General features: G+C 54.1%; 3 protein-coding genes across 9 annotated transcripts; 2 read left to right on the forward strand and 1 right to left on the reverse strand.

Annotated features, from left to right (window-relative positions):
- Window positions 1-5,140: 5,140 nt before the first annotated feature.
- CISH (cytokine inducible SH2-containing protein) lies at window positions 5,141-10,935 on the forward strand. Its single transcript, XM_004676117.2, has 3 exons — window positions 5,141-5,427; window positions 8,942-9,162; window positions 9,381-10,935. Exons 1-3 carry the CDS (start codon window positions 5,408-5,410, stop codon window positions 9,911-9,913), a joined length of 774 nt encoding a protein of 257 aa, XP_004676174.1. The 5' UTR covers window positions 5,141-5,407; the 3' UTR covers window positions 9,914-10,935.
- Window positions 10,936-29,367: 18,432 nt separating this feature from the next.
- On the reverse strand, window positions 29,368-43,142 carry HEMK1 (HemK methyltransferase family member 1). 7 transcript variants are annotated; one of them, XR_001145045.1, is made up of 12 exons: window positions 41,861-41,943; window positions 40,482-40,834; window positions 40,129-40,220; window positions 39,749-39,842; window positions 35,566-35,700; window positions 35,227-35,291; window positions 34,905-34,954; window positions 33,685-33,793; window positions 32,844-32,939; window positions 32,578-32,691; window positions 30,169-32,438; window positions 29,368-29,870 (listed from the first exon to the last, which is right to left on the reverse strand). XR_001145045.1 is itself a non-coding variant. In XM_012720579.1 (11 exons), exons 2-11 carry the CDS (start codon window positions 40,707-40,709, stop codon window positions 32,345-32,347), a joined length of 1,077 nt encoding a protein of 358 aa, XP_012576033.1. In that variant the 5' UTR covers window positions 40,710-40,834; window positions 42,949-43,142; the 3' UTR covers window positions 29,897-32,344. The 7 variants fall into 7 exon arrangements, 6 of the variants coding, with proteins under 6 accessions (XP_012576033.1, XP_012576034.1, XP_004676639.1 ...); XM_012720579.1 differs by lacking the exons at window positions 29,368-29,870; window positions 41,861-41,943 and adding an exon at window positions 42,949-43,142 and having other exon boundaries at window positions 29,897-32,438; XM_012720580.1 differs by lacking the exons at window positions 29,368-29,870; window positions 41,861-41,943 and adding an exon at window positions 42,794-42,820 and having other exon boundaries at window positions 29,897-32,438.
- A 278-nt stretch (window positions 43,143-43,420) lies between these two features.
- Window positions 43,421-51,775, forward strand: LOC101622086 (chromosome unknown open reading frame, human C3orf18). Its single transcript, XM_004676118.2, has 5 exons — window positions 43,421-43,643; window positions 45,215-45,579; window positions 48,209-48,234; window positions 48,771-48,918; window positions 50,180-51,775. Exons 2-5 carry the CDS (start codon window positions 45,277-45,279, stop codon window positions 50,258-50,260), a joined length of 558 nt encoding a protein of 185 aa, XP_004676175.2. The 5' UTR covers window positions 43,421-43,643; window positions 45,215-45,276; the 3' UTR covers window positions 50,261-51,775.
- The last annotated feature ends 16,778 nt before the right edge of the window (window positions 51,776-68,553 follow it).

Raw genomic sequence — 68,553 nt, forward strand, 5'->3', positions numbered from 1 at the left:
TGGCTTGCAAGGCTTGAGGAGTGAAGTGGCATCTCTTTGTCATTCACATCTCTAGTCCCTGGAGGCTCCAGGCTTCTCTAGCCTTCTGTGCATCCCCTGGTTATAGCCTTGGCTTGCTTTTCTTCTTGGCATACAGCATCTTTCTCCAGAAATCCTAAATTCCCTTTGGGTCAGATCCATCAAGTTTTCATTTGGTATCATGTTTTAAGTCTCCCCTCCATACTTCCTTGCCAGATATTATCTACTAACTTTGTGGTTTTCCCTTCCACATTAGGTCTCTGGGTCCATCTTAGATTACCTATGTATTCATCACAACTATGATTAAATTCTTATTTAACAGATGAGGAAACTGAGGTCCCCTGTGAGGAAACAACTTATTTAGAACCCCAGGGGGTGTAGCTATGTCCGTAGACAAACCCACACTGCTGCAACCTCTCCCTTGCAATCCCAGCCCAAGACTCAGGGACCCAAGCCGGTGGCTCACTGGAGCTGGAAAGTTGCCATTTGCGGCAGGATCCCTGTGTGGCCTCTGCTGGCATCTACAGGTCACTTGCAGAACTGCAGGCATTGTGGCCTTGGTTCTGCCTCTAAGTGACTCGGAGCCCTTTTTCTGCTAGCTTCCTGATAGGGGCCTTGCAAAGGTCACCCCCAATCCTACCTCATGCCCCGACATACACACACACTAACATAGAGCTGCATTCCAGACTCTTGAAAGCAGTTACAAAATATTTGATGCACCCATGTTGAGACTGTGTGTTTGTATTGGCATTGGCAGTTTATGGGCATTATAAGAGGCGAAGCAAAATCACTGCTTTTTACATTTTACATTTCTGTATGGAAATGTGCTCCTAGAGAGTGAGCACCTTCTGAGTGCAGGCACTGAGCTGGATGGTGGGTGAGGGGCCTCTGCCCTATCTCCTTGAGGGAAACTTCAAGCTAGAAGACTTCAGTGAAGTAGGAGACCTGATGATAATCTCAACTTGCACAGAACACTTATTTTGGGCTAGTTGCTGGGTGGGTGCTCTACGTGGGCATCCCATGTCTGACTGGCCTGGAGAAGGAGGACAATAACCATCCTATGTTCCTATACACAGACATGCAAGATAAGAGAAACCCTGGCAGGTCGAGAAACCTACCTGAAGTCAGTAGCTATCATAGCACAACCCCAAGCCCTGTAGAACAACTCCAGAACTCACCTCTCACACTCAAACTAAGCTCTCCTCTCATGTGCCTCCCTGCTCCCACCCATATCCACACATATGAACATACTCACACACATTCACATATGCATATATACATACTCACATTTGATGTGATGATCACAGGGACCCACACCTTTTGCCCTGAGACCCACCTGAGAATCTGATCCAAGATCTCAGAGCCTTGGAGGACGATCTGGAGGTTTCTGCTGCTTGGAGGCTGGAGAAGGATCCTCCTTCCAGAGGTCACTCTTTTGGGCCAGGTGGGCCGGAAGCTGTGCAAGTTCTCATTTTGGACAAGCAGGGTCCCACCCACAAAGAGAAAGCTAGACAAATGCGTGTGGCTCCTTGTCCCAGCCAAGGGCATCTCAGTGCATGCTGTGGTCTCTAAAAATCAAGGTAGATTACAATTGTTCCCCAAAAGTTTTATTTGTATTTTATTTTTGTTCTTACGAAAATTTTAATTGCATAAGTAAAATTGCTTATTATAATAAATTCAAACCATACAGAAATGTAAAATGTAAAAGGCAGTGATTTTGCTTCACCTCTTATAATACCTATAAACTGCCAATGCCAATTCAAGCACACAGTCCCAACATGAGTGCATCAGATATTTTGTAACTGCTCACTTAGCCCAGGAGAGTGAGCAGGCATATTTCCTCTCAGAGTTCATGATCCAACAACCATCTGCTGCATTCACCTGCATATTGATGGGAAGGTTTGGTTTTTCAGATGGTTGAGCTAGCACAACGGTGGGTTCATGGTGACAGGTTTTTCCATGTGTTGCCCCATGATAACTGTTGGGGTGGGGTTCAAGGCCTTTGCCAGGGGTCCAATGAGTGACTGGCTGTGTGTATATGCGTGTGCAGAATCTTCTCAAACTCAACACACATGCATACACACACGTGCATGCACGCGCACACGCTCTATACTTCAAGATGAGAGGCTGTGCATGGAGAGAATATAAACACCAGATGAATCAGACTTGCGGAGGGCCCTGATTTGTATTCTTGTGACCCACCTTGTAACTATTCTGGGTGAACCAATCCCTGGGGTTCAGAGGAGGGGTTATTCCTGGATGGGAGACTTTATGAGGATCTGGCAGGTGAAAAAATTAGAGGAATTGCCACTAGGTGGCAGTGTGGGCCAACAGTCAGAGCAGTGGTGGGTTGGGAGCAGCCAGGACAAGAGAGGTAAGATGAGATGATCTGAAGGACCCACAGCACCAGGTGCGGACAGGCACCTGGGCAGAACAGGAGTACACCACTGTCAACAGCACTCAGGTGAGATGCATAGGTCCACAAAGGGTGGCTGGAGAGTAAAACCCTTGAGGCCCTATAGTTTACATACAGAGCTATAAAACTTTCAAGGGGACGCCCATCGTGGTGCTTGGATAATGACTGGCCTGGAAGCAGGGAAGCTTCATTGAGGAAACTGGATCCTGAAGTATGTTTAAGAGGTGGCACATCTTAGGTCCTAGCAAAGAAATGGAGGAAGGGTGCTGGTGCTGCACCAGGTTAAAGGGCAGCACTATGAGGCTATCAGCAGCACAAGTTCAATCCCCGGCCAGGGAGGTGATCCACATGGTGCAGCAGACCTCTCCTGACCTGCCCACTGCTCTCCTCAGCAGTGTACTTCAGTCAATCTGCCTGTTCTGCTCCTCACTCTGTTTCTAGTGAATCTTCTCACATACCCCCACACTGCACCTCTGGCCTGCACCCTAGTTCTTGTATGCATAAATAAATCTTTAAACTAGCAAACAAAGAAGTAGAGTAAGCAATAGCAATCTAGATGCCCTTGCCATCTGTGATATCTGGGGTACATTGTAACCTCTCTGTTCCTTAGTTTCCTCGGGCACAGATATGTGGTAGTAAAACAAAATGAGACTTTAAATTGCTGAGAGTGCCTGGCACATAGTAAGATCCTTAAAGAGAAGGGGTAGTATCTTGAGGTAGAGAGCTTGAGATTTTTTTTCTTTTTCATATACTTTTTACATCTTTGTTCATTCTCCTCTCAGGTGTAATTCCCATAAAGTGACCACCACCAGGACAACCGTAAACCATCGCCTCAGTCTGTTGTGCACTTCCCTCCTATTTTGATCCCTGTCCCTCCACCTCCCCAGCTGAATGTCTCTGATTTATAGTTTGCCTGCTAATTTTGTCTTTTTTCCCCTTATGCCTTATTTGGTTTCTCTATTTCCTCCTACAAATGAGAGCATCCGATATTTTTCTCTTTCCTTCTGAATTATTTCACCGAGCATAATCCCCTCCAGCTCCTCCCATGTTGCTGCAAATGGCATGAGTTTATCTCTTTTGATTGGACAGTTTAGGATTTGAATCCACAGACACACAGGCTCCAATCCTAGCTCTGTTGCTGGGCAGCTAAGCCCTTTTGTCTTCATAGTAATAGGGCGATAGACAATTCTTGTTAGAAGGACAGCATTCTATGCTTGAAGCTGAGTTCTTCAGGTACCCTAGTAACCAAAGTGAATATTGAGGTCACAGCCACCTTCATCTCAAAAAAAAAAACAGTTTCTGATCTACTCAGGAGGGCTTGGCAGGGCTACCCTGAAGCTCAATTTCCCTTTAGGAAATTTACAGATAAATGGGTCCCCTGAAGTCATTTTTTCATCTTAGCAATTTTTTTTTAAGGGTTTTGCTTTTGGGTCCCATCTTCCACCCCACTCCTGGGCAGAAGAAATTCATTTCTGTCTGCCCTGGGAAAAGCCAGGTGTCTGTCAACTCTCCTCAGGTGTAGGGGGGGAGTGGACCCTGCTACCTCTCCAAGCCCCTCCCTTCACACACACACCCCTCATTCTAACCCAAGGAGGAGGTGTGCACAACCCCTTTCGTCTTTCAAGATACTCCCTGGTGTGTCCAGTGAGCTGGGGAAAGGTAGAGAAAGGGTTGAAGTTTAAGCTTCTGACTCTCGGGATCAAATTCTGGTCCTGCTATTTCATGGCAAGGAAATTTGTTCCCTGGGACTCAGTTTTCTTTTCTGTGTAATGGGGACAATATCTAGTAAGTGTTCCATGTAGATAAGAAGGCATACTACTGCCCTGTCTTCCTATTTTTATTTTCCTATTTATCTCTGGGTCTCTCTCCTGCATTCTTGGGACGCTCACTAACCCAGAGACACCGTAGACTATCCTGTGGGGTTAGTTGGGGGCTATCACCTTACTCTGCCTCCCCAAGTTGGTAATCACTTCTTCCTTGATTGGTGAGCTGGCCAAAGGTCACCTTGGAATGACCCTGACAGGGGCTAAAGCTTGAGATGTGCTTTCACCCCCAACTCTTTCAGAGAAAACATTCCCACCTGGATCATTCTGGCTGTGGTGGGCTGCACACTTAACCCTCAGAGTCTTGTTGGAATCTAGGGCGTCCCTCTACACCCCTTCCCTCTTCTAACAAATCTCCCCAAACCCCACCGCACCCTAACCCACCCCATGCCACCACCTCCACTCTTAAGCGAGCCCGGGGCGACCAAGGGCGGCCCACAGGGCAGTCACTGGCACACCAGACAGGCCGCCTCGGAGTAAAAGCTAACCAGAAGAACAGACGCGTGTCCCCGCCCTCGCGCGGCACCAGGTCTATGGACAAATTGGGGGACTGTTCCTAACGAAGAGGCGTGCCGGAAGGAAGTTTGAACCGGGGTGGGTAGAGCCCCAGCCCTTCCCCGATCTTCTCCAACCCGATATTTCCCTACTGGTCTCTTGAACAAGCACCACCCCTTCTGGTTACGTCAGCTTTGTATCCTTGTGCTGCAATTGGCCCGCCTAGGCCCCTGGACTCCGCCTCCTTATCTGCGATTGGTCGGCGCGCTGGGCCCCGCCCTATTTTCCTGGAAAGTTCTTGGAAATCTATCAAAGGCGTTTCCTTAAGTGGCCCACAGCCCCAGACTTCGGAGTCGCTGCCCCCGCCCGCCCCTCGCGGGTGCTGCCGCACAGCCTGCGGTTCTAGGAAGACGTTGCTTCCTGGAAGGGCTGGGACACAGAGGACAAAAGATTAGGACGCTTGCCCCGCCCTCCCGGCCCGCCCCCTGCGCCCTTCCAGTCCGCCCGCGCTGCGGCTTCTCAGTCCCTGCCAGCCGACCGTGCGCCCCGGGAGTCTGTCCTCGAGCGCGATCTGCGCCCACTGGCTCCCTGCAGCCTCCGCGGTCCCGTCGAGCCCCAACTCCCGAGCTGCCGCTGCCGCTGCCGCTGCCGGGACATGGTCCTTTGCGTTCAGGGGTAAGCACGACTCTCGGTCCCCACCCAGCCTCTGCGCCCCGCACTCGGGAGAGTAGCCGCCTGGTGCTAGCCGCCTGTTATTGAGAGGACTTAACAGACCTGAGGTGACCGAGCGCGGAAGGACCTTGGTAGGAAAACTGGGAGTAGGCAGGCGACATAAGGAGCACTGTTAGGCTAAGCCGTGGCTCGGATTGGGGCTGACAGACACCCACAGCAGCATGTCTTGGGGAGTGGGCCCTCCAAATCATGGTTCACTTGCCTAGACCCCCTTCTGTCCCATAATGCTGTAACCTAGGCTGCCGGCAATATGATCTACTGATGACCTTGGACTAGCCCCTGCAGTGTCCTGTCTTCCGCGCCTGCTATCACCGATGGGGCTTCTTGGGAAGACTGTCTGAGTTCTCCACTTCTTCCCAAGCAGCTCTTGGGAGAGCCTGGGTTTGATCTAGCACTGCCTGGAGCACCTCCACAATCTCTTTACCCCTCCTCTCAGCACAGGCTGGTTTGCAATGACGGGGAGGATCTTGTCTCCTGCCTCCCTTTTCCAAGTTTCCTAAACACTGGCCATGGTGGGTGGGGGCTAATAAGACAGAGCCTTGACCTCAGCTGAGCATTCTTGGCACACTCCCTTTGACTGATAGCCTCAGCATCCCCTTCAACCAAGTCTGGTGCTTTCCAGACAGATCTGATAGGAGCTCAGAAAACTCTAGGGAGAGAAAAAAGAGCTGAAGTGGATTTTCCACACCCAGGCAGAGCTGGGCGGCCCAGAGACTGCTCTTATCGAAACTGGCATGGTACCAAGTGAGGAAGGGTGGAAGGTGGGGCCAGCCTCAAAGTGTCCCTTGCTCTGAGCAAGGAAGAGACCTGGAAGTGCTAGAATGATTATACTCCTGTATGTCTCTGATTGTCTCTAGCATCTTCCTCCGCTGAATTTTGACTCTTGAACACCCCCTTCCAACTGCCGTCCACCTTAGAACTCACCCCAAATTCTGGAAGCCCATTCTCTTTCCCTTTGAAGACCCCCCTTGGAACTTCAGGGCTAGTGTTGGGTGTCAAGAAGCAAGATTATTTAAGACCTTCGTACATACAAAGCCACAGACCAGGATTCTCAGTTGTAGGTTTAGGCTATGAGCTTTGTGGAGGGGACCTCTACCTCCCCATCACCCCAGGCTGAATTCTCCCCAACTGGCATGTGTTCCAGGTGGGATCACACAGTGGGTTCCACAGCAGGCACACACCACAAGGCTACCCACGTCTGAAACACCAGCCTCCACGCCCGCCATGGTGATGACATAGCTGTGGGCACACCCCTCTCCATATACACAGTCTCTCAACTGGAGCTTGTGGGGACCCAGATAGCCATCCACATACCCAGACACCATGTCAGCCAAAGAGGTGCCATGCCCACATGTGTCCCGCTAAGTTGTTTGAACCCTCAGAAGCTTTGGTCTTAGGCTGGAATTTTCCTGGGCCTGAATTGAGCTCTGGGCTCTCACAGGCAGTTCACCAGCCAGTTCCTAAAAGCTATGGCCTTTAACTCCCTGAGTCAGATTCCAGAGCTTTCAAAATGCTTGAGCAAATGTTGGTATGAGAAAATAATGAGCAGGCTCAAGTATGCCAGGGTCTTGTGGCCTCTTCTGAGTGGGCCCCGTCAAAATCTTGTCAAAATCTTCTAAAGGTCACCTATAACCTATACTGTCAGACCTGGCTCCTACCATCTCTTTGCCTCATAAGCAATACCCAGCACTGTTTGCCCACACTGTCATCCTGCCTGGAATGGCTTCTCCCAATTCCTTCCCTTAACCTGACAGCTTCTGTGCATGACCAGGCAGTTGCTGACTCCCCCATGATACTCTTTGCTTTGGGTTGTAAGTACTCTTTGTGGGCAAGGCCCATGGTTTCCTGAGTTCTAACAAGGGGCAGAGTCAGAACTGAGGCCTGAAATGTATTGTGTGAGGGCTGAATGAACATTTACCTCTGTGGTCTTTTTCTTGGGAACCAGGGTCATACACTGCCCCCCTTCCCGCTCCCAGAAGCACCGCGATTACCATAATGGGTGGGCTTTGTCTAGAGGAAAACTGGCTGAGATTGGGGCCATTTAGCAACTAACACTACTCAGCTGATAATATGGCTGAACTCCTCAGTATCTGAGCTGGCAGGACCACTCCATTGACGGCAGGGAGGCTGAGGCCTGGTAAACAGCAAGATTTGTATAATATCATACGGCATAGTAGGGCTGGTTTGCTAGGGTGGGATCTGGAATGCTGATGAGGACCCTGCTCTTCTGTGGGAGCTTGTATTTATGGGAGGTGGAACTTGTCAGTGCTTTTAGACACCACTGTCCACACCTCAGCTAGCGGGGCAGAGAACAGGATGGGAGACTGACCTGTTTGGGAAGATTGTTCGAGTCTATAAGACCTGGCCAGTGGGGATCCAGTTTCCCCAACAGATGCTTCTGTCTCTTGAGAGGTAACATGACCTTGAGCCTACCATAATCTTGGTGCCTCTCTGGAGGACGAGACAGGCCTATTCCAGTGTGGCCAGTGTTCTGGCTCAACCAGAACCGGTGCCACTTAATCACTCAGCCAGGAGGGCACTGATGTAAGTGGATCTTATCAGTGTGGTGGGGCACCAAATAACTACTGTGAAGTAGAAATGTCAGTAGGGAATGATCTGTGGTTTCGACTGGTATAAAAAAGAGAAAGAATAATTACTGATTAATAAATACAGGAGGATAAACCAGAGACATTCTATGGGGTGGGGGGAGGGGAGGGGAATAGGATCAAAACAGGCATGGGAAGAACCCACAGGACTATGGGGATGGCACATGGGTGAACTGGTGGTGGGACCACCCCAGGGGTTACAACCAAGGTGAAAAAGTGTACATTGTACAAAAATGAAGAATGATGTAAAAAATAATTTTTTAAATGTGAGAAAAAATAAAATAAATAAATACAGGAGGATAAAGAAGTCTCTTTAAAAAGAGGACCCATTTGGATGGAGCTGGAAAAGATCATGCTTAGTGAGATCAGCCAGAAAGAGAAAGAAAAATACCGGATGGTTTCGTTCATAGCAGGAGTATAATGGCCCAGGTGAGAAAATAATAAGAATAATGAACAGCCATATACCAGAGACATTTTGTGGGGGTGGGGTGGGGAATGGGATCAAAAACAGGGGGGGGGGGGAGGGAAGTGCACGGGACTATGGTGATGGCACATGGGTGACTTGGTGATGGGATTACGATTGAGATGAAAAAAAAATGTATAAAATGATGTAAAAATAAACTAATATATATATATATATATATATATATATAAAGAGGACCCAAATGGAAGTAATCAAGGGGCCTTTTGTGATGACAGGCAGAGGCTGGGGTAGTGGTCTCATTGCCCGTGGGTGGGCAGAAGGGAAACTGAGGTTCATCGTGAAGTAGACTAGCCAGTCTAGAGTATAGAGAACCTGGAAAAAGGGAACGCACAGGGCCTCTATTCACTTTCTGTCCATTTCCCTCTAGACCTTGTTCTTTGCTGGCTGTGGAGCAGATTGGGCAGCGGCCCCTGTGGGCCCAGTCCCTGGAACTGCGTGAGCCAGCTATGCAGCCCTTACCTGCCGGGGCCTTGCTGGGCGAAGTAGTAGAGGAGGCTCCAAGCAGGCCAGAGAGTGAACCCAAGGAACTGGACCCCGAAGAGGATCTGCTGTGCATAGCCAAGACCTTTTCCTACCTTCGAGAATCTGGTGAGTCTGAGGAGGGAGGCAGGCCTTGCCCTGGGAAGTCTGCTGGGGAAGCATAGCTGCCTGTTGATTCTGATTAGAGAGGCACGGTCCTGCCTAGGAGAATCTGATGAGGGAGGCTCCCCAAGGGAAGTGTGAAAGAGGAGGCACAGCCCCGCCCTGCCCTGGATTGGTTAATTTCTATTGTGACTGGTCTCTCGGCCTCCTCTCCACTTACCTAGGCTGGTACTGGGGTTCCATTACGGCCAGCGAGGCCCGGCAACACCTGCAGAAGATGCCAGAAGGCACATTCCTAGTCCGTGACAGCACCCACCCCAGCTATCTGTTCACGTTGTCAGTCAAAACCACCCGTGGTCCCACCAACGTGCGCATTGAGTATGCCGACTCCAGCTTCCGCCTGGACTCCAACTGCCTGTCCAGACCGCGCATCCTGGCCTTCCCAGATGTGGTCAGCCTTGTGCAGCACTATGTAGCCTCCTGTGCTGCTGACACCCGGAGCGACAGCCCTGACCCTGCCCCCACCCCAGCGCTGCCTACCCCTAAGGAAGATGTGCCCAGTGACCCAGCACTGCCCGCCCCTGTGGCCACTGCTGTGCACCTAAAACTGGTGCAGCCCTTTGTGCGCAGAAGCAGCGCCCGAAGCCTGCAGCATCTGTGCCGCCTTGTCATCAACCGCCTGGTGACCGACGTGGACTGCCTGCCACTGCCCCCGCGCATGGCTGACTACCTCCGACAGTACCCTTTCCAGCTCTGACCCAGCCGGGCGTGCACCTTGCCCCACCTAGCCATGCCATGGATGGGACACGGGCCCCAACTGTACTTGGGCTCCCACTCTCTCTCCAGTTATCCTGGTGCCTGCATGCATCTGGCAGCTGGATCAGGAAGAGCCAGAGGAACAAGGCTGGGAGCAAAGGGTAATGGGAAGTGTCATAATTTGGAGGCCATGCCCTCAGCTCCCCGATAGTGCCACGTGGTGAGCCATGTTTCAGAAGAAAGGAAGACAGTGGGACCTTGTCTCACCCTGTGGGCTGGGCCTGCCCCGGCCTCCTGAACTGTACAGACTTTTCCAGCCTGGTTTTTCAGTCCACAGGGCGGGGCAGGCCCCCTCCTTCCAGCCGGCCTCGTTCTCAGGATGGATTACAGCCAGAGAACTGAGGTTGGCCGTGGCAGTCCCCTGGTGGGGGAGCAGGTCAGGCTGGGGAACTGCACATTTATACAGTATTTATTTATTTATTCCTCTTCGGATTGGTCTCGGGATCAACCTCTCTGCCCTGACCGCTGAGTGTTCAGAGACCCCAGCTTCTCTGGTTCCTCCCTTCTCTGGCTCCGCCCACCCTGAGCTGTGTGGCTGGATCCGAGGCAGACCTGGATGTCTTGGCACTGACCGACCCACCTCTACATGTGTCCTCTTCTGCCCCCAGCTCGGTTTTAGGAGGATGGGCCAATGGACAAGAATATGGAGTCAAAGTGTGCAGAGCCTGCTGCCCACCTCTGCAGGGCAGAGCCCTGTCTGCAGAGAGCTGGTCTCGGCGTGGCTCAGGTCTTGAGGGAGCGTATGTGTGTGTCAGGAAGCAGGGTGCTGATTCCAGGGTGCCGCTCCAGCCCTCCTGGGCCTACTTCCTGCCCTGGAAGTTACCTGCACATGAGAGGGAAAGAAATGCAGATCTGATAATACTTTCTAAAACAATTATTATAGCAGAAAAACAGTTTGGTCATCTTTTTTTTCTTCCACTGACTTTTCTGTAATGACAATAAAAATGGTACCTTTTGTTTATGGAGCTGTCAGTGGGGCCTGTTTTGCGTTCTGTCCTCCATTTGTCCTCTCTGATACTAGATACTATTACCATTATCCCCTGCTTTACATCCAGCAGGTTGCCTTACGTGGCTGGCAGGCTGTGTTTGGGAGAGTTGAAGACTGAAGGGGCAGAAAGCAGTCTTTCTCCTCTCAGTTGCTTTGGGAGATGGCAGGCAGAAAGGTAGAATTCAGTTGAACTGCCTGCAGGGTCACCCTCCAGGCTCCTTCCAGGTAGAGGGGGCAGTGACAGAGGGCCACCACACCTGAGAGCTTTGTAAACAGGAGATGCCAATTAAAGATTGAAAGTGGAGAATTCTAGGGGAGGGATGCTGTGGCCCACTCCTGGGACAGCATCTTTTGAGCTGAGCAGGCCAACGGTCAGAGAAGTCTGGAGGGGTCTCTCAGGGAGAAGTTACAGGAAGTGTGAAGGTCCCAGGGCATGATAGGGAAGCTCATACTCCCGACCGCAGGGAAAGCTAGAGAGGACTCGTTCTATGCAGAGGGGCAAGACAGTTGAGTGGGGGACAGTGGCCAGTAAGCCGGCAAGCAGGCCTGAGGTGGACACTGTTGAGGTTCTGGTCCAGTATGCCTGGGGTTGGGGGAACCTCTCCTCTCACTCACAGTCTTGCATACCAGAAGTGGGTATAAGAGCTCTGATGAAATGAAAATGAAAACTCCATTATCTCATGGTCTGATTTTAGAACACCTCAGCTCCTGGAATGTCCCTATAACCCGAAGTCTTCGGCACCTTTGCCTTAATACCACACAAAAAAGCTCCTCTGAATCTCATTCATAGCCTCTGACCTTTATTTTGGAAATGGTTCCGACCTTCCTCTTTTTCTTAGTCCTCAGAAAAAATGAAAATGTTGGCAGACTGAGAGCAGGAAGGTGTGAGGGGAGACATGTTGATGACAAGGAGGAGGCAGGCCGGGATAAAAGGAGTTATGAGGCCCAGGACACAGGGACGTAGAGGTAGTTGTGGCAAACATGGGGCTGATATTGAGTGAGATTGAGCAAGAGGTGGGTGAAGGAGTGAGGGCTTTCTTCACTCGGCATGGTGCCCAGAAACAGGTGTCTAGCTTGGCACCTTCCCTGTTGCTGGCCGTAGGGCCCACAGCGTGTCCTCCAGGTCACCATGGCCCTGCCAGGGATGTCGTGCTTCTTTGGTTCCTCATTCCTTCAGCATGAATCTCATCCCGCTGTGACTCTCAAATACCTGAGGTGAACCCTCGGCTCCATCCCGATATCTGAGTCATCTCCTATCGAGTGGCCTGCAGAGGGGTACCACAGGCAAGCCATCCCTACCTGGTGCCATGACCTAGACAAGAAGTTGCTGCGGAAAGAGGAAGCGCCAAAAACTCTACTGTCACAGAAAAGCAAATGTCTCAAGGTGCCTACTAGGTGCTGGCATTGGCCAAGAACTTTGTACCTCATGAAGTGCTCACCACCTGGGAGTAGGTCTAAATATTACCCAGATTCCATGGATGAAGAAACTGAGGCCCAGAGAGGGCAAAAGACCAGTTAAAACAAATGTTACAAAACAAAAGTGAGTTACAGAGCTAACCCTGGGGTGCCCAGCTGCCCCTGGACTGCCACATGATGGGTGACAGCCTCCAGGCAAGTTACTGATGGACATTGTGTGATATCCCTGCCTCCTTGCCTGCTACAGGCTCTGAGGTCACTGGCCTGCCTACCAGGGTCCTATCCACCCTCACCCTTGGCTGATCTCAAGCTTTCATCAGGTCTGACCTGGGAAGGGGCTGCCAGCTACTTCTGCCCCCCGACAGTGTTTCTGCTTCAATTTTCTTTCCATATTTTCTGTCAGGGGAGTGAGTGGTACAGCCTAGAGCAGGAACAGGGGAGGGTGTGTCATGGAGCCTGAGGCCCACTCAGAGACCTCATCTCACAGCTCCGGTCAATGCAGCCAACTCTGACATGCCCTGCCAGATCTGGCCACAGAGAAATAGGGGAGCTGTCTAGTGAGTGCAGGAGACCCCGTTCAACTGACAGGCAAGGACAGATGGTGACTGTGTACCCCTCAAGTCCTTTACTGGCACACATGTGCTCCTGGGTACCGAGTGGACCGGAATCCATCTCGGGACATAGCAAAGAACAAAATGGTCATGGTCCCCATCCTTGGGAGGTTCCTGGGCTGGTGGATGAGAGACAAACAAGTGAACAGGACAAATGTTGGGAATGTAAAGAGAGCAAGGTAGGAGCAGGGCAAGTGAAGCTTTAGGTTGGGGACATTGTTGCAGCTGAGGGGCAGGGAAGACTCTGGAGAATGGTGGCATCAAGCCCAGACAGCTGAGCCAAAAGCGGAAGTTGGCTATGCAGACAACTTTGGGAAAGGTTCTGAAGCAGGGACGTACTTGGCATGATCAGAAGTATGGAAGGAGCAGGCATGGCTGCCCAGCAGGGCTGAGGGACAGGCAAAGGGCGGCAGAGGGGAATGGCTTTCACTCTGGTGTGGCGGAGGCACTCGGGCCTCTTTAGAGTTTAACAGGGAAGTGTGATGACCTAATGCTCATTTCTAAGGGGCAAACCTGTGAGCTGGGTGGGGATGGCCCCAGGAGGCCTTGGGGGCAGGAAGTCAGAAAGGAATTTTGAGAAGTCTAGGCTGTGACGGGGTGGGGCGCCGTGGGGAGTGGGATGAGAGGAGGGAAGCACTCCTGTATCCCGGGCACTGGGTGGGGTTTGTGCCCCTGAGTTCTCCCTGACGCCTCTCAAGCCAGAGGAGGCTGTCCCCACTTAGCTGTAGAGGTAAGATTAAGAGAGAGGGGCTTTTTCAGGGCTGTGCACCTTGCGAAGAGTGAAGTCAGGGTTCCAGCCCTGACTTGGGATCTTGTACATGTAGCCACCATAGCCACCGCTCTGCTCTGCCTGGCTTATAAAAGCTGTGGCACCATTGGGTAGTGAGGGCATGCAGGAGGGGTGCGAGGTGGGTTAGGGCTTTCTGGAGGAGGGGAGGGCTGGAGCTGGGCCTAGGCGGACTCTGCCAGGCCAGGGAGGTAGGATTGGGTGTTGATCCTGGATAACGTCTGTCTCCCTGGACTCAACAGTGCCCCTCCGGAATGACTTTGGGACAGAGTGCCACTAGGTCACACTCTTTGCCATGAAGTTCTTGCAGGGCTGCTTTACCCATCCCTACGAGTGTCCTCACCTCCCCTGCATCACTGGGGGTCCTGCACCTGGGACTAGTTTTTAATCTGCCCACTGAAGAAATGGTGAAATGGTGAGGCTGTATGGAGCCAGCTTGGTAGGCTCCTGGCATAGATGAGAACTCTCTCAACCTGCTTAGCTGCCCACAGTGAAGTGGAGGGACGAGAGTACCAAAATAGGGCTGACCAGGAGAGTCAGAGGACTCTGGGTACCTTACAAAGGCCCTCTTCCTCCAGGAGTGTGGAGCCAGTGCAGGCCTGGGCAGCTCTTTCACACCAACCTGTTATACCAGTTTTAATATGAAGTAGGTCTGAACTTTGCCAGAAATTCAACAACCTCTCATGCTGAATGCGTCCTCCCCAGCCCTAATGCAGGGTCTGGAGCTCCTTCCCCAGATGAGACGACATAGCCAACTGCCCAAATGGTCACTGCGTGGTCACTGCGGGTAGCAGCAGAGTTCCCATAGCTGAGATTCTTGGTGATTTTATCCTGGTGAGCACCCCCTTGCTCCCTATCTTACCCCCACTCTTCCCTCCAGTCTAGCTTGTGTGACATGGCCTGGGTTCTGGGGAATTGCCTTCAACCTCGTCGAACTTTAGGAGGTCTCCTTCAGCTATAAAATGGGGAAAGAAACAGGATCTCTCACAGGGGCAGGAGAACCCAGGATGATTTATGAGGTGATGCTGAGGACATCTGACAGGGTTCCACCTGGCAGCTGCTGCACCTCTCATTGTCCATTGTTTTCATTCCATTTGACGTGAAATGGATCAGTCAGATGTTTAAGTACCCCTCACCCTCTAAACCCCACCCCTATCCTCATGGAAGACGCATGGGGGCTGGGCTGGAACCCTGAGCAGCCCCTCACCCCCATTAGTTCTGAATCTGTCCTCCAAGCTCAGTCCTCTGCTCTAAGCACCGCTTGTCACCCGATGTCTCGGTTCTAGCCTTGGTGAACAAATCCTGTAGCCTGGTCTCTACAGTGGGCCAGAGTAGGGCAAGTCCAGCTCAACCTTCTAGTGACTTCTTTTCCAACTCCAGTAAAGATGAGGTCATCTGCTATCTGTGAAGTAGGTCTCCCTCACACCTGTTACTCTTAGCCTCAGGGGCCTGTGCCTTAGGAGTCATTACAGGTGAGGAGATAAGCTGGCCAGGTACCTCTGGGTCAGCCCCACTTAAGAGATGCTCACCTGAAATGCTGAGAGGCAAAGTAGCTTGTCATCAATCACCAGGGTGGGAGCAGGCATACAGAATGGGAGTCTAAGGCTTTGAATCCCAGACCTGGGCTTGTCCCCCTCAACTTAGAACTCTCAAATTAGAGGCTACTGCCTGCTGACTGGCAAAGCCACCTGGTTTATGCCCCTCCCCCCCATGAGAAACCCAGGGCCCAGTCTGGATGCTTTATTGCCCCCTCGACACACCTTCACTCTCCCAGTCGGAGACAGCCCCACACTGACTCCAGGCCTATTGATCTCCAAGTCTGTCCACCTTGCTCCTGGCCCTCCCAAGCAGCCCACCTGCTGCTGCCTGGCTTACATCTAGCCTTGCTGTGCTCACTCAACAATCCTGGTGCCCGTTACTACCCTCCTCCATTTCCAGAGTGAGGTCCTTACCTTCCCCTACTTACTGATATTCACAGGCTCCCCCATATCCTGCTAGGGCCTTACCCTTGGCTCCAGGATATGGCTTCCCAAGCTGCGAAGCCATTCCACTCCCATGAGTCATTCTCCTGGGATATTCTTCTACCTCACTTCTGCCAGGGTGAACTCTTACTCATCCTTCAAAGCCCAGCTCAAACACTATTTCTGAGAAGCCTTCCCTAATTTCTCCAGCATTTAGTCACAGGCACCTACTATATCCTGAGGAATCTCCCTAGAACCCAAGTTTTCCCTGGTTTCTTCTGCTTGGGGAAAAGAAAACACACTTTCCACCACATATTCAAAATAATCATCCTTTGGCTTCTTGTGAAATCTCTGTGTGTCTATCTCTGTCTTTCTCTGTCTCACATGCGCACGCACACACACACACACACACACACACACACACACACACACACCATGCTTCCCATGAAAGAGAGTGAATGACCTCATCTTTACTGGAGTTGGGAAAGAAGTCACTAGAAGGTTGAACTGGCCTTGCCTCTACTCTGGCCCAATGTAGAGACCAGACTGAAAGATTTGTTCACCAGGGCTAGAACCCAAGGCATCGGGCGACCAGTGTGCTTAGGACTGAGAACTGAGCTTGGAGGACAGTTTCAGAACTGATGGACTGACAGGCTGCTTAGAGTTCTAGCCCAGACCCCTGCATCATCCATGAGGACAGGGGTGGGGTGTAGAGGGTGGGGGGGACATTAACACCTGTCTGGCCTGGTGTTACCGATGAATTGATTGGATGTGTTTGAAGGGGCAAGTTCACCTAATAGGAAGGACACAGAGAAGTTTCAAATCTTAGTGCTTCAGCCCCCAGTACTCTGGGACTGTGGCACCTCAGTCTCCCCATCTGTCTAACAGAGATAACAGTGGTGCCCATGGCACAAGGCCATGGAAAGTGGCCGAGTCTGTCTTCGGGAGAACAGGGAGTTGAGTGGACGCTAATACTCATTTATGAAGAAGAGAAACAGCATGCCTTGGTAGGGGGACCCCAAAGCTTTATGTTCAAAGGAAAGACAATTGGTGCTGTGACCCAGGAGCGGGTGGAGCGGGCAGGCAGGGGGTATGGGAACTTGGGACTGCCGTGATTCCTTCTCAGGAAGTCCCCTAGGGTCGCCCTACCACTGATCCCACTAGACCTAGACCCCATGGTGTGACTGGAGAGGAAGTGGTACCCACAATGCGCCTGAGGCAGAATCCTGCTGCGGGGACTTTCCCAAACCCAGACGAGCCAGACTGAGTCCTTCCTGTTACCAGAGCTGGGCATGTCCTCCATCGAGGTTGAGGGTTTCACTCAAAGTCTGGGTTGGACCAAAGCTTTGTTCTTAAAAGTAGCTCTCAGCCCCCAGTTTCCTCCCACATACAACTTCATGGCTCCCCTCCCCCAAACCTATATCTAAACACCATCACTGCATGGGTGCATGTGTGCGTGCATGCGTGTGTGTGCGTGCATGTGTGTGTAGAGAGAGTTGACCTTTCCACTTGGCCAGCATTCCTGTTTTTCTAGCTCCTTCGGGTGTATGGCCATGGTAACATGGAGAACAGTTTCCCAGGAAAATTTTTTTCTCTAAAGCCCCAGAGACATGGAGCCCAAGGACACCAAAGGCTTAGCCAAAGATGTCTGGGCTCCCAAGGCAGTTAGTGCAAGAAAGAGACAAGGAGGGGCACTGTTGGCCCCTGCCTGAGCGCCCGCGGGGCTTGTCCCTGGCACCCTGGCAGCTCTGCTTTGTCAGCCTGGTAGCCAGTGGGCTAAGCTCAGGCAAGAAAGCTGGGTTATCCGGGGCGGGTTGCTTTATTGTGGAGCCAGGTGTGGCTCAAAGCTGTCCTAAAGTCTTGGGTTTGTGCCCACACAATCAGCTTGCTAGCTCCCTGACCCCAGCAATTCCCAGAAGAGATCTCTACCGCCCTGTAGCTCTTCACTCAGAGTCAGCGGGTGCCTGAATGGGGCTGTAGGCTTTGGGAGCAGATAGCACTCCCTCTCAGTCTTGACAGTCACCCCCTTTCTCCTCTGGATCTCAGCGGGTGAGCTGGGAGGGTGCGAGGCTCCAGGAGGATCCCTGAGCCTTGCAGAGGGCAGGGAAGGCCTGGTGCGGCACTCCTGCCTCCACCCTGGGTGAGGTGTTTTCGCTAGAACTGCAGCAGCTGGAGGCCTCTTCCCAGGAAGAGCAGAGTGCCTCTTCCAAGAACTCAGAGGAGGCCTGCAGGCAGGGAAGGGGGGAGCGGGGGAGTTAATTTTAAACCAAACAGCCTTCAACGCTTCTCAGGAACTGGTTGCTCAACTTGATCTGGCAGGTCCCAGGCGGGTAGGCAGGCCTGGTGCCAACTCAGAGGTGGTGGGGGTAGAAGACACACCCCAGAGAGGGAGCCCAGTGACCTTGAGGGAAGCTGGGCTCTGTCCTTGCCCAGCAACCAAGGCCTGTCACTCCAACCTCCACCTACCAGACCCAATTTGTTGAGTGTGTGTGGCAGGGGAGGAGGGGTGAATTCCTCTGTCCTAAGCTGACAAGGTAAAGTTATAACAAAATTAATAATCTAGGTGTCCCTTCCTTCCCGGGGCCGATGGCCTTCCCTCCTCCTGCTCAGAACCTACCACTCCTGTCCCTTGTCTGGCCCTCTGAACATTATCACACTGAGTGATGAGCCCAGAGTAAGGCCTGGGCTGTTTGCCTGTGGGAAGGGACCCTGAGGTGCCAAACTACAGTGGAAGGGGAGAGGTGAAAGGTGGAATCCAGCAAGCTGATGAAAATTCTGAGCCCCAAAATGAGTCTTCTGTGTGTACAGGAAGCTCTGAACCGAACTCTCCAGGCTGATCCCCATGGCTGACGAGGAGTCAAGGCATCTACACACACTGACCTCCTGACCTCCACCCTAGTGTGGCCACCCATCTCATCTAATAACCTGGGCCCACCTCTCTGAGAGATCCCGACCGCAACCCCACTCAGGGCACCCCCTCCTCCACTCAGCCACTGGCTGCCCAGCAAGCCCTCAGCAGTCCTGGTGGGGTAAGGGCTGCATTCTAAGAAAGGGTCCTGAACAAGAGCTGCCAGGGGATACAGTTCGTGGAACCAGCCCCAAAGGCCAAGGAGATGCTTCCTGGAACCTGCGGGCACCAGGGAGAGGGACTCTGGACGGCCATGACCTGGGACTCGGGGAGGGGTACTGCGGCCTCAGTCTGGGTCCTTGCCTCCTGGAAGCTCTTCCCTGACTGTGGGTGTTTTCTCAGATGCCTCCATCTGTGCTCTGAGTCTGCTGGGTCTCTACAGGGCAGGGCTCCCATACATACACACGGTGGTATCCAGTCTAGTCCAGCTAGAGGCACCAGAAACAGTAAACACAAAGACTGGGGGAGGGGCAGTGTGCGGGCATGTGTACACAGGCAGAAGAGGGGTGCTGGGGGTGAGCAAGGTGGAGTCAGCAAGACCAGGCCTCCCTCATGGAGCCTCCCTCACTGTGGACAGGCAGCCTCTGGCCAGGATGCCTTCAAGCCTTCGGGCCAGTCTTCACTGTCAAACCATCCCCTCACACCCCTGCCCACAGCTGGGCACAGGCATCGGTCACCCGGGGATGCTGCAGCACCGCCTCCCAGCTCTGCAGCCTTGAGCGTGTATCTGGCCTGGTGGTGCCTCCAGGTTTCCCATCTGGAGAACAGAAGAGATGTTGCAAATAAATGGGCACTGAGCCCAGGTATGGCTCCTGGGGGTCCTCAGGAGCCCCCATGTCTGAGTCTGAGTGGAGCCCAGTTACTCTAAGGGAGTTACACTCACTCACTGAGTGAGCCTGTCACAGGGCTCCAGGATCAGCACCATCACAGCAGGGGCCTGGAAATTGACCTTGGGGGGGGGGGCAGTAAGGGCTGGATGGCCTTGGGGCAGCCTTTTAACCACTTGGGACCGGCTAACTTTCAGAGAATGGAGAGCCGTCCCTGGCCGAGGCAGGGAAGAGCGGTTGGCAGGGCCTGCCGTGCACGCCTAGTGTTCTGATTCTATGGCTCTCACTGAGCTGGGCCCACCTTCAACATGTTATAGAGAAGGGAGACTGCTAGTCCATCCTCCAGGGGCCAGTCTGGGATTGAGAGAGGGCAAGACTCAGCATCGGTGGGGGCCATGGCCGGGGCTATGACAGCCAGAGCATCGACCCCAGCGGGAGCACAGACCGGAAAGCCTGGGTACATGGCTTCAGCATGAGCACGGATTCTCGCCGGCTACCTGAGGCAGCTGCCAGTGGGGGGGAAGGCCGCATTCTCCATCACTTGGATGCTTATTGTTGGGTGAATGCCTGTGGCCGCATCTGCTTTTGTCCTGGCACGCAGGCCTTGATGTTTGCAGTGTTCTGGGCAAAGATAAGTGGAGCCCACGTGATAGCATCAAATTATTTTAAAATCATGGATCAAGCTACAAACTGCTAATAAGATGGATTCTCGCCCCCAACTCAACAAATAAACTTTCATAATAAGTGTTGTGTAAATCTATGGGTTTTCTATGTCACAGAGTGATTGAACCGTATCAGAAAATCCAGTGTCAAAGGTAAATGAATGTAAAGATCATCACTCTCGTGCTCGTGGCCAGCAATAGGCCTGAGGTGTGTGTGAGTGAGAAAATGGCCTCACTCGAAACATGGGGTGTACTTATTCTGCATTTACTATTCTTGCTTTTATTCCAGGAAAACCATTGATGATGTTGTTAAAATCAAGATGTTCACATAATTTTCAACCTATTGAAGATTCAAACAGCACACAAATATAAATTAAGTTAAATGAAAAATATCCTAACTGAAGTATCATTAGTTTACTACTAAACAGAAAATATTTAAGAATTGAAAGCGGGGGCCCTCCCTGGTGGCACAACCGGTTAAACGCAGCACTGCAGAAGCTCTCTGCAGCCTGCTTCAGCGCAAGTTCCATCCCCGGCCAGGGAGCTAACCCCCATGGTGCAGCAGACCACCCCCTGTATGCCCCCCCGCACAGTTCCCCTCAACAGTGTACTTCATCAGTCTGCCTGTTCTCCTCCCCCACCTCTGTCTCTGGTGAATCCTCACACCGCCCCTGCACCTCTGGCCTGTACCCCAGTTCTGCATGCATAAATAAATAAATAAACCTTTAAAAAAAATGAAAACATCTTAAACATATTACAAAAGTTCATTCTAGAAATAATTGAAATTTGTAAAATTATAAAGCAAATGCAAATGGTTAAATTTTAAGTTACAGAGATTTAAATCTAAATTTTATTTAACTTTCTGAAATGTTTACTGTGAAATACTTGTGTAGAAACAGACCTTCCCAATTCACAGTCACATCCTCTGTGAACTCTGAGGCGGGTTCACAACACCCCTGCATTTCCCTGGGGCCAGAAGGGTGCTGTCCCGAGTGGGTTTTCAGGTCTCACAGCAAGTGCTATGTTAAGTCCCCAGTGATGGCGAAACCCGTGTGTTCTTTAATGCATTTATTATTCATCATATATTTGCCCATGTTATAAACAACACACCCCAAACAGGTTAGAAGAGAATGGTAACAGGCCAGGTACAATCTCCGATAAATGATACTGGAATAATTGGGAGGGGGGAATTAAATCCAGTGTCTACCTCATCCAGGTAACCACTGTGAATTCTGATGGACTAAATGCTTAAGCATAGAAACAACATCCCAAGAGTCCTTTAGACTCTAGGGGAGATCCTAGAATCACAGCAGCATTGATTCTGGGTGAGGAAACTTCTTTCATATTGCTCCCTGTATTCCTTACAAGACAGGTCTGGAGAAAGGAATAGAAATCCAGGAGTGTTCATTTAGTGTCTTCTCCCCATCATGAGGGCCTCCCCAGAAGCAGACTCTGGGACCAGGATCCAAGTACAAAGAGCTTGGCAGGTCCAAGAAGCACCAGAAGCGTGTTGGGGGGCAATTCTCCTGGTTTCCTCTTGGTCCTGCACATTTGCTGGTAGAAACACTGACTGCTCTTGTTTCAAACAATCCTTTCAGTGGGTGGTTGTTACAGTGAACTGACTTGGATGATGGGCAGTGTCTTCCTCCAGAGAAAATGGTAGTTTTGTTTATTGTCCAATATAATAAAGATAATAGCTCCTTCTGGGGAGAAGGCTGGGCACGTTTGCTTGCAGTCTGTTATAAAAGAGGTGGGTCCCTGGAACTCACAGCTGTCCTTCTGTAATGCAATCCACTGCCTTTGCAGGCAGCATCTGGCTGTTCTTCACTCACCCTATGGGAACTAGGGTTCAGGAAGTGGTTCAAGAAAAATGCTGATCTATGGCTATTACTGTAAGCACTAAATTGATCCTTTTTTTTTTTTTCTGAACCAGAAGTTCTGCGTTCTCTGCCAACAGCCTTGAGAATGTTAGGTTAACTTCTTAGCTTGCAAGTTGTGTAAAAGCTCAGAGACTTCCCTGCCCCTGACAGAGGAGAGAGGAAGTCAGTAAAGGAAAGGAAGCCAAAGCAGGTATGGTAATGAGTGGCTTCCCGCTATGAGGAACTGAGGTTCTGTCCTGAGGCAGGAAACACCTCAGGTTGTCCTACCCATGGGGCCTGTGTCCACCAACTCCCACCCCTTACTGGCTTAGGGTGGCTTTAGAGAGTGAGCTCACTAGCACTTCAGTCACTGACAAGCTGACCGCTGCCTCAGAGGATGCCCCAAGCTGAGTATTGCGAGTGCTGGAGGGGAACTTCTGGGTGAGCTGTTTGGACCCCGCCAGACTGGGAGTGGGGCTCACACGACATGGCCCAGGCGCCGGAGCTGTGCTGAGAAGTGATCAGCTGCATGCCACCTGGCCAGGGATGAGGGCCTGTTTCTGACTCTCTCCACTAGACCACGAGCTCCTTATGGACAGCAATGATGTCAACTTTTCCTTCATAGCAAGGGCACCAGGGGAGTCCTGGCAGTTAACAAATATTCACAGAAAGTTCCTTGCATGATTGCTGCAAATAACTATGTTTCTAAAATAAACAAAATTCTGAGTCAGCCAGGACAATGTGCCACGTGTAACAAGAGAAGGGCTGTCTATCCAAAATCAATAGCAAGTACTCTCAATAGGAGGCACTAGCGGCATCTGACGTACATGAGGAACAAATAAAATGCTCTAGGTATCGCCATTTTTTCGACATGTTGTTGACGGCCTTTTCCAAAACATAAAACAGTGAATATTTAGATTTGAAAGTCAAAGACAGATTTGTCATTCTCTTCTTCCCAGCAATAAGCCACAAAGTTAAGAGACAAGAAAGTGACCAGTTATAAAATAAACCACATGTATTAATCGCTTTCATACGTATCAGCAAGAACCAGTCAGGTTGTATCTCTGTATCAGAAACAATGCATGTATACATCTGAGAATATATGAGCAGCAAAGCTAACTTTTTACTAGCAAACCAAGCTTGGTGTAACCCCCCGAGGAGGGGGTAATGAGCGGTGGAAAATTGAAGCCACCCTCCCCCTCTCAACAGTGAGCTTTACCCTCCTGCCCCCCATAACCCACCAAACCTGGAGGCCCAAGCCAAGTGCATACGCAAGGTCCTTATGTGCACTCTACACCAGGCCAGGACACAAGCTGGCTGTTCCAGATTGTGTGTTGGCTGTGTACACCCTGTGACAAAGCTGGCAACTGTAACCTAGGACAGGAATCCCAGGCTTTCAGTCAAGAAAGGAGAGAAGAATGAGGGGAGAGCCAGATGGCAATGGGGCTCAGAGCCTCCTGGGGTAAAGACAGCCTCTCGGCCCCCATCCGGACACCAGTCAGAGGGAAGAGGTCTGCAAAGGGCTCTCCCGGAATTCTGTCTGGGAACCTGTAGTTAAAAAAAAAACAGCACCCAACAAACCTGAGAGGGCTGCTCTTCTCTTTGTCAGACACCCACTTTACACCCCACCAAACACAGGCTCGTGCTGAGCACACAGTTGCGGGGCACTCAGGGTAGAGAGACAAACCAAAGCCGCAGTGGTAAACTCAGCAGGTCAGTCTTCCCTGGAGTGCCATGCTCAGGCCTTCTCTGTGCATGGGGCCTTGCAGAGCCTTTAGGAAAGCAGCAGTTTTGGGGACACAGGGTGACTGATTCCAGCAGAGACACTATTTCCTCTTCTAGATCACAGGGTCCGGGGCTAGCAAAGGTTAAAAGGCTGGGCTGGGCTGGATCTGGCTCCCACTGTCCTAGACTCAAAGAACTCTGCCCTAAACCTAAGGTCAAGTTTGGGTTGACCTTCTCAAGGCAGAGAAGGGGAGAGAGAGAATTCCAGGCAGGCTAGCACAGCCCAAGCAAAGATCTGATGTGTGGGAGAATCCCTGGGAATGGTCAGTGAGACTTGGGAGAACTCTGCGTGGGTCCCTAAATAGGTTTGCTGGGAGACTCCCCAGCCTCGTCTCCTAGAGGTCGATGCTATGTAGTCATGAGGAGATGCCAAGCCCAAGTGCCAGGTCAGAAAGGTCAGAGGTATACACTCATGCTCCTCCCAGATGTGCCCCCAGGTTTCTTTGTGACCCTGAGCAAGTGTGGACCCTCTCTGGATTTTAGCTTCCTTTTCCATGAAGTGGGGACACCGTACCAAGCAGCTTAGTCTAAAGGGCTCCCAGGACTCTGAAGCAGTAGTTGGGTCTCTAAGACAGAGTGACCCTTCCCCACCACCAAACATTGTTCCCAGACCCTGGAGCTCCCTCAGCAAAGGGAGGTCCTGTGTGGACACCTATGATCATAGACATGGACTCAACTGCTCACATCCCTTGTCTGTGCACATGGATGTACTTGAGGATACGTGTGCAGAGGTGTGCAAATCTCTGCAGTGTACAAGTGTGATGTGGCCTGGCTTCCCATGGCTTGCCATTGCTAACCGGAGTGAGCCTAAGGACCAGTCACTCATAAGAGGCCTGCCAGGAAAAGCCTATGCTCAATCCTAGAGTTCACCAAGAACAATGCCCACCTGAACCATCCCACCTCCCAGACCTGGCTTACAAGGGGAGTGGCAAGAGGGGAGACAGAACAGGTAAAGCCCCCAAGCTTGGGGAAGTAGCCTCAGCAACTGAGGGTCCCTCGCAGAGGATGCTACCAGGGAAAATAAAAGATGTCCTAGATACTGTATCCTCATCTAACCCTGAATTCCACCATACCCCAGTGGCCCCAAGGGAGGTTGAGATGCTGGGCTTCTGGCTGTGACTCAGCGGAAGGAAGACAGGAAGGGGGTGGCGGTGCGGGGGCTCTAGGGTTTTGCTTCTCATTTCTCTCTTTCCAAAGCGTAGCAAGTTCTCAGAAATGACGGTACCCAGAACTATAGAAACCCCAGGACTTCAGGGGCACTGGGTTCCCCAATACTCCTGGAGATACCAACGTAAGGCCCAGGGAAGCCCCTACTGTCTCCTCCTGGGGGTCTTCTTCCTGCTCCTACAGCCAGGGACTGAGTACCTGGGAGGTGCACACCGGAGCCGGAGAGGGCCGAGACTCCTGAGATTCACAGTCCTCTGGAGCCTGTGGCTGAGACGATGCTGGTGAGAGGGGCGGGGTGTCCAGGCCGGAGGGGTGCAGCAGTCAGAGCGGGCTTCCCGGGGAAGAGGGAGCCTCCTCCACCAAGAGCCAGAGGGAGGGCTCCCCAGAAGCCCCTTGCTTTCCTCTCTTCCTTCCCTTCCCTTTCCTTTCCTCTCTGCCTCTGTTTTCCTTTCTTTCATATTTTAACTACTGAATAAAACCCAATTAAAAAAACACAATCAGACTCAAATAAGCACAACAACAAATTAATTAAGCACACATCCGAAGTCCCTCTGTTCTCGGCAAATGTGGCTTATGTTGAGCCTCAAATAAGGCTCTCGCGGTCCATGTGAAAAAAGAGACGGCGAGTCCTGCAGAAACACGGCCACCATTTGTAAGCAACAATCTGTGAGAATCAGGGGTCACTTGGTCCTGTGCCACCAACATCAAACACTGAAAAGAAACTGGCCGCTGAGGCTGAGCTGAGACCACTGCGCCCATCCCAGCCCCAGTCTGCACACGGGACCTGCGGCTGCTCGCCCCGGCCGCTGGTCACTGGAGGTGTCAAGAATCTGAACTCATAAAATACACTTATATTTAGACGCTGCTTTTGTCTTTTTTCAAAAGTTAAATAAATGCATATTTGAGATTCACATGAAACTTGATTTGAAAGGACAGATTCCACAGTTCTAAGGAGGCTGAGAGGGAGGACTTGGTGGATGAAGACTAGACTCCGGGAAGCAGGAAGTGTGGGAGCGATGGTCAGTTCTCGAGCTGTGGGATGCCTGCAAGAAGGGTTTTAGGCACATCCACTCCGGGCCTCCTCCCAGAACCTCCCAGGCCTGGGGTCCTGAAATGCCCTGACATGACATCTTCATACCCCATTTTGCTGAGGTGGGACTCACTTTCCCACCTACCTGTCAGCTGAAAACCAGAGTTTGGGTGTCTGTGGGTCTCAGCTCGCATCTGGAGAAGAGCAGGCTCTCCTTTAAGCAGCAACACTTTCACTACCTCCCCCACCTGGCCCCACACATGGCTCCTCACCTGGCTCCTCTGTCTTGGGGCATGAAAGTTTGACCTCCAGGAGCAGGTAAGAGAGGAGGAAGCTCCCTGCATAGCTGGGAGGTTTTGTCTGTTTGATTCAGCACTTTCCCCATTGCTTTGGAAGCCCCATTCAGTCGTGAGGGAACCTTACCCGGATATGGGGCCCCTCTGGGAGTTGAGGCGCTGGGCTACAGTCAGCCTTGTGGCCTAGTCACTCCCCTTCCAGCTGGGACAGCAAGCGTTGGTTTCAAAAGCCGTGGTGACCACTTCCTTGGTTTCTGTTGTTGGCTAGTTTAAGAAACAGCCTCCGTCTGTCTAGTAAGCCAAGAAAGGTGACCCTGAGGTGCAGACAGATGGATTTCTGATGACATGAGTGTGGCACCTGGTGCTGGCTCCTTCAGAGTACCCAGCTCTGCTGTTGACAGCACTGGAACCCGAGAGTGATCCCAACTCCGCTGCACCTCTCCTTGGCCTGCGTCCCCACATGGTCCTGGGAGGATCTCAAGATGTCTTTGTCCATTACCCTGATACTGTCTCTGGGGTGCCCTCAGGGCATCCCACACTCTCAAACTCACTGAATGACCCCAGAACCCCAGTCTGTAGTTGAGGATCATCTCAAACCCCTAAATCCTAGTCAGAACCCTGGGCCAGATGTGTTCCTGGCCTCCCCCATCCCTATATCCAGCCCTTCAGCCACACCTCTAAGTCAGTTCTGTTTCAGAATACCCAGTGCCATGGCCATAGCCCCTAGCTGCCTCCAGATCTTTGGCAGTTACAGCTCCTGCCCCAGCCACCTCTTCCTGGCAGCCAAAGACAACATCCACCATGCATGCTCGACCCGGTACTCACCTCAGAGCTCACCAGTATTTGGCCTGGGTTACCTCACCTGGTGCCAGGGCCCCTCTGGGGATTGAGGGCCTGGGCTGCAGTTGCTGTCCTGTAACTGCCTCACATTAGGCCCCTGGTACCCAGAAGTGCACTTGGATCCCAACCAAGGTACTACCACCTCACCCCTACATATCCATGTTCCCTCAGAGCTCCAGGCTTTTGCCTGGACTGTGTTCACTGCTTGCTATGTGCTATCCTGTGCCTCAGGCCCTGGGCCACTCAGCCCAGTCCAGTAAACATATGAGCAAGTTCCTTTGTTTGTCTGTTTTAGTTCCCTTATCTGTAAAGTGGAAGTTTTCACAGACTCACCTTATGGGATGCCGTGAGGATTGAGTAAGGTAGGCCCAGATGCACTTGGTTCACGGTGCACCAATCAACTCCCACATTTTATAGGCCCCTTTGCTTGGAGTTGTCTCCCCAGAGCCTGGCACACAGTGTGGCCTGGCTTGGGAGACTGAGATCCTGGGCCCATGTTGCACACATCAAAGAAGGGCCCATCAGGGTGGTCACTGAGTTTCTAGAAAGCCCTCTGGGGACAGCACTGCTTCTGCTCTAAGGATCCATAGATCCTGGTGGACCTGTGTCTGCAGGGGCAGCCCAAGACTTAGCTGTGATAACCCCAGGGTCTTTGACAGTCACACGGGCCCTGCTGGTCGCCTCACCTTTATTTCCAGTCCAGCTATGCAAACTGGCCCGTGACTGCAGTCTGCAGGGCTATATGAGGACTAGAACTAATAAATGCAAAGCAGTTCCTTGGGGTCCAGTGCCCAAGCAAGAGCTCAGGAAATGATGGCAAGAAGGGTGGAGGAGGAGGGTAGAGAGCAGAGGGGCTGCCCAGATATTTCAGTCAGCGCAGAGCCCCGGGCTTTGGGCAAAGCTCAGGCAACTTCAGCTCTGGGTTTGTCTCAGTGACTTCCAGGAACACTTGGCTGGCTCCCCCAGTAGGCAGGACCCTTCCTGAAAGCAAGGCAGGCAGAGGATCTACAGTTGGTGAAGGGCTGGCGGCTGGGGACCTGAGGTGACCACACAAAGGCTGGGTGGTGCCCTTGCCACGGAAGATGGGTCACGAGGACCAAGCTTGCGCCCTCTTCCCCGGTCCCATTCTCTGCTCCTGACCAATCTTGCAGCCCTTTCGTACATGTTAGACAGGTGGGGAGTGGGCACAGGCAGCTCAGGTCTCCCGGTGGAAGAGGGCTCCCAGCCTCCACCTCTAGCCACCTCTCCTATCTGGAGAGGTATTTGAGGCAATGGTGCACCTCAAAAGTCTCCCAGTCTGCCCATTTCCAAATTCCAGTTCCAAAGTCACTTCCCTTTCTAGGTGTTTGTTATAGTCATACTTCACTTCAGATACCAAAATCTAAATTAGTTTGCTATTGTAATAAATTGCCACAGATTTAGTGACACAAAACCACATAAATTTACCATTTTACAGTTCTGGAGGCCAGAACTGTAAGATCAGTTCCACTGGGCTGAAATCAAGGTGCTGACAGGATCACGTTCTCCCTGGTGTCTCTAGGGGAGAATCCATTTCCTCGCTTTTTCCAGCTTCTAAAGGCTGGCTGCATGCCTTGACACACGCGTGGCCCCTTCCGCCGGCAAACTGCAGCACTCCACCTCGGCTTCCATCCCCACGTCTCTCACTTGGACCCTCCTGCCTGCCTTTTTAAAGGACTCTTGTGCTTACAATGAGTGCATCTGACTAGTTCAGGAGCATCTTTCCAGCTCAAGATCCTTAACTTGAGTTCCTTTTTGCCATGTCGGATAACATAGAACCGGTTGCGGGGTTAGGACATGGGCATCTTTGGACTCATTATCCTGCCTGCCATAGGAGGGGCAGGGTTGACTTGTGAGTCCCGAGCCCAGTCCAGAAGACCGATCCAGGTCTGAGGGGTCACCAGAGAGGATCAGGCCACTTTCAGACCCACACCCTGGCTCTCGGCTGGGTTCCAGAGCTCCAGGAAACCTGGCACCTGCTGCCTCTGCCGTCAAGGACAGCCTGTTCTCCTGGCACAGCCGCCCCGCAGAGATCAGGTGCAGCTGAGCCCACACAGCATCATGGCTCAACTCAAACAGCTGCCTGGCTTGGGTGGGAGGCCAGGCCCTCATGGTTTCCACTCCCTGCTGACCAGAATATCTGAGAACTGTCAGGTCACATACGAGCCACATGGGAAGTCCCAGGTTAATTCTAGAACACACGCACACACATACACACACACAGCGTTGGCTTACTGGGAGACATTTACTGAGTGGTATGCCAGAGCCACATGGGGCCCTAGAGAGATGAAGGAGACAGGGAGGTTTCCAAATGCATGGGGCAAAATGCCATGGGTGCTGGCAGAAGTATGGGCAAGGGGCGGGTGGAGAGAACAGAGGTCAGGCTGGGTGTTTTAGAGGAGGCAGCCTTTGGAGTTTGAAGGGGAATGTGATTTGGACTGGCAGTGGTAGGCAAGGGCATCCCCACTTCTGGGGGAAAGGAGAGGAGTGTTTAGGGAATGCACTCCACAGGGAGGCTAGAGTCCAGGGCAGTGGAGGAAAGAATCCAAAGGTGGATGGAAAAGGACATGCTGGCCTGCGGAGCTTAACAGGGTTCCTCACTGAAGGTCAGCAGATCTCATAGCTTGTCAGCGGTGAAAACTTTTGCACCGATGGAAGCTTACTCAGAGCACAAATGGGGCCTTGGGAGGGTCTCCAGATCCTCTTCCATTGCCATCTTCCCTTAGCTGGTCAGATCGGGACTCTGCAGGATGTAGAAGCCACGTTCAGGTCATGAAGAGCCAGCCAAGGACTGAGAGCAGGACTGGGAGCAGTGAATGGCCCAGGGTCCAGGTGGGAGTAGCGGAGGATGAAAGGCTGATTTCTTGAGGCTAGGGGTTTTGGGGGAGGAGGGCACATTTCATTAAAGCAGCCAAATGAGACTCTCAGAAGCCCATGGGCAGCTGGTAAAGTATCCAAATATGAGGCAGCCTCAGTTTCCTCAAGTGTCAGAAGAGGGATGGAACTGTTCTTCTAGAGTATGTGGATTGGGGACGCTGTACCCGCTGGCCATGCTGAGCTGGGCTGAAGGAGGCTGGTGGGCAGTAGGCACATCGCTCCAGGCCGTAGGGGCTGCAGAGGCCGGATCCACCATCAGCTCCAGTTCTCCTGCCCTTCTGCCTGCAGGGCTCCACGACACCTGCTACAGGAGGAAGCTTTTGTCTGGTCCCAGCCCCAGGGATGGCAGATAGGGCAGGTGAGCCTGGCTTTCCCTAGGCTGAAATGCCTGCTGCTATGGACTGGCATTTAGGGCACTCAGACCCTGGCGAGGGGGAGGGGCTGAGAGGAGATGAGTCGCTGCCTGGCTACCGGCCTCTTGGAGGCTCCATCTCCAGAGGGCAGCGAGAAGTTAAGAGCCCAAGATGGAATCCCTGCCTTCCCTCCATCCCAGACTGCTATGCTTCTGCCTGCGTGTGATGGAGCCAAGCACCAGACAGGCCCATAAGGGTACAGTGCCCTCCCTACGTCTGCCCTGTGAGGCAGGTAATGAAAATACCCTGCCCCATGAAAGGTGCATCCCACAGGCGCCTCACAACCACGAACACCCTGTTAAGCACAAACACGTGTTTCCCTTTGTCCGGCTGGGAAGTCAAGGCTGTGGCGGGGAGGCCAGGCAGAGGAAGGCAAGCAGCGGCTGCTCCAGGCTTCCGGGGCTAGGGGCCTGGCCCTCCCACACACTTCCCAGGCTGGGCCCCGGCTCTGAGCAGGGGAGCTGCATCTGAGTTTCAGCTCAGGATGACGGTCTGCCTTTGGGAGGGGATGGGACTGAGGGTCTTTTCTGCACAATTCTGGGGTCACATGTCACATTCATTTAACTGAAGGTTTAAACCAGTGAAGTGAGCAGAGAAGGGCGAGTTTACTTTTTATCCCCATAACTTTTAGCCAGGTTGACCTTGGGGTTTCAGATAACCCATCTGTCCCTGGGGAGAGTGAGAAGCTGAGACAGAGTGGACACCAGGTTGTGACGTCCATGCCAGCTCTGAGCTACTCAGACTCGTGGCCGCCTGGAGGCCTGAAGGCCCAGTCCTTCTGTCCATAACAACAGGAAACATCCAGGTTGGCAGGTGCTAGGTGAGGCAGTATCAGGGTGGGTCCTGAGCAACATGCCAGCTGAGGCTGGCTCTTTTCGTTAGTCTTTTCTTCCCCCATCTTGGAACTTTCAAGGCTCTGATGTGGTAGTGCAGTGGCCAGAGACAGCGTGGTCCTTTAACCTGCTCCAGCTGCATGGACCCCAAGTTGCCCCAGGTCTCCTCGTGGCTATGCCAGAAGGAATCTGGAGGGCAGAGTGGGTAGCCTTCTGAGCTCAGACCTTTTAGCCTACTGCCCCTCTTCAGAGACATCTCAAAGCAGTGGCCAGAATCAATTAGGGGTCTTCTGGCCCCTTGTCCCACAACCTGGGCCATACTTCAGCCAGTACCAGTTTCCCTGACAGGCCCACTCTTCTGGCCTCAGGCCCATTACTGAGGAAAGACCTTGGCAAGCGTGTGGTTATGGCACCGCATGGAGCATAATGATGGAAAGTGACCATGCAGGGGCGGCTGGGGTCACTGGAGCAGGTTTTGGAGACAACTTCATTCCCAGAAAAATGTGAGACTTGGCTCCCCTGGGGGAAGAAGTCAGGGCCAAGTAGACTAGCTGGGCAGGGCCTCAAGTCTGCAGCCACTGGCTTGGTTGGGCCTTGAATTTGAGCTACAATGCTGGAGTCACACCAGCCTGTGTCAGATCTCAGCCTCAGGCCCTCACCAGAATGTGACCTTGGGCCTGATGGCTAGCTGGGACAAAAGGGAGCTCCTACCCCCAGCACAGCCTTGGTGTGAGAAGACACGGGACACACAAATCATCCTAACAGGTCACTACTTGTAGGTCTCTTGATGCTTTATTAGCCATAACTCCCAATGTCACCAGAACAAATCAACCCACCAAGGCTGCGCCACTGTCCTGGGCGGAACCAGCATGACAGAACTAGACTGAGAAGCTGGGTCGACTTAGCTCCTGAGCTGGACTATGAGTGTCCTTGCTCTTTGCTGCCTTAGGAAGGAACTCTCTGTTGCTTCTACCCCCAAGTATCCTTGTAATGTAAAGCTTGGCGAATCACAAAGCCATAGGAAATACTGCAAGCATCTGGGGTTCTATGAGGCACCATCCACCTCCCTCCAAGTAGCATTCCAGGAAGAAGTGTCAGCCAGACTCTCTGGCAGGCTGGGGCCCCGGCCAGACGTCCACAGGGAAGTCACGCTGTGGCTCAGACCTCCGGATATGCAGGAACCGAGGCCTAAGGAGACAGGACAAGGGTCCAGTTACTACCTGTGCCCTAGGGAATAAAAAGGGAGTGGGAAGGGTGAGCACACTCACCCACAGCCGGTAGGAGGATGAGCAAGGCTGTGGGGGACCTGGGGGAAACAGAACCTCACCTCCCACAGAAGTCCTTACGCACAGCCACGAGATTGAGGGACAAGTCAGTCCGGCTCTGGAGCCACTTGCCAACAAGTTCTGGGTGTCTTGGGTCCACTTCTAAGAAGATGCTTCTGTTTAGCAGAGAAATGGGTCAACTCAACCGGCAGGGCTGGACCTACACTACTGGGCTGCCTGGGCTGGGAGGGGCAGGAGCAGCAGGCCTAGCACCTACTGCTAGGAGGAGGCTGCTGGGGCAGACCCAGGAGACCCACCCCGTTCATACCCAGAGTCCTTCAGCAGCTGAGGTGCCAGGGTCAGGATGTGGGTAATGATGTCCATGCCCTCCTCTCCACCATCTAAGGCTCCTGGATCTTCATAGCTGAGGGATAAACAGTGGAAAGTGAGTACCTGAGAGGATGTCTGCAAGTGTGGAAGAGCAGAGTGGGGTCTCCACGAGGTGGCCTTGTGGAACCTACACTCTGGGGTGAGTCAGAAGTCTGCGGACTCAGAGGTCCTACTCCATTACCCCTATAGACAGCGCCCCCACCAGGCGATTCCATTGACTGACAGCTCCCAGGACAAGTGTCTTCGAGAAGAGGCTGTTCTGTTCTTGGCCTGGGAAGGCCTAGAGCTGGCCCTGACCACTCCTAAAGGCCCAGAAAGGAGGAACCAAAACTCTAACCCATATCCCCTTTGTCTCACCAAGGGGCTCATTCCGGATTCTCAGCCTGTTGAGAGCAGGATGTCTCAGGTGAAGCCTGAGTAGGGGATCAGTCCCTGCTTTCCTGAGTACCCACATGACCTTGAACAAGGCAGCTCCCCTCTCTGGGTCTTCTGTAAAATGACTCACTACCTGAGTACCTTCGATATGTTCTACAGCAGAGCTGATACTGTGGAGTTGTGACCGAGGCCTCCCCATGGCCCTGCACGGGCTTTACCACTGCCTTTTCAGAGGCAGAAAGCTGAGACTCAGAGAGGTTCAGGGGTCATCTAGTGGTCTTAAGTGGGAAGGCAGAAGCTGAACCAAGCAGGTCCATGAGCTCTAGAGTGCACCTCTGTAAACACCAACCCTTTCAGCACCTCCCCACCACCACCACCACCACCACCACCACCGCATCGCGCACCTCCGAATCTCAGGGGCCAGCTGCTCCATGTCCCGTTGGAAGACATAGGGAGGGTTGCTGACAACCAGGTCCATTGGCCCCCAAGGCAGAAGGTGTGTGCAGCTCCCCTCTGGAGTCAAAGGGAAGACACAGCAGAGCTGGGAGGTAAAGAGTGGTCGTTCCACCTGCCACCAAGTCCTATAACAGTCCCTTCCCTGGGCCATGCGTGAGTGTCCTGGGTCTGATAAGCCAGCTCACAGATTAGTGCCTGGCTGGGAGTGTATGTGCTTGCATGTCCTTACCCTTCCTTCTTCCTGCAGAAACCTCCTCGCTCAGCAAGACTCAAGCGCCACATTCAAGAAGTCTTCCCTGGGCCCTCTCTGGTGGTGCAACAGGTTAGAGGGCAGCACTGCAAGGCTCTTGCAGCCACTGCAGCATGAGTTTGACCCCCAACCGGGGAGGTGACCCACAAGGCGTGGCAGACCTCTCCTGTCCTGCCCGCTGCTTCCCTCTGTCTCTAGTGAATCCTCTCACCCCATCCTCCAACCTCCCTGAGCTATACCCCAATTCTTAATGCAAAATAAACAGATCTTAAAAAAAAAAGTCCTCCATGATTCCTTGGGAATCATGAGCCTCTGTCCTCTACAATCACACTGGCCTGGTCATACTCTGTCTCATAGGCAGCAAGATGTATGAATTTCGTAGTGAGTATACTAAGGGCATACCTGAACTCAGTCAGTCAACTCTTTGTGGCCCTGCTTACAGAGCTCACTCTATGGCTACTACAGCTGTACCACTCTCCAAGGAGGAGATAAACAAGGCCCAAGACCCCACAGGTTTATTGATGGAGCCAGAACCCTGAGGACACCCTATGGTTGAATTGTGCTATGCCTGGTCAGGCAGGCACAAGGGAGTCACCCAAGTACCTGAGTCGTAAAGCTTCTCTTCTGAACTTCTTTTTATCTCTAGCTGACAAGCAAGCCCATCACACTCACCAGTTATGGGGGAATCAGCAGGTAAGAAAGAACCCTGTGGTTGGTCCCCTCATAGGTTAGGTCAGCCAAGAGGCAAGAGAGACTTGCTAGTCTTCAGCCAGGACTGGCCTGAGATACCCCTTATGTGTCTGTGCATGTATGAATGAATTTTGGGGTGCCCTCTCCCCTACTCTGTAGACTGCCTCATCCACCCAGCAGCACAGGTGCCAGGATTCCCACCCCAGGGAAGACAGGTGGGAAAAGTACCTAAGGTCACATCAAGGGGGACAATCCGAATCCTGTCCTGCAGGCACAGCCTGGAGAGATGGGAAGGTTAGGGTGAGCACGGGAGCGGAGCCCTGCACTCCATCACAAGGACTGGGAGACTAAACCCTTCTGGAGCTGGTAAGCACCTGGTTCCCACCACCATTTCATAACCCTGCAGGCCCGTGCCAGGCTGCCCACCCCCACCCCCGATTTCTCCTCTTGGAAGAATAAATCCGATGTCTGTGAGTTTATACCTGCATGGGGTTGGGGTCAGGCCCCAAAAGTCCCTCCACCCTGACCCTCTGGTCCCCAGACTGTCTACCTCTGAGCATTCTCATGAGTCAGGCAGATGGCAGCTTCTTCTTTATCCACTGCAATGACTCGGCTCTGTCCATGAACAAACGGAGAATACGTGGGAGACCAGGTTCCGAGAGAGACCAGACTAGGAACCAGAACCCTCCTGCGACCCCTACCAGAGGCAGCTTCCCCCTCTCTGACCAAGGTCTGGCCAACGCGGGGGTAGAAGTTAGAGGTGGGCTGGGGACAGCCTATCTGCTCACGTACCCTCACGTGCTTCACAAAGACATGGGCGGAGAAGGGATCAATTACAGGGACAGTTCAATCTACCCAGAGGGGAGTGGAGCGATGCTGAGGGGCTCACCTGGGGGAGCTGGCTCAGCAGGCTGAGGGAGATGGCTCCCGACCCACAGCCTACTTCCAGGATAAGGGGCCCGCCTTGGGCTCCCACCTCACAGGACCCCTGTGTCGCCTCCTCCAGCACCCATTCAACCAGCTCCTGCAAAGCAGAGGAATCTGTGTCAGAGTTGGTGCCAATCTGGCCCCTGGAGGTCTTGGCCCAGAAGCCAATCATAGTTAGCGTTTGTGTGACTAGCACACAGGGGAGCTGCTAAGCTAAAATGAACCTCACATCAGCTGGGACCATCAGCAGGTCACTCTACCTTTCTGTGCCTCAGTTTCCCCATCTGTAAACTTGATCACAGTTGAAGGTAACCTTTCTCACTGGGGTGTAATAGGTTTAGATAGTGCCACACCTGTGAGTACTGATCCCATACGCACAGGGTAAGTGTTCAATAAGCCCAGCTAAGCTCTTTACAGATATGCTCATTTCGTGCTCACAGCAATGTAAGAACTGTACCTGGTCATTCCTTGTGCTTAGCCCTCCTTCCAGCGCTTTCCCTGTATTAATCTACTGGATCCTCTCAAGTGGCCTATAAGGAAACTAAGGCCCATAGGTCAAGGCCCTATCTGGATACTGGCCTACATTTCCTGATGGCCGAGAATCAAGGGTCAGTGTGTCCTCAGCTGCCTCAGAGCTGAAATTAGGAGGGCCCTAAGGAAACTCCTCGGCTGAAAGGACAGGAAATTTCCTCCATGGATGGGAAAAGGAACACAGCCTTGCCCGAACAGCTTATCTAAAGGGCACTGGGGCATATCCAGGGCATAGAGTAAGTGCCTGATTATACTGGTCACAGCTTGGTGGCAGAGAAACACTTTCACACTGTCACTCTGGAAACCACAGGGGTGAATATCAACTGCTCATCTGTCACTCACAGGGACTAGGCATGGAAACCAATCGGGAGTGAAGGTGAGGTGAAGGGTTGCTGCTTCCCAAAGGCCAAAGTGTTTCCAACCAGCAGTGGAGTAGGGGCCCATGTCGCCAGGCATCAAGCAGAGAAAAGGCAGTGTGGTTCCTTCTCAAAACCTTTGGACAAGGGCTGGTGATTCCCCTCCCCTCCCACCCAGGCTTGGGAATTAAGGGACTCTTGGCTCAGAACGTGGGGGAGAGGTCAGCATGTGGGGCTTTCCTCAGCTGAAGAAAGGCCTACCTCCCCCAGAAAGACTTCCTCACGCTCCTGCCAGGCTCTCTACCATGACTTTCCTGACCATGAGCTGAAGGTCTACAACAGGGTTTGCTTCTCCCACTGAAGGCTCCATGGTGGCAAGCCCGGGATCTAAGTGAATAGGGTATGTCCCAACTGGTAAGGTTTGGCCCGCACAAGGGCCTCTAGGCTGTTTCTCAAGTGTTGAGCAAGTTCCCAGGGGCCAGGTTTCTCCAAACCCCAGTTCCCCAGGCTCTGTGGAGCAGAGGGGTCCAGATCACTCAGATCCATTTTCCACAGAAGTTCCTCAGTGCTGAGTCCGAAAAAGCATTTCATCCTTCTGGGGCCCCCAACCCCTGAGCAAAGCTCACTTTTCCCCAGGGTAAAAAGTCCAAAGCCGGCAGGACTTGGCTGGCAGATCTTAACCTTCCTGTTCAAGCCCCTTCAGCACCCTACAGGTGATGGAGTTTGGCTCCAGCCAGAGGACACTTGTTTTTGTTGTTGACAGGTCCCTACCAGCCCTGTACCAGATCCTACTGGAGACTACTGGGGTGATGGCAGCAAGTGGGCCCAGTTAGGACTGGCAGAGTGAGCTGCGCCAGTACCCTGTGGTCTCGGTGGTGAGGCCACAGGCGACCAGTGGGATAGCTGAGACTTGACTGGGGTGGGGGTTGGGGGTTGGGGGGGTGCTGTTGTACTTCTCTTGGTTTCCTCACCGCAGACAGACCTACCCTGGTTGGAGAATGACCCCTCAGCCAGCCACACTGGCCAATCACAGAGACATCCCTAACCTCAGAGACACACAACACATACGTGAATGGCAACCTTAGGTAGGGCGTGAAGGTGAAAGACTAGGTCCAGAGACCCCCTGTGCCTCCTTGCGTTCTCCTTACATTGCTACAGATCGCCTTGGTTGTGGGATGACCTGGGGGTCGGGTTAGAGGCCACCCCTATGAAGTCTAGAAACTCCCTTCTTCACCAAGGGCAGAGCGTCCCCAAGCCTGAAGCTGTGGCTCTCTGGGGGAGGCTGGAAGCAAGCTGGTCACAGTTGCAGCAACCTCCTCCAGTTGAACAGGGGAAGAATCTAAGAATACCACGGGGTGCGGGCAGAAAGGCATGCAGGAAGGAAGCAGGGTGCAGGAAGCTCTTGGTTCTGCCCAGTCACTGCCTCAAGAGGACTCCACACCCCCTTGAAGTTAGCCCAAAGCCTCAGCAGGACCTGAGCACCAAGAGCACCTTCCATTGGGGCAGCCCCAAGAAGGCATTTTCTCTTCGAGCCAGTCAGCAAGGCCCGGAGCCTCCCTCACAGCCCAGAGCCTTACCACACCAGATGAGGTGGGAGGCTCAGTGCTTGGCCTCACGTTTCCCACTTTACACAATGCCAGGCAGGGGACTGAACGTCTTTCCCACACCCAGGGAAAACCCAACTTGTTGGGCCACATGTAGGTCCCTGTCCTCGTTATCAGAAAGCATCCTTTAGTGCTGCAAAGAAGACAGGCACATGACCCCTCCCTGTACTCATTCTCCCCACTTTGCCACAGGCCACGTCCTCTCAAATTCTTGGTAAGGCACCCCCTGATGTGGCTTTACATTGGGGTGAACCTGGAAAGTTCTCAGAAATGTCTGTACAGTGAAGCAAGAACATAGCTTCCTAACCACAGCCTCCTCCCTCCTACCCAGTACAGAGCTGCTCTCCTGGCCCAGACCCACCCAGGAGAGAGGGGCCTTCATGGGAACCGGAAGACCATACCCAACACTCAACCTCAGAACCCCAGGCCTATGCTAAGTCAGCTCTGAGGGGGATGCAAAGGTCATCACGGTAGCTTTCTCCACATGTCCTAATACAGGGGATAATGAGTGACCTCGTGGTCGGAGGTCACACACTAAGGGGAGCCATAGGATGGGCTCCCAAGATCATGTAGAAGGAAGGTCACATCCTGATCTGGGCCTGTGCACCCCATTTCAGCTCGTCCAATCCCAGATAGGATAGCCCTATGAGAGGTGTGAGGCCCTGACCCAGGATCAGGAAGCCCCCGCTGTCCCTCTGCTCCCTACCTAGGCAGCCCCTGTGCTTTAAGCAAAACCTCGGGTTCCCTACTGTCCCCTTCCTAACACTGAAGACTAAGATGAGGACCTGGTCTCCCAACTGGATGAGGTGGGATCATAGTTTCTGGGTTGAAGGACAGGGGCTTGGAAAATGAGAAGGGGTTTTGGGTCCCTGGCAGGGGCCTAATCTTTCCCAGGCAAGTTTGTGTGCCTGGGCATCATTCTACAAACGCCTCTTCTCAGAACTGGAGCTGTCTGGCTTGCCTAGTGGTCCCCACTCAGCCCCATTTGCTTCCTCTACTCTTTCTCCCAGCTCTGCTATCTATAAGGTCAGCTGGGAATCCAAGAAGAGTCATAGACAACATCTCTCCTAGGATGAGGGTACTAGCAACCATTCCCCAGTCCTAGTAATGTGAGAGACGCAGGCAGTTACTTGACTAGATACTAGATCTAAGAGAACCATGAACTCTGATTCCCTGGTCTGGAGATCCAACCCTTTTCTCATCTAGGCCGAGGGGAGAGTGACCTTCCAGCAGTCAGAGGTGTACTGGGCCTCTGGATGTTCGGCTGGAGTCCTCTCCACTTTTGCCCATGGCTCCTGAGGAGGAGGGCATTTTGTTTCCCATGGGTTGGTGAGGCCATAGGCCTACAGGATAGCTCCTAGGCCTAGCAGGAGCAGTTGGTGGGCAGCACTAGTGGCACACCCTGAGCCACTATCAGCCCTCAGGGTTGGGAGAGCAGCTTGGAATGTGGAAATCGTCAAAGAAGAGAGCAGGAGGCCTCTGTGCTCTTGACCCACCTCCCTAGCCAGCCAAGAGACAAGAGCATGGAAGGGCACTGTCTCGGAGAGCAGTCATGAAGCCCCAGCGGCCCCTGGAGGCAGTCTGGTGTAAGACATGTGCCCTGAGCCCCACCCTTACCCCCTCTAGCTGGCCTGTGTTGGTGGCACACACCTACCTCTGTTTCTGGCCGAGGGATGAACACTGGGGGCACCATCTTCAGACTGAGCCCCTGAAAGTCCCACTCCCCGAGTATGTACTGCACAGGCATCCTGCAGAGGGAAGAGCTGGGTGATTGCAGAGCCCGAGAACGACAGGACCATGGCCGGGTTGAAGGATACCACTCAAAGGCACAAACGTCTGGTAGAGTCACGTCTGCTATGTCCCTGGAGCCCAGGACTGCCTTCCTTCCCTTCCTCTTGTCCTGACCTCATGCTTCCCACCACTCCCTCATTCCCACACCTCCCTAGTCTATGGATAATGCCCCCTCCTGTGAACTTGGTGGGAAGTTGACCCTCGCTCCTGCAGAGCCTTCAGGTTTAGTCCACGGGTGCTCACCTTTGCAATCGGCGGTTACTCAGCTCTTGGATCTGCTGAAGCTGCCTCGGGGTCAAGGGCTGGGTCCGAAATACTGGCTTTAGGCCCTGAAACTGCCCCATAGAGAATGTGAGTGGCTCTCCTCACCCAGATTTCTTTTGTGGCTCCAACATTGGTCACTTTGGTATACACTGTACACACAACACTGCCCTGGTGCCTGGTCTACACTGTACAGTTTGTTGGAAGAGTAAGTATCAGCCCAACACATTCCTTTAGAAAAATCCCATCACTCTCAGTGGGGCAGAAGTCTAGATGTCTCTCTGCCAGGGTCCTCCCTCCCCCAACTCCCGGCACTTGACAACACTGTACTTAACTGTTTTAGCTCCAAGGACATGAGCCACGATGTACTCACTAGATTCCTGGGCCTCAGGGATGCCCCTCTTCTCAAAGACTGCTGTCCAGTGGCTGACCAGCTCTGTGGCATTTGACAACCCAGGCAGAGGCAGATGGGGTAACCATGAGCTGAAGGCCCAGCCCTGGGTGATTCCCCTCCTCCCTGGGCCAGACAGGAGAACCCGTAACATTTGGCCCCACAGCTCCATATTTCAGGGGGTGGCTCCCCTTAGTACTCCAGGTCTCCAAGTCCTCCTTATGTCAGCACGACAATGGTCACCTGCTCCAGCCAGGTGGAGCTGGAGAGGTCACTGGGTCTGGTCCTCAGGTATAACTGAAAGAGGAAGAGAAGGCCAGCTGAGCCTTGTATGGCCTCCCCCCGCCTCACCCCCTCCTCAGTCACTACCTGAGAGAGGGCATGCTCGTGCTATGCCACCTCCCTCAGTCACCTATTTGACCTTCGTTCACCTATTTGATTTTCCTTATCTTGGCAGTTATGTTTTTGTCATGCTTTTAGCTGAAGTTCTCTACATCCATAGGTCAGTAACTGATCGTAGATCAGGGTCCAGTGTTTGTAAACTTGAGAAAGTCATTATTTCTGATACTGTTTCCTTGTTCATAAAATGGAGACGAAAACACCAACTTCATGGTAAGCAGTATACTTGTCAATGAATGTCAAAGGCCTGGAGGCCAGTTCAATACACAGGAGGGACTTAATTACGAGTCCTTAACTAGCATTACATGTAAGAAGTCTATCTTTGTACTGTCAGTGATTTGTACGCTGAAACTGCACAGCTCCACCCCAACCAACTTAACTCATTATGAATATCAGTACATTACTGCCACCTAAAAAAGTGAGTTATTATTAATTTTATATTTAAGTTATTACAAACAAGTTTAGCTAAATGTATATAATCAGTGGACCCCTTTCTTTTCACACAGATCAGCGTCTAGCATTTATTAAGACCACACGAACAGAACACACTAGCATTTATTAAGCAACTGTTTGGTGCCACACTTCAGAGACTAGCAGAGGGACAGGGGTCTCTGAGAGGTGGAGAACTTCCCCAAAGTTGCCAGCTAGGAATTGTTCCAGGAAGGACAAAACCCAGATCCTTCGGATTCCCAAAGAGGCTCTGTCCACCTGAGGGCTAGCGCAGGATCCCGTGCAGTCGCCTCTTAGTTTCTCAAGGCATCGCTAATGACCCACGCGAGGAAGTTTCTCAAGGCATCGCTAATGACCCAAGCGTGGTGGCCTCTCCCCAAGTCTGCTTTCCCAGCTGTACAACGGGAGATGGGGGGATCTCGAGAGTGTTGCCGTGCAGATACCCCATCCCCGACCCCCATCTCTAACGCATACCTGCCTGAGAGGTTGCCCTACCCGGCCGATGGCCAGGAGAAAATGCCAGCTCTAGGCTCCCGGACGTGCGTGAACCACCTCCGAAGCCCTGCTTCCGGGGTTTGCGCAACTGAAAAAGGGCCCGGGCGGATCCCGTGGCCCAACTCCAAGGTTCCGAGGAAGGTTCCTGAGGCCTTCCTCAGTTATGGGGTAAACTTAACGCCGTGCCCACTAGGACTGTGAGCCCACTGCAGTAAAGTGCGTGTATGTATGTGTGGTTGCTTCCTGGAGGTCCGAACTAGCCAGTTTTCCAGAAGATAGCGGCAGGGACATGGCGCCAACCATATCCCTACCCGGGCTACTCCAAGATGGTGTTTAAGTACCCGGCCAGTCGGTGTGCAGCCAGCCCAAACCCGGCCGCGTCAGTCGTCGGCGCCGGTTTCGAGAGTTGGGGCGCGAAGTCCCGCCGCGAGATCTAGTTTAGCCTGTGCCCTGATAGAACTGCGTGGGGGCGGGTCCCAGTGTTGAAGGCGGTGCCAACTGGGGGGCAAAACCCAGCGTCCGGTACCTAGCTGAGGGGATAGCCGGAGCCGTACTTGCGGCTGGCGGACCGGGGCAGAGGGCGACGGGACCCCAAGTTAGCTTTTGAATAGTTCTCCCTAGCGTTTTAGCGTTTGGGGCAAAGAGCGCAAAACCCGACGCTGGAGACCTGGGTTCGAGTTCTGCCTCTGTCACCAACTCCGCGAGGCTTTGTTCACAGTCCTCCGTGGGTTTCAGCTGCTTCCTCACCAAAATTCATGACATGACCTTACCGCAGCCAGAATCGACTGTTAACTAGTGGTCACCGTTAAGTAAACTGCTATTTAAATACGCAGTTTCCCGGCTCCGTCCCAGACCTAGAGTCACTGGGATCTATATTTTTGAACAAGGTACTCCGGGGGTTCCCTTACACACCTTTGAAAACCTGAGGGGGCTCCTCCCCTGAGACGATCGCCCCCGGCACGAAGCTGTCTGTGAGGCCCTGTCTCCGGGTGCCCAGTAGCATTCCCATAATGTCATCCCACTCCCCACTTCTCCGGACTGCAGATGCTGGGTCGGGAGTAGCTCACCTCGGAGCCTCTCTGGAGGAAGCCGACTCTCATGGAGGGGAAGCATCTTTCCCTAGGTCACAAAGCCAGGTCACTAAGAGGGTCGAGCCAGAGTTCCACGCAGACCCACGGACTCCTAGTCTAGTGCTCTCACCAAGTGTCCTCTGTCCGCCTGTGTTTGGGGAGCGCGAGTCCGACTAGCGGAGATGGAGCTGGGGCTGGGGGGGGGGGGGGGGGGCGACGAGTTCTTCTCTGGAAAGGGCCTGACCACCCACTGGCCCGCCTGCCTTTGGCTTGGGTCTCCGTGGGGAGAAAAGGGGTGGTCTCGGACAGCTTGGACCCGGTTCTCGGCCCCTGACGGGGGCGGAGCCAGATCCGAAGGACAGGCAAGCAGGCCAATGCTGGGTGGGCTGCGAGGGTGACAGCCAATCCGAGGTCGGGGGCGCGGAGCCCGCAGGGAGGCAGGAGCTGAAGCGTCAGGGACCTGCGAGGTTGCACGCCCGGCCCCACCCCCGCGGTGGGTCCAGGCCCTCCTAGAGCTGGCTCAAACTGGAGAAGCCAGCGATAGCTGCTCCGGCCGGTGAACGGCAGCCGGCCCTGGCCGCGGCCCACTGCTCCCCGCCCCCGGCTTGGGGGTTTCCCCTTTCCCTGACCTCCTGCTGGTCGTCATCACCCCTAGCCTCTCCGACCGAGCTCGGCGCCCCAGAGAGGATTAAGTAAGTGCTGAGGTCGCTGCTTCTGTGCAAGACAGGAGCATTCCCGAGCCTTGGAGGCAGGGATGGGGATGGGGGATCGGGCGGGAGGACTGAGGAACCCGGTGGAATGGAGAACGGTATGCGGAATCTCGGAAGTCACGGTGCTGACCCATTTCACCCGGTTTCTTTCTCTTGCCCTTTGGATCCTGAAGCAGTCCCAGAAAATGTCGAGCAGGGCCTGATCTCTCGCTTGGAGGGTGAAGTAAACAGCCCCAAGAGTTAAGGGTCTGGCCCAAGGTCACGCCTGGGATCAGTGGCCGAGCCAAGAAAGAACCTAGGACTACCAGATTAGCTGGAGGGAGAAGTCAGAGAGGGGCGAGCCTCTCTCACCCCGTGTCTCTCTGCCAACTTTACCCCTTCCTGAGGGACAGATATGGAGGTGAGCATACCTCACCCTCACCCATGCACCTGCACGGGAGACACCCCTCCCCATACACACCCATGAACTAGAGGCCATGTGTGCAGCCACAAGCCGTGTGGCTCCTCTCCTTTGTGCGTCCCTCTGCAGCCTGGCTGGGGCCCCTCCTCACCCTGTTTGACCCAGGGTCATCTAGCTTGGGAAGACCTAAGCCACCCACTGGGCTGGACATTCTCCCACCCCCTGCTCCCAAGGAAGGAGGAAAAAGGATAATAACTGTCTAGCCAGCCCCCTCCTCAGAATGGGAACTCAATTCCTGCCTTTGAAGATATAACCCCCCTGATTTTTGTCCTTGTCCCTGGTAGTCCTGGATCCCTTTATGGGGGGCTCGGCGACCCCAAGAGCTGTGCTAGAGGACCTCTCTTCTGCCTGTCTACTAGTTCCTCTATACCTGTCCCAACCCCTACTCCAACCACAGCCTAGATCACACAGCTGGCTGAATCCGGATGCTTCTGTGACTCACTTTCCCGACTGGGTTGGCCAAGGGGGAAAGATCTAACATTTGTAGGGTACTAACTGTGGATGGGGGTGTCTAGGGACCAGCAATTTCTGGCACTCCATTGACCCTGCATCCTGTGATGGAGATGTTCATAATATCTCCACTTAGGAAAAACAGAGACCCAGAGATGTGGAGTGACTTGTCATCCATTGAAGTGACTGCATTGGAATTCAGAGGCAGACTCGTTTGACTTTTGAGCAAGTGTTTCTCCAGGAAAGGAAAGAGCTGTAGTATTATTTTTCCCTAAGCAGGAGGTGAGGAACACATGAGGCAGGGAGTGAGGAGGTGGGGAATGAGGGGAATTGGGGGTAGGGATGGTATTACACAGAGGAGAGACTATTTTTTCCAAACCTTCCTTTACCTTCCCCATCTTCCAAGCCTGACCACAACTATCACCTTACCCACAAGAGGTGACAGGACTTTACTGTCATGTTCCTAAACCCACAGTTACCAGAGATAGCTAAAGTACATGTCATCACATCCCCTTAACTTGCCCTTACTCCCCAACTTTCATTTTATTTTATTTATTGCCTAATGGCTCCGAACTTAGAGGAAACACATCTTACTGGTAAGACCTTGTCCTCAGTCTCATGTTTTCTATTCTTTCCTTTCCAGCACGCCCTATCCAAGGAGAGAGCCGCCTGCATGGGCAGGGGCCACAGGCTGGGACACTCCTGATGTCACAAGTGAGCAGCAGAGTGACTGACCACGGGCAGTCTCTCAGCCTGGGCCCCCTCAACGTCAGCATGAACTCCAAGATCCGATCTCCTAGGGACTGGTTCAGCAGCCAACCACCCACCTCTCAGCCTGACCTGGAGCCTGGCACAGATGGGCCAGCCTCTGAGACCACCACCCTCAGCCCAGAAACCACCAGCTTCAACGACACCAGGATCCCTGATGCGGCTGGTGGCACAGCCAGTGTGGGCACAATGCTTCTGTCCTTTGGGATCATCACAGTGATTGGCCTGGCTGTGGCCATGGTGAGAGCTGGGGCAGGCTAGAGCTGACCCCGTTGGCCATTATTTGAGGGAGGGTGGTCAGTGTTTGAATTTTAGAGAACATAGACTATTTTTTGTTAATGATAGTGCAAATCCTCCCCTTTACCAGGGATCTGTTCCCTGGGGTCCAGAGAAGCTACCACTGATTGAAAGAACCAGAGAAATTTCTGAGGAATGCATGGCATTTTGAGCTGGGCCATGAAGCTGAGGTGGAGGGTGTTCCCAGTAGGGGTTGTAAGGAGCAAAAGGATTTTGGCGGCCTGCAGGAGGTTCTGTGGGCCATAGGCAGGAGGTTCTGTGAGCAGCAAGCAGGAATGTGAGACAAGTAAGTTTAGAGATAGGGGCAAGAGGAATAGAGATCAGAAGGTAGGAGAGATCCAGGGCTGTGCTCTGGCTAAGGTGCCATGAGCCTGGCAGGCTTCTGGCACTGTTCATTCATTCACTTGCTTGGTAATTATTTCTTGGGCACTTGTCCTGAGCCAAATCGTTAGGACCCCAGTGACTGGGGATCTAAGTTACAGTCCTAGGTTCTTACAGGAAATGGAGAAAGATAAAAACCAAGGAAATTCCATAGAGATTGGGTTGGGAAATTAGACCTTTTTGGGGCTATGGGAACTTTCTAGACTGCATGGTCAGGGACAACTGAGGAGGCAATATTACAGCTGAGACGTCAAGGTAGAGGCCTGACCCCAGTGTCAAGAGAAGGGTGGCGCTGGCAGTGGGACGCAAGGGTGCAGCCTGCTCCTCACAGGCTCTCATGACTGACCTGAGACTCAGGAGCACGTTGCTCTGACAAATAGGGCTGCGGATGGTCCATCCAAGGCCTGGCTGGAGCTGTTGTTAAATCAGGATCGCCATATGGGCCCTGCAGGCTCAGGATCATGGCCAGGGAACAACTGCTGCCCAGCAAGCAGGGCCAGGATGCTCACAGGGGGGCTGGGGCCTGTGTGGGCTCCTGGGTAGGGAAAGGACAGAGTGCCAGTTTCCCCTTGTCACATGCAGCAGTTAAGCAGGCTGAGATCCCCTAACTTCAGGGGCAAAGCAGGGCCTAGAATCTGCCTTGCAATTCTAGGTGAAAGATTTTGTCCTAGGGCCTTGGGAAGTCTCCCTTATTCTTCATTCTCGAGGAACATTTGGTGGCCAGGTTTTCACAGGTTTTTGTTTGTTTGTTTGTTTTGTTTTTGTTTTTGTCACAAAAGCAGAGAGGTAGAAGGTAGAAAGGTTATGGGGCAAAAGTAGTGCAGGGCATTAAACAATTTCTGGTCTCCAGGGACAGAGCTCTATTCTGATCACTGCTTCCTCTCCCCTCATGCCAACCCTGAGCCAGGCCTTGCTTAGTTCAAGATAGAACAAATCTACTCAGCTGTGTGCCTCTCCCCGGAGAAGCAGTGGGGGAGGGCTTCCTGGGGGAGGTGGAGCTGCAGCTGGACAGTGAGGAATGGGAAAAGTTGGAAAGGAAGGTATGTATGGGTGGAGGTGTCAATGGGTGAGGCAGAGGGAACAGCAGGGGCAAGGATGGAGCTTGGATAAAGGTTTTGGACTCACTGGAAGAGCCTCGGCTTCACAGGATCACAGGGCAGGGAGGAAGGCCTGGGATGGGGCTGAGAGGATGTACAAAGTGCCGGGGCTGGAGCCAGAGGTTCCGGGTGGAAGGGGCTGAGCCAGAATACCCTGGCGCTCCCAGGAGAACAAGGGTGCTACCTATATGTGTTCTCCCCAGAGTTTCTCCTCAGTTTCTCTCCCTGCCCTTGGAGTAAGCTTATCCTGGGTCACTCTGGAGACCAACCAGTTTCAAGCTCTGAATGGACCAGAAATGGTGTGAGAACCGCAGGGGTTTGGGACAGAGTCTAGGGGTGTGGCCTCCCCAGGCAGAAGTGTCCATGCTCCCTATTGGGGAGTAAGATGGTGACAGAGGCCCCTGGAGTCCCTGCCTGGGACTCTTGACTTAGAATCTCGTATCTGGATTTGCTGTTCCAGCACAGAACACTTGGTTCAGGGGTGTTTTCTCAGGACACCTGGAACTTTACCTTCAAGTCTGTGTGATGGGGGTTAGGGTCCAGTGTGCTCCCTAGGTTCCATCAGCATCAGGGTTCTGGAGTTTGTTCTGGGCTGATATCCAGGGGCTCAGGCTTTTCCCCCAACCCCTGTCCACTGGGGTCATCAGTGTCCCATAGCCCAGTTAGTACCTTGCCTAGGACCTCTGTACTTCTTGCTCATACGTGGCTTTGGACTTTGGACAGTGAGAAGAGGGAGTGTGCCATCTGCCCTACTCCTGAGGCTTTGAGGAATCCCAGTGGTCAGTAGCTATAGCCCCAGTCACAAGTGGCAGAGGTCAGTCCCACCAGCACCTAGGCCAAGCCTGACCAAGCGCCTTCCCAGGCCAGGCTCCTGGGGGCAGGCCGGCTCCCGAGTCTGAGTCCAGACACTGTCCACAGCTGATAAACGTCAAAGGGAGGTATGGAGTGGGGTGCATGTATCCCTGTGACTGGTGCAAACACCGAGACCCACAGTTTTCCCGTCCGCTAGCCTAGCATCTCCTGTATCCTGAAGAACTGCTGGCTTAATCAGGGCCTCCTGTCTTGGCCATCTGACGCCACTTCTTCTCTTGCAGGTTTTTTACATCAGGAAGAGGAAGAGGTAACTCCCAGCTGCCACCTGACACTCCAGCCCAGGCAGCGCTGGGCTGGACTCCAGAGAGTGTGGGTGGGAAAGGAGAGTCCCCCGACATCTGAGTGCATCACTCTGTCAGGGAATCAGGGCTTCTTCTGACCATTGGGGCTCGGGTGGCCATCCCTGCTAGGTAGTGTGGAGCCACTTGCTCTGCTACCCCAAGTTACCTGCCACTGGCTCTTCTCCCTGTGCCCAGTGCCCATAGAAGGCTTGGTTGGCACAAGGCCCTGACTTCCATGGGCTCCACAGAGCCCATGGACAGCAATTATGTGGCCTATGGCCCTAACTGATCCTAGAAGTGGGATCGCCCCTCTCGGGCCACCCTTCTGCAGGGTACAGCTGGTAGAGAGGTACAAGGTGCCATCCGTTTTATCCCAGGGGAAATCTTAGGAGCTTAAACATGGTTGCCTGTTAGGGCTCAGCTGGTGAGCAGGCAGGGCCTGGAGGGCTGGTGGGTGGGGAAGGACTTGCCCTGCCCCCAGCAGCCTCTGCCCCACCCCCAGGCTGGAGAAGCTCCGCCACCAGCTCATGCCCATGTACAACTTCGACCCCACGGAGGAACAAGATGAACTGGAGCAGGAACTGCTGGAGCATGGGCGGGACGCTGCCTCCATGAAGGTCACTGCCTCTGTGCAGGCCACGCAGGGCAAGGTGAGCAGGAGCCAGGCTCCCCGCACCCCAAGCCTGCAGTCTGTTCCTGACTTCCACCCCCGCCCTCCCTCCTTTCTCAGGCAGTTTTCCAGCACCTGCCATGTGGTCTGGTGGCAATGTCAGGTACATGGGTGTGTTTGAAACTGTAGAGTGCCTCTGTGGCCACCACAGACTCACCATGCAAGGCCAGGGACTCACTGCACAGCCCTGGGGACCGAGCACCGGGGACCCCGGGGACTCACTGCACAGCCCTGGGACCGAGCACCGGGGACCCCGGGGATTCACTGCACAGCCCTGGAACTGGGCACCTGTATCTCGAACCAAGCCCAGAAGCCCCGCTGACTTCTCACATTTCCAATCTGCAAATGAAAATCCTATTTGTTGGCCTGTGGGTCCTCCACCCCTAGCCTCTTAACTGGCTGGAAAAGCAGGAGGACTGATGGGAGAGATTGTTAGGAACTGAGACTCTGAGTTCTCTGCTCTCTGAGCACCCACAGTCCTGAGTGGATGTGGCTGGGCCAGGCTCGGGGCAGCGGTACCTCTGACTACACTGGTGGGCTCTGGCAACCTACAGGCCCTAGCCTGTGCAGACCCCAGCCATCCTCGCCTCCTGTGTCATTATCCTGCTAGGGCCACCAGGCTACCTGAACACTTGCCACGAGGCCCAGACATCGCCAAGGGCCAGAGTACCACGAAGAGGCCTGGCCTCCCCGCCCCATGAGATCCCGCCACTTTCCTCCTTGCCTTGACCCCACAGGTTGCTGAAAAGTCTGTCTTACACCCAGGAAAGACCTGGGCAGCTGAACTCAGGAAGAACCTGGATGGGAGTCTGGGGACCCCTTGGTTTGGCCACCAGTGTGTCACCTGGCCGAGGCTGCATTTCCCCTTTAGGATATTCAGAAAACAGGGCTGAGGCCCACCCAGCCTGTGGGACTCTGGACCATTTGGCAGTTCTTTTCCTTTGCCCTCCCTGTGCCAGCCACTGTGCTGGGACACTAGGCTGCAGAGGTGAACCCCAGTCTGCTCAGAGAGGGGGGTGTACAATTAAGCCACCCCCTGGGATGAATACCTAGCAAGCTGGGAGTGGTTGTGGGCGAGGAGTTACTCGAGCCCACTTCTAGGCTGAGTATGTAGGGATGGCATTCTAGTTCAGGCCAAGGGTATGGCTGGTAGCCAGTGCAAGCAGGAAGTGATGTGGAAGTGACGGCCAGAGAGCCATGGCCTTGGGGAAGGGCCTGATGCCCTACCTGTCTCTCTGCAGACTTCTCTCCAAGTTCAGGGCCCACTACAGAGACCCAGCCGGCTGGTATTCACTGATGTAGCCAACGCCATCCACGCATGAGTGGCCTGGGGACAGTCCTGGCCCGCTGACGAAGACGCCACCATAGTGCCCACAGAGCTGCCCACTCCATGACGTTAAGATCTACTCTCAGGACCTGCCCTGCTGAAGACCCAGCTGCTGTGAGGACTCACCTACTGGCTCGACGGCCAGTAGGCCAGGCTGGGCATCTGGCCACTGATGTCCCCTGATCTGAGGGCCCTGGTGTGGAAGGCATCCTTCATGCCATGAAGGTCGAGAGCACTGATCCTTGTCTTCTGCTGGGATCCCTCACGTCAGGGTCTGTTTCTCTGAAGTGGGAGAAAGGGGGGCGGGGGGGAAATGTGCAGTGGGAGGGAGAGGGGTTCTCTGTCACAGAGAGACCTGTCCTCTGGGGTGGGGAGAAGCACCCACCCAGACCTCTGGCTAGGGTGGGAGGGGGTGGCTCCCCAAGAGAGGCCCAGGGATAGAGCGGAAACTTCCCAGTGGGTAAGGACACCAGGAGGAAAGTTGCTCATGCCCAAGATCATCAGCTCACCTAGTTCAGCTCAGGGCCCCCCACTGAGAAATGTGCTCTCTGCAACCCTGAGGAACCAGCCCTTTCTAGACACCTGCTCTAACAGCCCAGAGGCTCCCTGGGGTCTCCCCGGTACCTGCTGGCTAGGCCCAAGCCAGAACGGAGCCGGCCAGGAAGGAAGCATGAGAACAGGTTGCAGAGTGCCCTGAACTGGTAAGAGGCTGTGTGCACATGCACACATGGGGCAGGAGGGACACCCCCGTATCAGCTCCGCCCGCCAAGTCACCCCACCTCATCGTGTGCAGAAAAGCATCAGACAGGGCCTCCTTCCTGCCTTCTAGCTCAGGGGCTGCAGGGAGAGGGATGTGCCCACTGCAGCTCTTCGCGGGGCTCCAAAAGGCAGGTCACCCACTTCCAACTGTAGCACCCTGCCTTGCTGTGCAGTGGCTCTGGGGAGATACTGGGAGAGAGGCCACTTACCTGAGGACAGGGACTGCAGGCTGCTGGCTAGTGAAGGGATTCTGACCATTTGAGGCAGTGGGCTAGCCCCTTTGGGACAGACCTCAGAAAACCAGTGTTTCCTGATGGCATAGCCCATCCAGCCCTTATCTTCTCCCCCATGGTCCTCGGGAATTCTGCCAATCTGGGGCATTGGGCAAGGCATTCACCCAAGCCAGACCCCAAGAGCTGGGCATCTTTTCTCCACTGGGCACGCATGCACACAGATGCATGCACAGTAGCATGCCTGCCCAGCCTTGCACCATTGCTGCCCTTGCTGATTGGGGGAACTTGGGGGTGGCATGTACAAATCTTCTGTTGGACTAATACCACGTGTCAGGATGTGAGGGGCTTGGGAGCCCGTGTGGGGAAGGTTCTGGACTATTTCCTCCTCTAGATGCTATAAATACCTTAGCACTTGAGCTGACTGGAGGGCTGTGGGTAATTTAGGATGCACAGAAGCTGTAATTTAACTCACAGCATCTCCAAGTGAGCACATTAAAGATGTAATTAAGATGTTTACATGAAAAGAGCGTCAGCCTGTGACATTCAGGGTGTGAAAGCCCAGGAGGGGCAGGGTGGGTGAAGGGCTGGAGGTAGTTGCTTGGAGCCCAGCTATGAGGTACAGCCCAGCTTGGTTTTCCTTGATCTGCCCGGTGGCATGCCTCCAGCCCTGAGTTCAAGGCTGCTCTGGGGTCTTGTGTATCACCTGCAAATGGGGCTCACAATACCTGTCATTTCCTTGGGCCGAATGGCCATGTGAACTGGACCCTGCAGGTCCAGGGGAGGGACAGGGCTTGAACCTCAAGGCCGCACAACACACACATTCTGAATGTCTGTATGTTTGTAGCTACATCTAGTGAAAAAGAAGGCAGGGGTCAGGCCTGGGGTTTGTTTGGAAGCAGAGAACCAACTCCCCCCATCCTGTTCAACTGTACCCCTCAACAGGCCTTGGTGTGGAGGGCCTTGGATCAGGATGTCTGAGGGGACCCAGAAGCTGTTGGTCTGATATCTCCACCCCACTGGCCTCTGAGGGCGCAGGACAGGTGGCCACCAGAGATGGTCTCAGAGGACATGCTTAAAAGGCCAGAGATGTTGAGAGACACGAACAAGAAGTGTGTGAGCATCAGCCGCAGGGAGAACAGTGGGGGGCGGGAGCTCAGAGAGCCCAGCTGGGCTTGGGGCCATCTGGCACCTCTCTCACCTCCTCCTCAGAACTCCTCACAGTAGTTCCCACGGAGAAGGGCACTTCGGAGTGGGTTTTGAACCCGGTATGGCCTGGCCCAGGCCAAGGCTCGACATGAAACTCTTGAGAGCAACACTCTGCACCTCCGAGGTGGCCCAAAGTGTTCCAGGTCTCCAGCTTGCTAATCTCTGGCTCCCTTTAGCCTGCCAGGATGTCCCTAGCCACGCTGTGCCTCGGCATCTCAGGGGAAAGGGCCGTAGGGCCAGCACAGCTTTCCAAGACCAGGGCTAAGCCCCATCCTCCGAGGCTCTGAGGCTCCCAGGTGAACGGGTGCAGTGTTGAGACACCCACAGCCCTGCCTGCAGCCCTCTGTTCTGATACGTGGTTGCTGGGTTCCAGCCATGGCGCCACAGGTCACCGTCACGGACACCCCGCCTCCCCGTCACTCACAGCCCTCCAGGATGGCCAACAGGAATGGCCATGCCGCCTGCTGGGGCTTCACCAAGGTGTCCCTGTAGCATCCAGGCTGAGGCCCAACCAGCTGCCTCAGCCTCTCCCGTGCCCTGCTGTCCTTGGAGTCCGGCCCAGAGTGTACAGAGGGAACAGCAGATGTCCCAAGCTCGGGGCTGATGAGCCTCCTGTCCTCTGGCCACTGGTCAAGCACGAGCTGACCAAGGTGACAGTGGCCATCTGGCACTCATTCAGCCCTTGGTGTGCTTCTGTTAGAGTCCTAGCAACCTGGGTTAAGTAGGAGAAGCCCCTATTTCCTAGGGGTTCAGGGAGAAATAAAGGGGCTTGGGAAAATAAAATAACAACGGTAGTAATAACAGTGATGAGTGATTTACAGCGCTCACGCCACATGCCGGACACAGTGGGCCAGCTCATGAGAGAGCCTAGGCAAACCCCAGCTGCCCACATGCCGGACACTGGGCCAGCTCATGAGAGAGCCTAGGCAAACCCCAGCTGCCCAAGCAGCGTGTGTCACCTTTCAGGTGTTCACAGTTTGCCGGAGGCTTTAACAACAGGCCTGACTACCGGAAGGGCCAGAACAACGTGGCCCATTAAGGTCTAATCAGCCCCGCCTGAGGAGATCCCAGACAATCTCCCTTTGTTCTCAGAGCCCATTTTACAGGGATGAAGTCCAGATCCATACTCTGGGGTTAGCAGGCTCAGAGCCAGGGGCTGACATTCTTTGACACCATGTGAAAGAGTCTCAGATAAGACCTAGAAACAGGAGGGAGAGTGCAGGGCCCAGAAGGGGCACGGACATGCACCGGAGGACACGCTCTCGGCCTCTTGCCTCCAGTGCTGGCCTGTGGTGCCACCTGCTGGCAACTTCAGACATTGCCGAGGTCTTCCCACCAACCACCCTCCTCCAGATCACCTGTGTGCCTTCCAGGGGCCCTGCTCTAGCCTACACTGAACCTTTCCCCATGTGATGTGGAGAGAAGCCCCCACACCACAGGCCCTTACACAAGGATTCATCTGGCAGGACCAGGACTAGGTGAGTGCAGACCTAAGTTTCAAGATGTAAGGAGCCGCCCATGCGGGCGCTGACATTGAGGTGAGTCTCCTTAAATCTGCACCCCGGTGCCTCCTCTCTCATCCTAGGCCCCTGGTGGTTAAGGCCCACGCACCAGATCCTGAATGCCTACCCCACCACCATTCATGACAACAGGCTGGGGACCCCAGAGAGCCATGCAGTGCGAATGTGGGCCCTGGCCAGAAGTACTCTTTTACCAGATAAGGCTGAGAACACCAGATTATGAGGGGTTAGCAGCAGCTCAATAACTGGTCAATAAAGCGACAGCTCGAAACCAGGGTGGGGTGAGGGAGGCTTTCCGCTGTAAATCCTGGCAGTGGGTAAGACCCAGTCTGCATGTGTGGACCATCTGGGTTACTGGAAGACAACCAGCCACCTCAGAGAATGGGCCCATATTACAGATGGGGAAATTGAGGCACCAAGCAGTAGTGTTGCCTAGCATGCATCCAGTCCTGAATTTGACCTTGGAGAATTAACCTCAGAATTTACACCGAGGCTCCCCAAGAAGGAAAGAATATCCTTTGAAGACAGAACTGCCTCCTTACCGCTCATTCACCCTCTTCAAACATCCCCAACTCCTCCACACCAGGCCTTCTGCTGGGCTCTGGGGCCACGGGGCACCCAGATGGGACTGGCCCTGGGAGATTCCCAGCCAGCGTGAGCGCCAGAGCCACAACATAGGTCTCACCAGGAAGTGACAGGAGACATGGGTGAGGTCTTGCGGGAGAGTTCAGAGGAGGAGCTGTCACTCCTGTCTGGGGGTGAGGTAAGGCTTCACTGCAGTGGACCTTGTGTCGGGTCTGGACATAGGCAATGGGAGAGGTTTCAGAGTGGACAGGCAGAAGGGATGGCACCAGGATAGCGAACTCACCAGGTGACCTGCACCAGCCCTGAGTGCCACACCCATGTTGCCTCAGGGGAGCCAAGTGTCCCCTCATCTTCCACACTAGTCCTGGAAAGAGAGTGGCTAAGTCCTGGTGGGCCACTCCTTTACAGTTTCTCCAGGAGGAGGAAGGCAGGCACGTTCTGTCTGGAGCCCTTCCCCTTGTGAACAGCAGGTGGCGGCACAGGCCCAGATTAGCTGGTGGGTGTGTGGTGCTGGGGGAGGGGGGGCCGGGGTCCCTGGACGTTCTGGGTGCAATTTGGCCTGAGGCTTCTTTTTCAGGAGTCTGGGCCTCTAGGTGGCAGATCCGCTAAAGCTCTTTGCCTTCTTTCTGCCAGGAGCAGCTCTGGCCTGGGGCTGTGGCAGGGAAGCTGGTCATAGCTGCAACCTGAGGAGGGGGCTCGGGGCTGTGGAGGATGGCTAAGTTGGTCCTGTGTCCTGGGAATTAAATGAGATAGCGTATAAAAGAACATGGAGGGCCTCCTGGTGGCTCAACAGGTTAAAGCACAGCACTGAGAAGCTACAGCAGCCACTGCAGGAGTTAGATCCCTGGTCAGGGAGCTGATCCACATGGCACAGCAGACCTCTCCCACCCCCCTGCACCTCTGGCCTGTACCCTAGTTCTTGTATGCATAAATAAATACATCTTTTTAAAAAAGCACATGGAGAGGCATCAAAAACTGCTTACCATTGTTTGTTCTTTTATAGAGGATGACTCTTTCCAGGTCATGACAAGGGCCACCAAAACCTCTGCCCTTGTTGGCCTTAGTGTTCTAAGCTGTGGGGCCTGCCCTAGGCTCCAGAAAGGCTTTCCCAGTAAGGGATAAAGCCCACACCCCAAAGCCTGCAGCCCTGCTGGGAGTTTGGGGACAGGAGTCTGCCAAGCACTGAGGGTGGCACAGGGGCCTGGCCCCTCAGCCTTCCTGTTAGCTCCAGGGGAACGGAGAGAGCTAACCCCTCCTGTCCAGCCAGCTATAGGGGGAGGCAGAGGGACAGGGCCATCAGTGGCCACAGCCCAAGCTCACAGAACCCTTCCGGGGGCTTCCTCACTCCCACCTTCACCTACCCTGGGGCCCCCACTATCCCACTTTACCACCAAGCCTAGATCCTTTCAGCACCCACCAATACAAGCCGAGATGGTAAAGGTCTCTCCCCTCCCTCTACCAAGGATGCCAACGTCTTCCTCCCCTGAGCTGTTGTGAGATCAGTCTGTCCCACCTGTCCTCGTGAGAGTCAGTGATGTTGAGTGACTCGTCCAAGGTCACGCTGGATTTGAACCCAGATCTTAGGCTCCTAGGCCAAACTCTGAATGGGTCTGCCTCATCCCTCATCCTCCTGGTGGGTCCCATTCAGATCCTGGGCTCTGGAGACATCACCGAGAGGCCCCTCCTTTAAGCTCCTGCATCCCCATGAGTGAACACATGAGACAGGGCTGCCGGCTGCCTCCCGCAGCCAAGCTATGCAGCTGAGAGAGCAGGGGCTGAGAGCGGGAGCTGCCTGCAGACTCTGGGTACAGGAAACAGCCACTCTTGCTAGCGGTGATGATGAGGAGGGCAGGGGGCAGCAGCGTGACTCCCAGGGAGAGGAGATTGGCCCCGCACTTCTTCCAGCTGTCAAAAGGGGGTCTGATGAATGGCAAGGCAGCTCTGCCTTGTGCTGTGGGAGCTGGTGACAGGTGATCCAGAGATCCTGGGGCAACTGGACTCTCCTGAAGGCCACTTGTTGTGTGATTTGAGTCCAAATCCCAGCTCAGCCACTCTACCCCATCAAATTCCTGAACATCTCCCCTCCATGGGATGGCGAGTTCAGATCTGTAGAGGGCCTGCCACACCTGGAACACGGGGGCAATATTTGCTAAATAAGCAATATGCTCAAGGCCCAAGAGTGGCCCACAGGGCACAGGGCCTCACAGAAGTGGGAGCCTCTGAATCCCGATCAACAGCCTTCAGCAGTCCTGGGGTGCATGGAAGCTGCTGGTCCGCTGGCTCAGCTTACACCTCCTGGCTCAGTCTTGGATCTTGCCCAGCCATGCACCAAGTCTCCCAGCCCCACCAAGCCCCCACTGTCGCCTGCTTCAAGCCTGGATCCTCCTGGGGCCTCCTGGAGACACAGCCCAGCCTTGGGATGCAGCCTGGGTGTGAGGGAGTAGCTGGGGCAGCTGGGGAGCACAGGGTGGGTCCTGATCTCTGGGGCCAGAGAGCCTCTAGACTGCCTCAGGCAGCTGCCTGTAGTTTTTTCCTCTGGGACACACAGATCCCTCTAGTCTCCCGGGGTTTCTGGAAGGCAGTGAAGGTGGAGGTTTATTTGGATGCTCCCACAGCTGCTCTCCTACCAGATCACAGGCAGGCACAGGGCCAGGAGGCTGAGGGTCCCTCTGACTGCCAGGGGGCCCTCACCCCATTTCATTCTCTGTCCAGCTCAGGATGTCCACTGCTCTCCCAGTCCCCAGGCCACAAACATGGGTCTTCCCCCAACCTTAGGCCACTTACCTCCCACCCCGCAAGTCTCACAGCATGCCCAGACCGACCACCTGGCCAGCTATTCCTGGGTCTACCAGACACCCCAACGAGGTTTCCCACCACACCTGACCCTCCACTGCCCCCATGGACCCTCTGCCCTTCCTCACAAGACACAGGCTCCCACCGAACTCTGGAACGCCCAGCCAGGCCTCCGAGGCCCACAGCCTGCTGCCTCCATTCCGTCCAAGCCATCTGCTCCTACCACAGTCCAGGCCTCTTGCTCAGGCCTGGGCCAGGATTAAGGGTGACAACCCACCCTGCCCCTGACTGGACCTTGCCCTGGTGGGCAGTGGCCTCCCTCCCTGCCCTCCTCCCAGCTCTCTGGCAATTACCTGAGTGATTAATATGGTCATTAATTTGGCGTTAATCATGCTCCAGCTGCTCAGGACACTTCTCTTCTGCTGGCCTGGCCTGGAGTATAGATCTGCCCAGCTCTGCTTTTCCCGGGAAGGGGCCTGAGCCCTGGAGGCGGGAGGGATCTACTCTGGTCCAATTGGGCAGGACTGGGCACCTGGGAGTACCTTGTAAAGGTGGCTGCATGAGATTTAGGAGCTAGAGAGAGACCCAGACCTAGGTTATGGCTCGGGGTGCCAAAAAGGGGGCGTGGATGCACGTTAGCAGCGAGTCTCAGTTTGTGTCCAGCCACCACAGGAAATTCACCACAGCCCCATCCCCAGCTCCCCTCTCTGTGCTCCTCTGGGCTCCAGCAGAAGGGGGTGAGGGGAGGTGTCAAGTGAGGGATGCCAGCAGCTCTGTGTATAGGACACTGGTGGGGAGACAGCCCTGGCCAAGGAGCTCCCAGCTCCTGGAGGCGCCATTTCAGGTGCACTTGGATCACTGGCAGGAGTTGGCCCAGGAGGAACCGAGAGCTGGGGCTGGACGGGACTCACCCAGGTGGCCCTGACCTTGCCACGGTCTCCAGGGGAGTTAGCCACCAGGTGTATGTCCTGGAGGTACAGTTACCAGAGGTCGGGTCTCCTGGAGCCAGCCTGGTGGCATTGATTGAAATGCCCCCCTGCCAATTAGAACTTTTTAAAGAAATGTATAATGATCCCTAATTGGCATCCTCATTAGGTGCCAATTAAACACTTAAGCATTTCTTACAAGTTTAACACATTAATAAGGCAGCTCATTACATGGTAACAAGATTTATTTCTCATATTTATTATATTGTTCCACCACGGCTGACAGCAGAGTTATTTTTAAAACGTGACTTCTTGCTGACTGCACATAGCCCTCTTCCCACAGCACCTTGGCCAGAAGCCAGTCCTACCAGGCCCCCCTCAGTTGGTCCCCAATCCCCTGGAGCCCCTAGTTTCTTCTGGTCCAGTCTCCCAGAGAAGAGTAAAGCAGGGCTCCACCTTTCAAAGTCTGGGAGGACCAGAGCTGGGCCCTGAAGTAGAATAGACTCTGAAGGGAAACTTCTGCTCATTTAGCCAAACTCCATATCCAGTGGGAAGGGGTAGGAATGGGAATCTGGGAGGAATGTTCCTGCTTTCAGGCCCCTGGCAGAGCCCGGCCTGGGGGCAGGCATGGCCATGGGGTGACACTGTGAGGCGGAAGCACAGCAGCCAGCAGAAGAAAAGAGGTCCTGGGGGCCGCCCCCCAGGGCAGCTGGAGAGTTGCTCCGAGCCAGCTGCTCTGAGACCAGGGGTCTGAGAGGTTTGGAAACGGGGGCTGGTGAGAACAGCCTCTCGAAAGCCAAGTGTGGCCCTAGGGCCTGGCTCTGCGGTGGGATCTGGACTCTATTCAGAGGGCAATGGACACCACAGAGTGTTTTGTACAGGTGTGTGGTTAAGGGTGGTGACTAGATCTCTTTTTTTAAAAATCAAGAGGAAGGTGAAATGGGGGGAGGGGGGCGCAAAAGAATAAATAGGACCTCCCCTTTGACCTCCATGGGTTCCCGTGGGCCAGACCCAGCACAGGTGGACAGAACCAGGTGGTTGCCCCCAAGCAGCACAATTTCCTGGGACAGGGATGGGGATGAGGGGCCTGAGGGGCTGAGAGGCCTGGAGGGCATGGGTAGTGTTCCAGAACATGCACTTTTTTAAAAAAAAAACACGAGGTTAACATCCTGTAATATACTACTCCTTGTTATTATGTCACTGCTTGTAGCGCTCCTCAGCCTCATCTGTCTTAATAGCTCACGGTCTGTGTGGCGAGGACTCCACATTTATCCAGGTAGCCTCCTCGGGGCAGGCTGTCTCCCATCGATTACTCTTAGAAACATCACACCATGAATACCCTGGGGCATCATTTCACAAGAGTGTGAGTTGATCTGTAGGATAAATTCCTAGAAGTGGGGGGTGCTAGGCCAATGGGTTAGACATTTTTATCTTTGATAGATATTGCCAAATTGTGCTCATGGAGGCTCCAGAATTAGACTCTGAAAAGCAACTTCAAGTGTCTGTTTTCCCCGGTGCTCACGCGCACAGACCTCTCACAGCTTCACCTGTTCATCTGCATTTCTCTGAGAGAAATGAGGTGGACTTGGGTGAGTGGTTGAGTGTTGAATTTTCTTTGTTGTGGTCTGTATGGCCATCTTCTCTCCCCATTTTAAACAGGATTATTGGTCTTATCTTTAGAAGGAGTTAGTGACCTTCAAAATTATGAAATTTGTATTTTCTTCCCTCAGCCTGTTGTCACTAAACTTTGGCCTTTTTCAACCTGGAAATATTTGATTTTTAAAAAAGATTTATTTATTTATGCATACAGAACTGGGGTACAGGCCAGAGGCTCGGGGCAGTGAGAGGCTTCACCAGAGACAGAGTGGGGAGCAGAACAGGCAGATCAACAAAGTACACTGCTGAGGGGAGCAGCGGGCGGGTCAGGAGAGGTCTGCCACACCATGTGGTCACCTCCGGGGCAGGCAGGAATCGAACTCATGCGGAAGTGGCTTTTGCTCTTAGTGCTGTGCTTTAACCCACTGCACCACCAGGGAGGGCCTGGAAATATTAGATTTTTATGCAGTCAAATGTGCCCATTTTTTCTTCTAATGGCTTTTATGTCTTTTATTGTATTTCTAAAAAGCCATATCAAATTAAACCTGTGCAAAAATTCCCTTGTTTACACTAGGATGTTTTTCTTCAGTCTTCATCAACCCTCTAGATTTTTTTCAACTACAACGGTCTGTTTAAGGTGTGAGGTAGGGATATGGCTTAATTTCCATCTCCCTCAACACCCCTTCCCCGTTGTCTTCTGGCAATTTCAGCATCATCTTTCAAGAGGTTATTCCTGATTGAATTATTGAGAGTTTGGGAAATGTGTCACTAAGGAAACAGCATGTCCTTTGGTCTGGTGAGTTGAGAAACCTCTCCTGGGAGGTTGAGAAAAGGGAGAGGAAAGCCCATGTGAGGATCTGCATTTAATTTTTGCCCTGGTTTCCAGAAGCAGGCACTTTTGGATTCTAGTTTTAACTCTGCCACACCAAAATTTCTTCAGTTTATTTTGTGACCTTGACATAACCTTGATGTAGGCAGAGTGGTGAGGAACTGAGGGGTAGCAGGAAGGCAATTCTGTTCCCTCCTGAAGACCTTCTCCTGGAGGCGGTGGTTCCAAGCAACTTCTCTTCCCGACACAAGTGAGCAGTTGCAGGGTGAGGAGGAAAACCTCATGCGATTGCAGAGAGAACCAGCTGCATTCATAGTGAGGCAAGTAGCAAACAGGTGGGAAGTGCATCTCTGTTCCAACTTCTCCCTGCTTCTCTTTGACTGCCATTCCACACCCCCCACCTCTCACAAAAGTCCATTGTGGGTGGCTCTGGATTTCATTTGGGTCCTCAGATCTCCCTTAATACAGTGGAGGCTGGACAGGCCATAGCAGATGTTAGATCTGTTTTGCTGGCATACTGGAAGTTTCTAATCGCACCTGAGATGCTCCAGTCAAGTCAAGTGAAGGCCCAGATGCTAGCCTTGAGGGCAGGGGGTTGCTTATACTATCCTCCCCCTGCCCCTCCCCCCTTACTCTTAGTGTTCACACCGCCCCCCACTTTGGGGGACTTGGATTAGCAGGTGATTTGTTCCTCTCAGCCACCAGGTGGCAGCAGTAGAAGCATATTCTGCCTCACTCCATCCCTTCTCTTTGAAGCTGTGGGCTTGACCTCCAAAGAGACCCTAAGGTTATTCGGCCCTGGACCTGAAAGATGGGGCCACACCCTCTCCAAGGCATAGGGTCTCTTTCCATTCCTTTCCAGCATCACCCCTGAGGGGGCTGCTTGGGCAAGGGCCAGATGGGAGGAGCAGAGTCTGGGGCTGTGGGGCTTGGTCTCCAGAGTTTGGCCCTCTGAGGTGGCCAGATTCTTGCCCTGACTAGCCCCATTAATTCCAGGATGGTCTGCAGAAAAGACCCTTGATGGGGCCTGAGGATGGTGGGGGTAGAGGGAGAGAGGAGAGGGCACGGCAGGTGCAGAGAGATGCCAGGACCATTGGGTGTGCTCCCCCTGCCCGCGGCCTCGCCCTCCACTTGGACCAGCACCAAGACGGCATTAAAGGCTCTGGCCTGGGCTCAGGCTGGACTGGGTCCCATGGCCACGCCTCTCCGACCTGCGGCACACACCCTCCTCTCCACGGTCAGTGTCCTGGAGGTGGCCTGTGGCCTGTGGCTTGGCTCAGGCTGCTCTGGCCTCCTTACCCACTACAGCTCCAGACCCTTCTCCTTTGTCTCCTTTGTTGGGGGTGGAGGTGCCCAGACTTGGTGACAACCTTCTGTGGGTCCAATCTCAGGGCCTATCCTAGGCAAGACTTGGGGAACCTGCTTTCTGGTTATGGAGAATCCTTGGGGCCCTGGCCATCTGGAACCCCTCTATCAGCCTGGATCTGAAGCCTTAGTCCTTTATATGGGTCCCTCAGAGATGGCAGCCCATTCTTTGGCTTGACTCTTAGGGGAGACTACTTTATGAGGGGTTCTCATTTGGGCTCCCAGGCCTTGGGGAAAACAGATGAGACCAAGCAATGAACAGGCTATTTTAATGTCTTATGCAGGAAACAAATCAGATCACATGGAAATAAAAACTGGAGGGGGACAGCAACCCAATGTGTGTGTGTTTTGGGGGGTGCTGTACGTATAGTCCTGCTCTGGACCTGCGTGTCAGGAATTGCACCTAGGGCAGGATGGTTTCAGATGGGAGAAAAAAAAGAAAGCAAAACAGCAAAAGTAAAATTCCAGAGGCTTCTAGAGAAATAATCAGGAACCGATGTGGTTGGAGAAGAGCAGCCTGGGATAAGAAGCCACAAGGGCAGAGGTGGTGAGAGGCCTCCATGGGGGGAGGGGTTCCTGGCCAACCAGAAAGGACAGCAATGAAGGGATGAGGGAACAAGCAAAGCCTTGCACCAGGCCTTCCAGCAGTCTCGCCCTGGCCCTGGCTCATTTCAAGAGGGTCTTGGTCCACCTGACAAATATGACCAGGAACATCCACCATTCCCCGCCCTGGCTGGGGCTTTGCCCATGGGGTAACTGGGCCCCAGCCTCCATACCTGTGACAGGAGGGGCCAGCCTCCCTTGCCCTATATTTTTAGCCCCTGTGGAGGTGGTTTGGGCAAGCTGAGAGCAGCTGGGGCCCCGTGACCAGGCCAGATACACTGCCGGAAGCTTCCGGACTTCTGGCCCAGCCTGGAGTCATCCATCAGGCCCAAGGGCGCCTTACCCGGCTCTGACCCCTCCCCGGACAGAGACCATTTGTCTCCATCAGCTGCTCCTAGCAGCCAGGCTCTCAGCCAGCAGGTCGTAGATCCATCCCATGGGGCTGACGCAGGGCAACCCTTCCCGGACTCCCGATCTCAGTGGGACTTCCCTGGGGGAGGAAACCACCTCAGGCATGTCCCTGTACAGTTCTGCAGGGGCCTAGAGGAGGGTCCCCTTCTCACCAAGCCCCACCTTCCAACAGTTCAGGAGGCTGCCTTGTTCTGCCTTTTTGGGGTACGGGGTTGAGTAGCAGTGTTCTCAGAACCTGGCCCTGCGAATGACAGCATGCTGGACGGGCCTACTCCTCGCCAGGCTCAGCCCTAGCCTGGCTGGTAGAGGCAGGTCTTCACCTGCCCCAGGTGAGAGGCCACAGGCACCGAGCAGACAGTGAGGACCCCAGGCCGTGCATGGCCGTGAGAGTGGGCATGCGGCTGCACAGGGCGCCTGTGGGAAGGGCCACCCAGCCAGGGCAGTGACATTCCTTGTTTCCTCCTGGGCTGCATGCACACCTGCAGGGCTGGCAGGTGAGGGGTGGGCCAGACCCGGGACTTGTCTTCTTTGATTCTGGGAGAGTCCTGAGCTCAAGGGGTCTTTCACGCTGCCCCCTCCCTCTGGCTTGAGGCCTGGGCCTGTTTTATTCCTTTGGCACAGAGGCAGAGCAGAGGGGCTCGCTCATTGCTCCCCAAAGGCACAGAGGTTCCCTTAAGTGGGAACCTCTTTTCTCTTCCCTCCCCTCTCATTAGAACAGGCTCCCTTCTTCTTGAGTTTCCACCCACAGGCGCAGGACAGGCCCTTGGAGCCCCTAATCCCTGCTCGCCATCAGCTGCCTGACTCGTGCACGCGCCCAACCTTATCTGTCTCCTGCAGCCATGGCTGACTCCCCTGCGGCCAGCCTCCCCAGCCTGCCCCTCCTGCCAGCATCCGGGCAGGCAGGCCAGGGTGCTGTGTCCTCCCTCCCTCACCCCTCTCTTCTCCTTCCTTCTGTCTCCTCCCTCCTCCTTCTCCCTTTCCCTTAAGCTCTCCCTTCCCCCCTTATCCCCCCCCTTCTCCTGTTTTCCTCCCCCTCTTTCCCTCCTCCTACGGACCCCTCATGCCATCCCTCAGGGAGAGAAAGGTCTTGGGAAGCTGTAGACAGTAGCCACTGTACTCATTCATCCAAGGTCAGCCTTCAAGGGCCACTGGACAAAGACCCCTTTGGTCACTTCAAATGGGAAGAATAGCTAATGACGCCCCACCAAGAAAAGTCCCTGGATGCTGTTTTATTGCAGACTTAGGAAAGCCTAGTAACGAGTACATTACCAGATGCAAATGTAAGCTGTGGCCTGGAAGTGTTTGCATCCCACCCCAGCTGCTTAAAGACACTCCCTGCAATCTGAGTCCACTTCTCTGGAAGTCCTCCGCAGAGAGCTTTGTCTGCCAGTTTGGAAAGAACACCCTGCATTGAACACAGTGGCACTGCCTGGCCTGCCATGTGCCTTGGGTCTTCAATCTTCTCAGTATGGAGGCTGTGGGAGGGTCAATGGGCCCAAGATCAGTTCCCTTCAGCCCCCTGCTCCCTGTGAGCTCCCTAGCAAGTGGCTTAAATACCCAAGGTCTCACATTCCCCCTCTGTAAAATGTGGTCACACACTGCCTGCTGCCAGAGGACGTATGAGGACCTCAGCCTTCACCTAACACAGAGATGAGAACAAAGGTGCTCACTTCCTTTTCCACCCACCCCACCCCTGCCATGGACACCCCCCAGCGAAGACAAGCCAGTAGGACTTAGCCCTCATCTGGCCAAAGCAGCGAAGGACACTCCCAAGGGTATAGCTGGCTGGGGGGGCTGGGACGGGCCCTCTCTGAAGAGTTCATTCACACCAGTGAGGGGAGGGGAAGTGGAGGTTGTGCAGTAGGGACAAGAGTCAAATGCAGCAGCACTTAGTAGGTGGTGAGGGAGGGCTCAGTTCTGCCTCCTGGGAGAGGTATCTCCCGCCACCCACTCCTTCCCCATGGTCAAGGTTCAGCTCAGAGCAGGACAGAGGCAGGTGCCGCCCAGGGTGGGGCTGAGAGAGGAAAAAGGTAGTGAACACCCTCTTGGGGGCAGAGAGGTGTCTGTAGAGGGCAGCTCAGAGTCTCTGCCCCGGGTCGTTTCGCCAAAGAAACTGGCACCCCCACAGACACACAGACTGATGGACAGAGATGGACCCTCCCCGGCACTGGTCTACCTCTGGCGTGTCCAGGAGGCGTAGCGACCAGAGTCTGTTAAGGCTTGATCGTGAAGGCTTTGAATGGCAGGCCCAGAAGTGATGCTGGCTGCAGCTGGAGGCACAGCTGTTGGCTGCAGCTGGGAGCACAGGGAGCTGGTGTGGACGCGTATGCAGGAGACAGTGGTGCGGTGTGCGCGTGGTCCTGAGGGACGTGGGCATGGCTGGGTGCACTTTCCGTGGCAGTGCAGCAAAGGCTGCGAAAATGCCCGTGTGTGCACCTGTCTCCTGTTGCCCCGGCCCCGCCACGCCTGTGCTCCAGAGAGCATCTAGGCTCTGTAACACCCCACCTGTTCCCCCGCCCGCCTCCTCAGCCACCTTTGCCAGTGCCCCATGGGCAATGAGCACATCAGGTAATTAACCAGCAGATCAATTGAACTTAACTTCTTCGAGGAAAGCAACCTTGCCCGCCGAGGGGCCGCAGGGCTGCCAGAGATGGAGATTGAGTGGGGAAGACGGTGGGAGCTGGCAGATCAAGGTGGGAGCCAGAGACAGCTGTGGAATGTACCCTGGGGAAGGCAGCAGAAGCCAAGGGAGGAGAAAGACTCTCCAGCCAGGGTCACTGGCCAAAGGACCAGGTGGTGGCAAGGACACGGGAAGATGAAAAGGGGACTCTGCTGGCAGGAGTTTGAGCTGTGATCTCTCGGCTTCCCAGGGCTGCTCTTCCTGGTGGAGCCAGCTCCCAGAACACTTCTGACCTGATCTGTGACTCTGCTGGCCTAGACATGTGCCAGGGCCTGCACCCGTTACCGCTGAGGTCTGTCAGACCACATCCCCAGTGCGTGAGAGCCCGGGTCATCAGAAGCTCACGCACTCGCCCTTCATCTGTCCACTCACTCAGTGGCACGCCCTGCACATGGGCTGGGACCAGCCCAGGGGTCATCCTCTGCCTGCCCTCGAGGGGGCAGAGTGTTGGGGGACACAGCTCCCCAGGGTGAGGAAGGAGATGGACCCAGGAATCTGGCTCGGGGAACATGGCACCAAAAGCTTCTCGAGTGGGTGAGCCCTGAGCTAAGGCTGAAGAATAAGAGCTATTAGCCAGGGAAAGGAGTTGGCACAGAGGCAGGACAGGAAGGAAAGGCACGCAGGCAGTGGCAGCTTGTCTGTCGTGGGGGTGAGAGCTCAGGCCTGCGGTGGGATTGGACAGTTAGCGTGAAAGGGGTGGAAGGGGCTGGGGGCCACTGAGGAGCCAGATTCCTAGATCCATCTCCTCTGCCCCTGTGGGGAGCTATCTGTGTCCCCGCAACACTCTGCCCCCTCGAGGGCAGACGGATGACCCCTGGGCTGGTACCAGCCAGTGTGCAGGGCGTGCCACTGAGTGAATGGACAGATGAAGGGCGAGTGCGTGAGCTTCTGATGACCCGGGCTCTCACGCACTGGGGATGGGCACTTCTGAGGATGACAGGAGCCGATATAGTTCTGGAGGGTCAGAATGTTGTACCCTGGTCTTTGTGGGGGCTGCAGGACCAGGAAATGGAATGGATGTGCTGTGGGTGGGGAACAGCATGTCTGTCCGTGGTGGGCTCTGTGAGGACCCCAGACATTCAGGGACACCCAGGAGAGTTTTGCCGTGGGGTGACTGGAGGCAGGGATTAGGGACCCAGGAGAACAATGCATGAACCAGGGCCCAGGGATGGGAATAAGACCATAGGCAAGGCGGCCTGGAAGAGGGGGGATGAGGCCAGCAGGGAGGGAAGGAGCCCCAGAACATGCCTGAAGATGCAAAGAGAGCGTGGCTGGGAGGCAGGAGGCCATCAGGCGTGTGGCAGGGGGACGGTCTCTGGCAGGCTGCATGAGGGCTGGTGAGGGCTGTCCTGTGCACACTGGGGTTAGTGGAGAGCCGCCTGGGCTTCAGAGGGAGTCAGCTAGCTAGGAGCTGCCCTAAGCGGCTTTGGGACTGAGGAAGTGGCGAACACGGTGTGGATACGACAGGAGAAATTTAGGAGGGACGAGTAGACGGACCAGGAACACTGGAGGCCACGTCCTAGAATGGAGGTGCTTTGGCACAGGGGATGTGGCATGGCACAGGGGATTGGCAGAGGAGTGACACACTGACAGGAAGACCAAGGCAGAGGGCGCCCGGGCAGGAGCATGAATTGTGTTGGTGGCCAGTTCCCTGCCTCGATTTCCCTATGTGTACCAGGAGGAGCCCCCCACTACTTGTAGTCTCTGGGGATTTCATGGTGAACAAGCAGCCTGGTTCCTGCCTCTGGGCTCAGCTCACAACCTCCTGGAAAAAGTCATCAAAGCAAGAGAGTTAAGACCCTGTGTCAGCTCAGCAGAGGCTGAGACACTCACAGGTGCTCACTCCCGGCTGTCTTGGGGAGTCCCTGGCTCATGGTTCTCTCTCTGTGGGTTCCGGACAAGCACGTGCCCTCCCCTACCTTCCTGCCTCAGCACAGGCTGGCCAACCCACTCTCTCCGTTTCCAGGACCACAGTGGTTTCCTGAAATGGGCTTGTGACCGGCCTGATGCCAGGGCTTCCGCTGGGACATAGGAAGTGAGGGACACTGAGGGGGCAGCGTGGGGGGTGGGGCTGTCTGGGCATGAAGTTCACACTCTGGGAAGTACAAGGTAGAAGCCACGTTCTAGTAATAATGTTTGAGCACCTGTATCCAGCCATGCCTGAAGCTCACAGTTCCGGATGTTTCAGTCACTTATGTCAATACATTCTATTTTGTCAGAGAAGTAATGTGAGTCACCTACCTCCTGACTCATGACCAGAAGGGAGAGAGTACCCCTGTGCTCCATCAGGCTGAACGAGGAGGAAACTTTTCTCAGCAGTGACAACAGCATGAACAAAGGCCCTTGAGTTGAGAAAATTGAGGAACTGAAAGAAGCCGCAGGTGGGCAAGAAAGGAAGCTGGAAACCAAGCAGCCAGAGGAGCTGCTGCCCTTGTGAGAGAGGAGGGGCGTGTGGAAGGAGGGGCCAGGCGCTGGACCCAAGGGAGACCGTGGAGTCGGTGGCATGAGGCCCACCAGAGGGGCTCTAGGAAAGGAGCCCAGTGGGAGGCGCCAGGCCCCCTCTGACTCAATGGCAAGAGCGAGGTGAAGGGGGGTGTTTCAGTAGGCTGGAGCCTGAGGAGAGCAGGCTGTGTGGTCACCTAATGCCAGAACCAGAGACACCAGGGTGAAAAGCGGGGTCCTCACTTCCACTGATGCTCTGGCCACCTTGTCTCTTCCATGAAGTGGGGTGCACCTAGGGCTCCTGAGGGGAGGGGCAGGAGAGCCAAGACCCACCCTGAAT

The sequence above is a fragment of the Condylura cristata genome, unplaced genomic scaffold, assembly GCF_000260355.1.
Source record: "Condylura cristata isolate star-nosed mole 26May11 unplaced genomic scaffold, ConCri1.0 scaffold00004, whole genome shotgun sequence".
Taxonomy (NCBI): domain Eukaryota; kingdom Metazoa; phylum Chordata; class Mammalia; order Eulipotyphla; family Talpidae; genus Condylura; species Condylura cristata.

What these genes read in the sequence shown, in the direction of transcription:
- HEMK1 (XM_012720579.1), bottom strand. Translation starts at nt 40,709, where the DNA reads ATGGAGCTGTGGGGCCAAATGTTACGGGTTCTCCTGTCTGGCCCAGGG. An exon ending in TCCCTCGGCCAGAAACAGAG is followed by an intron (nt 35,701 to 39,748) that starts GTAGGTGTGTGC and finishes TCTGCTTTGCAG; the next exon opens with GAGCTGGTTGAATGGGTGCT. An exon ending in CCCCCTTGATGTGACCTTAG is followed by an intron (nt 33,794 to 34,904) that starts GTACTTTTCCCA and finishes CTTTGACTCCAG; the next exon opens with AGGGGAGCTGCACACACCTT.
- CISH (XM_004676117.2), top strand. Translation starts at nt 5,408, where the DNA reads ATGGTCCTTTGCGTTCAGGG. An exon ending in ATGGTCCTTTGCGTTCAGGG is followed by an intron (nt 5,428 to 8,941) that starts GTAAGCACGACT and finishes ATTTCCCTCTAG; the next exon opens with ACCTTGTTCTTTGCTGGCTG. An exon ending in TTCCTACCTTCGAGAATCTG is followed by an intron (nt 9,163 to 9,380) that starts GTGAGTCTGAGG and finishes CCACTTACCTAG; the next exon opens with GCTGGTACTGGGGTTCCATT.
- LOC101622086 (XM_004676118.2), top strand. Translation starts at nt 45,277, where the DNA reads ATGTCACAAGTGAGCAGCAGAGTGACTGACCACGGGCAGTCTCTCAGC. An exon ending in TTGGCCTGGCTGTGGCCATG is followed by an intron (nt 45,580 to 48,208) that starts GTGAGAGCTGGG and finishes CTTCTCTTGCAG; the next exon opens with GTTTTTTACATCAGGAAGAG. An exon ending in TACATCAGGAAGAGGAAGAG is followed by an intron (nt 48,235 to 48,770) that starts GTAACTCCCAGC and finishes CCCCACCCCCAG; the next exon opens with GCTGGAGAAGCTCCGCCACC.